A 72,089-nucleotide genomic window follows, 5' to 3' on the forward strand; every position below is an offset into this window, starting at 1 on the left:
ATGGAATATTTTTTAGAGGCATCTTTCTGTATCCGAGTGGACCGAACACCTATGCAAGGTCAAAAAGGCCGTTAGAACGATGTGGGCACAAATTTATCCTCATAAAAGTCGATCTCGTGACAGAGACGTTTACAGGGTTTCAGTTCTTGAATCCGAATCCCCTTTAATATGTCATCTGTGACCGCACATCTGGTGGGTCTCAGTTTTATCGTTAGGTGTGCGGACTGCGGACATAGATTATGTTGCCAACAATGAGTTTACGGCAGGACAGTATGAGGAGATCTCCGCTTGAGATCAGATCAGCTATCTCTATATTACGGTCCTGATATAATCGTTTTTTATCACGTATCAATGTTTTGTGATATAAAAATTTTTTGGTGGTGAGTTGCCTGGTGGTGGAAAACTGTCTGGGGGCGAGTTCCCTGGTGGCGAACTGCCTGGCGGTGAACTGTCTAGTGGCAAACTGCCTGGTGGAGAGTTACTTGGTGGCAGACTCCCTACTAGGCGGCCTATGACTTAGAGAATGGTGGAGTTCCCTGGTGCAGCGCAACCCAACCTCTACATGAGGTGGTCTTTCTTTCATTTGTAGGCAGTGAAAGCTGAGAGACATGTGAGAACTCCATCTTTTCCTCCTCTTTGTAGGTGGCGGGAGCTAAGGGACCTGCGAGAACTCCATCTTTTCCTCCTCTTTATAGGCAGTGGGAGATAAGGGACCTGCGAGAACTGAATCAAAGGACCCGGGGGTATTTTCCCGACGGGGGCTCTCCAACGCTTAAGTTAGCACTCTGATTGTAGAGAGCTTTGAAGATAATATTGGAGAAACGAGAGAACTAGAGAACAGGGATTACCTCCACATTTTTTCCCTCCCTCTCTCCTTTGGGGGGTGAGGTCTTTATATACTGGAGTCATCGCGGGTTAGGTGGGTGAAAAGCCTCCAAACGGTAAGACTTGTCACATCCTGTCAGAACCGGGGTACGGTGGTGAACTCCTTAAGGTCGTTAGGCTGGCGCTTGTGTCAGGCGGCCAAATCGACGCCTGTGTCAGTCGGCGGGTCAGTGTCTGGGCCAGGTCATCAGGTCAACGCCTGTGTCAATCATCGGGTCGGTGTCTAGGCCAGGTCGCTAGGCAGGAGATCTTCTTGCGATACGCCAAACTACTCTTGTACCGAGCTTCTTTTTAAGTGACGAGCTGCTTATGGCGAGTTGTGGCAAGCTACTTATGGCGAGCTGCCTGTGGCGTGCTACCTGTGGCAAGCTGCTTATGGCTAACTGCCAAGAGGCCATACTTAATTGGCACAAGGTACCACGTGTCACAATTCCATTGGAGGGCCAAATCTGCCCTCATCATGTCCCAATAACGTCCCAACAATATGTTGCAACCCTGTTGAGAGCGTTTTGTTGGTAGTAGATCCAAACCAACTCCCAATTCCCAACCTGCGCCAATCCAACATTGGAGACCCCGCTTTTCTCTGTACTGTACCATCGCAATTTGCAAGCGGACGACTTCTCTTCTGATTCTCCATCAACCTGTTACTCCTTCCATCTTCGCGCTCCTGTACCTTCAAGTCCACTGATCTCGTTGTTTTAGGGTTTGCAATTGTTCCTATTTTATTTTAAAACACTGTCTTTAAAGATGGATAGACACAGGGGAGAACGATCTGGAAGTAATCCAGATTCCCACCACAACCGGCATTCGAGAATGTTTTCGCGGTCGTCTGAGAACCCCATGAACCACCACCGTAATCCTAACTATAAAGGTGGGTTCTCTGGCGGAGGGCGCCACCATCATGAACACCGTCCTTTTAACAGTCCACCCAATTACCCGACTGGAGGTGGTGGATTCCGGTCAATGGGCAGTGGGGACTTCGGCTCTGGTCATCCGGTTCCTCTCTCAGGGCAAAAACGTGGTTTCCCATTCTCCGGTCGAGGTGGGTCTCCAGGTAGGATAAGATTCTAAGGGTCCTCTTTTGTTTGGTTGTTTTTCTAGCTGGGAGTTCCAGTAATGGAAGTTCACTTGTTTTGCCAATTGATGATCTTGGTATATTGTGCCCTTGCTAGCGAAAATTTGGAAGGCCTTATTTTTTAGCAACGAATTAGAATTTTTATCTGATTTAGTTTTTTTTTTTTTATTTAGTTAATTTGAACTCCAATTCTGTCGCTTTTTTTTTTGTTGTCTTAATGTTTTCATGCTTTTTATTCGTTTCTGGGATGTCTTGATGTTGGATGATCGTACCATGATAGTTTATTGTTGTATTTGTGCGCATGTGATGTTTACTTCTGCAGATAGATTAACTCCATCTGTTTGCTCCATTACTCAAATTTAAACATCAAACACGTATTTTAAGCGAGCTTCCAAAATAGGGTATTAGCTGGATGAGGATGACATAGCTATAAGCATAGTTGACATAGCTATAAACATATTCTAACAAAGAATTTGTCACCATCAACGGATGAGGATGAAAGCATACTTCATGAAGCCATGAGCTGAACTTCAAAAATTAAAAAAAAAAAGAAACCCTCACACATGAAGAAGAACCAAACTGGTTCTTTCCAGAACTGGAAGTAATCAATGATGGTTGAGATCTAAGCCACCATCTTGGTTCCTGTTCTCCCAATTGCATTATGTGGAAACCTATAAATGGGTGCCATGTCTGTTGTTGTGGAACAATTTGGCCCTTAAAGCCATTTGGAAAACTTTAGCTCCCCTGAAAGTCAAGTTCTTCTTGTGGGTGGTTGCAAAGGAGAAGTGCCTCACCAAAGAGATGCTGATGAGGAAAGGTTTCAGCCTGCCATACATGCTTTGTCCTCTATGTAATTTGTTTTATGAGTCTTAAAATTACCCCTTCATTCACTGTAATTTCACAACAGTGGTGTGGCAGCACTTTCTCAGGCTGTTAATCTGAGCTGGTGCTGGTTGGATTCAGTCTCCTACTCTCCTTGTTACATGGGTGGAGAGTCCAAGGCATGCCCAAAGAAGGGAAGCAAATTTGGTCTGTTATTCCCTCTACAGTCCTGTAGGTGATCTAGTTAGAAAGGAACAATAGGATCTTTGAGCAGAAAGCCAAGTATGAGGCTGGGGTAATTAGTTTTATAGTGGAGGAGCTGGTTATCTATGCCTGATGTTTTTGGGGATGCTTTTTGTTCTGGTTCTTTTTTGAGGGTGAACTTCTTTGGGGGGCTATAATTTTGTTCTTTTTTGTACAACCTCTTTGTACAAAACCTTATACTGTTGATATTTAATACAATACTTTACTTTACCTTTCAAAAAAAGATCCTTAATATAAATTCCATGTCTGACAACTTCTCCATGTATTGCCCTTGAGGTTTCTGTGCAACATAATCTTTAATTTAGTGGCAATGATAAATAAATGAAACTTTTTTGCTATTACCATTCTTCACCTCACTTTATATTCTCATGTCATGCTATTTTTTGGATAATGGCATGCTATTTTGTTTAATTTACTAAAAATATTCAACGGGGAATGAGAATGGCAAAAAGTGGGCAGTAATATGCCCATCCATAAAAGAAGCTAGACCTTCATTTTATCTTACCAAACCTATTTTTGCTATGACTTAGATGTTAGTCTAGTTTCCCATGATATCACTAAGTTGGTTGGCTTGTGTTAGTTTAATTATATTTGCATTTAGGTTCCATTACTGCTTCAGTTTTATAGATTTCTTTAAAAAACACATAGAAGACATTCCCTGTAACTTGCTTTTTTACAATCTTTTGTAACCGATGGTTTTGTCTATGGGTTTTCTCATCAGATGGACTATAAGACAACTTATGTGATTTGCTACTTACCCTTTTTTATAATCCTTGTTATGGGATTCACTGAATCTTGGTGTTGTTTTGGATTATAGGCCCATCTTTGATAGCCTAAGTTCTTATAAGTGAGTTTATATTGATTTGTTTCTATTCATATGCTATATGAGACAACTGTATAGCCCTGGGGCAAAAAGACATGAGCATGCATTAATGTGTTACAATTATCCTCATACATGTTTCATGTTTACCTACCATTAGTTTGTATTTCTACAGAATGTCTACATGAAACAAGATATCCATGCATCTATGTTCAATTTCAGTTTGTCAGTTCACTTTTTGCCCATGGATTATATTATTCGTTTATATTTTTCTTGAAGCTGTGTTCTTTATCATTGCTATTCTGTTCTTCCTATCCTATATCAAATTATTGATATCGTTATAATTCTCAGATAACATCAATCGTGGCACTTTTGCCAAACTTTTTGTTGGATCTGTTCCAAGGACAGCCACAGAGGAAGATGTAAGGCATTCTCTGATTCTTTCTTTAGCATGCCAGAAGTATGTTGATTTGGTTCTGCACAGAAAAGAAGGGATATAATGCCTTTCCACATCACTTTCACATAAGAACTCTCTCTCTTTCATATTGTTTTCATATCATTAACATTGATCAAAGAGAATTTATTAATATAAGAAGTCTGTTATCACAAGGGGACATTACAATGATATAGAACAAAAAGATGCTGAAGAAAAAAACTAAAGAAGAGTATATACGTGAAAAAAAAACAATACAATTATCAGCCCCATATCGTACCCCCAGCACTATTGCTTCTTGTAGCAAATTTTTATTCATAATACTTACCTTATTAACCATTGTTTGACATTTTTCCTCCTGTTTAATTGCTGGCTTCACCGTTTCCAAGGGGAATGGTTTAGTTCTCTAATATCTTTTTCCTTTTTATATGAAAATTGTTTTGATCCTTTGAATTAAAACCTAGAGGGTTTATTGTTCTGTAGCATTGGTTGGTTTATGGAAATTGTAATCTGTTCATGTTTATCCGGATATTATTCTATTGAGAAGATTGTAGATTAGTCCTTGTTATGTTTAGAGACCAAGGACTTTTATGTTATTTTATTTTTGAACATCTTCACTTCCTTTTTTTCCCTTCTCCATGTCACCACTATTTGTCTTGCGTCATTCTATTGTAGTCTTATAAAATATTCTCCACTGTTCCAATTATTCTTATTTTATGTCAGATTCGTCTCTTGTTCGAGGAACATGGAAATGTTATTGAGGTTGCTCTGATCAAGGACAGGAGAACTGGCCAGCAACAAGGTATGTGGAATGCCATTTTCTATGAATTGATTGTAATTTAAACCTGTTTCTTTTCAGGTCTCCTGAGGGGCTGGTGGGAACGCCAATAAGCTCATGTTCGTCTCAGTTAATTTTTGCAACAGTTTCTGGGGTTGTTGTTTTTGGTTGCCAACCTTCCGTTTATGCCCTTCCTGTGAACCCAGAAGAAGGCAAGACCATGGAAACCTACTAAAAACTGGTTATGCATAGCAGTTGGAAACTTGGAAGGCAAATAAGTCCTGTTCTTGTACCACTTGCTGCAGTGATGACATTTCACCTTCATTGCCCCAGCAAGTCTTTTGTAGTGGAACAGTGGAAGAGGTCCATTACCGTAGTTGTAGCATTTTATTTGTCAAGATGTTTACCCATGTACAGGTCTTGTACAGTGACAAAGTAATACATTGAAACAGAGTCATCTGTTTGTTATCTTGGAAAATAGGGTGAGATTATTCTTTTAAAGGCTTGAAATGTCTGTATGGCACAATGATAATATGTGATGGTTATGGATGGTGCCTGTTATGTCCATGAAACAGAGTCATAATTTTTGATGATATTGGAGTTTTGGATGGTGCATGCTATTTAGATTGTCTTATCAAATGTGGTTGGTCCCTAAATCTTGTCAAATATCTTCCCATTGGTTCGTTATCCTTCATGGGACAATTTTAGATTTTTCTATGGTTGATGGGATTATGGGAGTGAAGCTTTCTTATGGCATTGTTAAAGCTTCTTTTTCTTAAATTGCAACCATATCCATTGATATTGTTTCCCCTGCTAAATCCTTAAAACATAATTATTTATAAAATAAATGTAAACTGTGCACATAATTTGAAGCTTGTGTTTTTGTTGCTAGGATATTCAATCAAGGATGTTGTTGTCTTATAGTGCTGATCTAGATCTTCTTGAATTGAGCAAGGGGAGGAGCAGTGGCTTGTATATATAGCTTGAGTTTTGAGTATTGGCATTTGTTATTCACCATGGGATGAGATTTTAATAAGTTAGGGTGTAGTTTGCTATCCTAATCTGTGGTTGGAACTTAGGAAGTTCTAACTATGTGATAGATAAACACTTATGATTGTTGTGGCCAAATCCATTTCCCATCTAAAGCAGCAAAAGATTGTGATGCGTTGGCCTGTCTTTCTAATTTGTGGTTGAACGTCTAAACTTAATTGATAATCAGGTGAGACAGATTAATGATACTACAACTGAATTCTTGAATCCCTCGTGCATAAATTGGTCATACCTTACTTTTCTTTGAGTGCCAATCCTATTGAAAAAATGGCACTGCCGCTTCCTCAGAGGATTTTGGTGTTGGTTTATTTCTGATTTTATGTTGGGATATTCTGGTAACCATTTGTGGGCTCGGATGCTCAGGGAACAGTCATGCAAAGTATTTTGGTTTGGTTTCCCATGGATTTTGCTGTTGTTTATTATATTGAGGCCTTTTTCCTCCTTTTTATTTTTCTTCCCCTTCCCCCTTTGCTGGTATTGGATGTGGATGCAAGGGACTGCGATCTACTGGTACCATATGAATTGGATGCAGATCATTTAACTATATGTATTATGTTAACTGTCATGTCTATGTTTGGAATATGGGCATGCTACTTTATGGTAAGTGGAGAGTGGTATTTTTTTCCACTGTTTTAAAAAATGATGCGTTATGGGTCGTTTCATTGGTAGAGAAGTTGATCAGTGTTACAGTGCCCTCGCTATTCATGGTTTATACAATGTAAGCATTGGTTGAATATATTAAACGTCAGCACTTGTATCCTTCTTCTCTGGATGCATTGGAATATGAGTTCTTATTATTTGGGTTGTTTCATTTGAGATACTGATGCTTGCAAATTGGAATGCAGAAGATTTCTTTGAATTTTTTGGTAACTGGATTTGCTATCTTCTTTCATTGTCTTCTTGAAAATGATGCATTATGGGTTTGTTTCACTAGTTGAGCAGTGTAACGACACTTGCAATTCATCTTTTATGCATGTAAGCAGTGGTTGAATACATAACCATCAGCGCTTTTAACCTTCTTCTCCATGATGTGTTAGGAAACAGGAGTTTGTGTTATTTGGGTTGTTTCATTTGAGATCCCAATGCTTGTGAGCATGAGATGCAAGAGGTTTCTGCAAATGATGTGATTAACCTATAATGTCGTGGAATATATGTTGTGCATGAATTTTGATATTTTGTTAATGGTTCCTGATGAATTTTTTCTTTGTGGCTAGAAATTGGTAAATTAGTTGCTTGTTGTTGTGCTTTTGGCTGACTCTATGTCGTTTCTGTTTGATGGTTGAGAAGGACGTCTTTTTCTTTTTCTTTTTAATTATGATAAGCTGCAAATTTATGAAACAATCATCAAAATGAACAGGGTTTTCTGCTTTAAGTCAAAATTGAAGGATCTTTGGTCACTACTAAATAGGTATTCTTGCAACATTAATATGCAAAAGCGATGTGACAAATTTCAAGTTAATAAAGTTATATTGCTATTATGCAAAAGAAAGGTGCTTCATCAATTTATTGGTTTTTGGCTGTTGGTCTCTCAAGCATTCAACATGCTTTATAACTTTTAACTGGCAATTTGTCTTAGAGGAGCTCCATAACTCCACCAGTGAGCTGGAAAAAGGATGAGGATTGTGTCAGGTTAGCAGCAGATTTAAAACTACTGCGAAACCTTTTTTTTTTTGTTTTTTTTTTTGAAAAGGTAAGGTAAGCTACTGCAAAACCCTTGTTAACATGGATTCTGAAGGCACTGAACACAGATGAATGGGGGAACATGATTCTTGTAGCTGGCTCCATATATCTGGGATAAAGCTTTGTTGAGTTAGGAGCTCTAGAAACTTATGTGCATGATGCTCGGGCATTTACTTTAATTTGTTCTGAGATGATAATGCTATTTTACCATTTTTAATTGTACTTATTCATAGTTGTTATCGTTGCAAATTTATGGATATCCGTTGAGTATGATTGTTCGGCTTATAATGCTAAATAGTCCTTTGTCCGTTGGTCATTTTGTTGTGGAAAGGAAGCCACTAAATGTTGGTGCTATCTAGCAAGGTGAAAGTTGGAGGTTTTCTTTTATTGGAGATCAGGTCATTAGCAGTGTGATCTTTAGTCTTTGCAGTTCACACTAGTGCAAAATCGTACTGGTGAGTTTAGGAGTGATCTTCATCTATCTTTTCTGTTTCTTCCTAGTTCACACTAGTGTAGAACCAGTGCTATGGTTCATCTTTGCTGATTGATCTACACGGATCAGTAATATTTTTACTCCGTTGGTTCCTTTCTTTAGCAGCTTGAACATTAAATTTTTGTCTATCTACTCTAGCTCAATTTGATAGTTATACACAACAATTTGATGGATATCCATTTCTAATCTTATTACTTTTCCTAGGTGGATGAACTGTATCGGTTTAGTAGTCGAACAAGACTACAACCTGTCTTAGGTTTTAATCAGAAAATAAATAAAGATTGAGAAGAAGAGGAGAAGAGGAGAAGAGAATAGGAGAGGGAGAACACGAAGAAAGATTTCAGAGAAAAGAGAGAGAGAGAGAGTTCTAGCTAATAACCACCCCACTCTTGTAATTTATATTCATATTCTCATAACTGTAAAAGGGCTGAATTACCCTTATTGCTAACATGGCAAAATAATAAGATAAAAACTAATAACATAAAGCTGAAATAAACTACCAACTACTAACAATTGAAAACTAACATATCTAACTGCCTACTACTGTCATATGAACACAGTGGGGACCACACCAGTGGGGTCCACATCAGTGTTCTCTACAGGTTTCAAGCTTATAGGTCTAATTTGATATTGGCAATATTAGATACCGGATTTATTTATTTTTTGTTGTATATAGAATATGGAATTTTCTTGTGGATGTTGTCCTTTTTAATATTCTAAACTAACCAAAGGTATGGATTTCTTATTCCTTGAACTTAGGAAAAATTTTTGTGGATGTTGTCCATTACTTGGCCAGCCAAGAACTAAAGCTTCAACTCTATCTGTTATTATGAATATTATAGGGGCTGTAATTTTTTTTTTATGGAACTTGTGACTTTATTTTCAGCTCAACCTTAGCTGTTATGATGATGACATCCTTTGTATTTTGTTACAATTTTAATGCATTTAGTTGAGAAGCAACCCCTCTTCTCAGTTCTCACCTTTGATAAAATTCTCCTTACCTGTTATCAGAAAATAGATAACTCCGTGAAATCAACTGTTGGGAAAAAAAATCTGTTGCATCAGATATGATCTTATTTATGTATAATAATCTTGATATCTCATAACCTCATTAAGAAGTCTATTAGTATGTTGGTGGCTGTTTGGGGCAACACCCAAAGGTATTGCAATTGCCTAGGCATTTTGGAGGTTTATTTCCTACAAGACCAAATAGGCAGGTAGAATAGATATAAACATCACAGTGACAGCACTGAAGTTTTATTCCCCTTTTTATATATTGATACCACTTTGTCCCACCCACTTTGGGTTAATTTGCTTTTACATAGAGGTGATACTTAGGCCTTTTAATCCTTGTGTATGTGTTTACTTTGAACTAGGGAGATTATTTGGAATCTCATCATATTTCTGAAAATCAGGTGTAAGTGGTTATTAAATCATTTACTGATTTTAATTTGTAGATTATTTGTTTATAATTAACATGCAATTATGTAAGCATCTAAGCCTTGTCTCAACTATATGGGATTGGCTACATGAATCCTGTATCACCATTCTGTTCTATTCAGGCCTAACCTTTGGCACTTTTACCAATATAATTATACATACACATTGTAATAATTGTATGTATTTATTATTTTATTTTTGTCAACTAGATGATGCCTACTTGTCACCTAGGTGTTGATTTGCCTTGCCAGGCCGGGAGTAGATTGCCCCCTAGGAAATGCCTCTTTGTTTCCAAGTGGCTCTTGACTCACTATGATTTAAGCGATGCTCCTTTGTTTGTAGGATAACCGTAATTTGTGAATCTTCTTAATTCCTATTGGTCAAGGATGTCTTGGTGCATATTATATGCATATGTTACCCAGATATGACAAGGACAAGGTATTGGAAACTTAACACTAAAAACTTCAAAGTCTGACATGATTCGGCACCCATATACAGAGATATCCAGGAATTGGAGCCACACATGCCAAACCATATTATTGTGGTTACACAGTATAACCTTAGCTTAATCCTTTTGTTACTGGTACAAACAGAAAAAAGGAGAGATTGACATTCTTTATTATCTCTCTCACCTCATGAATGGTTCTCAGCTTTAATTTATGTTTCTTGGTGTGTGCTATAGGTTGGATTGTGCTCCATTTGCTTGTGCATCCTTAACCCATCCAATCAGCTTTTTATGATCTGCATTTAATGTTAAGCTTGGATTATAGTGGTTGGTTAGCATAATCAGAGAATTGTTCTAATAATTCACTTGATCTGTTTTGTGACTTAAAGTGTAAGCTGTGAATAATTCAAGTGGGTGTGTGGTAATGATCCAACCAAATATTTCTGGTCCTTGGGAACAGGAAAACAGCTATTTTATGTTTCTGGGAATATGTGAATAACAAAAACGGTTTCATTGAAACACCACCAAATGCCACCTAAATATCCTAGATTGTTCAATCTTTTTCCTTGGTAATTTAATCATACAATTTTTGTTTATATCAGTAAACGTCCATCAACTGCAATATTTATTCCGCAATGATACAGTTGGTACATATTTATAAAAAAAATGATATAGTTGGTACATGGAATATCCTAATGGAATCAAGTCATGAACATTCACTTCTACAGGATGTTGTTTCATAAAATACGCAACCTCTGAAGAAGCTGACAGGGCCATTAGAGCTTTGCATAATCAATATACTTTGCCTGGGGTGAGTTATATTGCTACCATGTGCCATAGTAGTTTCCAAACTGGAATTCTATTGTTTGATCTATTCATGCTTTACATTTCCAGGGAGTAGGTCCTATCCAAGTCAGATATGCTGATGGTGAACGGGAGCGACTTGGTAATTTTGTAGGACCTTCAAGATTTTATTCTTTTTGAACCTCTTATGTATTTTTTCTATTTGACGAGGTCCTTTTTTTTATCAATAAAAGGAGATTTTATTAAAATCAAGTTGAAGTATTACAATAAGATGGGAGTTTTCTCCATCCCAAAGACTGATATATAATTTATAATGTTGCTCAAAACATTTGGTGCCCAGCTGACCCTTGTTTAGCCAGACCATCTGCCATCCCATTTTCTGTTCTTTTTTCCCATTTAAAGACGACATTCAGCTCCCTTGTTATACTTTCTATTTTCTGAAAAGTATGTCTATAAATCCACGGGATTTGAGAGTTGCATTTTGTCCAAGAAATGACCACCTGAGAGTCCCCTTCTACCTCCAAGTTGTGGAAACCAAATTTCTTAGCAAAATTTAAACCATGGAGTAGTCCATGCAGCTCAGCTGTCAATGCATTACCATATGCCAAGGTTCCTGAAAACAAAGCTAACACCTTTCCTTCTGTGTCTTGGAATACTCCACCCAATCCGGCTGCATCTTGATTGCCATTATAACTTCTGTCAAAGTTGAGTTTAACAAAGTTGGTTGCTGGGAGTGTCCAGTCCACAGTTACTCTTGACTTGAGCCAATAGTGCCACTTCCTTCCAGGTTCTCAAAATGTTGTTTACTAAGAAAATTTGGAAATCCTCCAGGGTCTTCACCCAATGTGCAACTTTAATTTTAATTGTGTCAATGATTTCCACCTCTGTTCTACTCTTCTCACTGAAAATCCTCCCATTCCTTTCTTCCCAAACAGTCCATAACATGGTTTCTCTCACTGCTTTCCACATAATTCTTCCCCTTTTCTTTGGCTGTTTCAGGAAATTTGGATCAAAGAGACCCACCACATCCTGTGGAGGAGTCCACCTGCACCTAAAAAGAGAACAAAGATGCTCCTATACACAAAGTACAAAAGGACAGGTTAAAAAAATATGGGAAATGGTTTCACCATTGTTTTTGCAGAGGAAGCACATCATCAAGTGCCTTTCTTATGCAGTGTACTTTCTAGTTTCCACTGCATGGTTGTGCCTTGCATCTCAATTACTTAGGCACATATGGTCTTAAAAGTTGTTGGGTTTTGATACTGTATGGTGTTTATCTGATTTGATTGTCAATAGTTTTGGCCAATTTTGGTCTATTCATGTACATATAGCCATCTTGATTTGTTTGTGAGGTAGATAATCAACAGATTCTAGGTTGAAGATTTGTTGAATATTAGCAGCATATACATTGGCATCCCAAGCAGTTGGATCTGTCCTAGGTTGAAAATTTCTGTTGAGAAATTGAAAAAGGTCAAGAGAAATCAATAGAACAGCGTAAGTGGTGTCTTCAATGTATGGTCCCCCACCATACAGGAATCACATGCATTATTAATATGAGTTATTTACAATTACAAGGAGGTCTTCATGAGGGACCGAATAGAAACCACATGAAAGTAAAATAAAATACAAGTTCTCGTTATATGATCGAGAATTTTTTTTTTGTTTTGTTTTTTCCTTATTTTGATTTCCCAGCCTCATGGTGCCTTTGTGAAAGATTTTGATGAGATTCCAGTGATCTATGAAGTGGTAGATATTGTGAGAAAAGCAAAGATAAGGGGTTTAGTCTTCAAGTTGGATTTCAGGTAATGCCTATGATCGCAAGGATTGGGGTTCTGTGGGGTCTGTTCTTTAAAAGAGGGGGTTTAGTGAATGTTAGATAAGTTGGAGGATGTGTTTCCTGGGCTCATTTTTCAGCTTTGGTTAACGGGCCATCAAGGGGATTCTTCTAGGCTACAGAGAGTGATCTCTGACCTAGAATTTGAAGACGATGCCATCATCTTCTTTCAAAGCAGAGATGACCTGAATGTGGGTAAAATAGATCTTACTTTGTATGGAAAGAGTCTACACGTGAAGGTATATTTATTTTCAAAAAATTAGCATCACTACACTGTAAAAATTGTACAAAGTTTTGCATGTTAATGAAATAATAGAGTTGATAGTTTGACCAGGAAAATCATAATAAATTCTTTGACTGAACACTTTTTCTTATGCTATTTTTATAGATGCTTTTTGATATTTTAATTGTTGAATACCAAACCAACCTGTCAACTTTACATCTCTTTTGATGGTGGCTTATTGGTAAATGCAGTTGAGTTTAAGCTGTTTGTTGGTTGCTTGAACAGGCAAGCTACAGAAAAGGAAGTTGAGGAAGTACGTAACATGTCACATATATTTAGCATTCAAATTTACTCCATCTTTTCCATTTAGAAAAATGGCCTGTTTCTTCCTTTTTTTTCTTTTATTTTCATTGCTTTTTGCACTCTATCCCTTGAGAAATACAGTTCTTTCTTTCTTGGGCAAACTTTTCTAACCAAAAAAACCAACTTGCTGGCTTTATGTAACAATTTCCCTTTTCTTTGGGCCAAACCAAACATTGGCTATCTAGTTATTTATTTTGCTAAGTTTGGATAAAACTTGTATGATTAGTTATAATTTATAAACTGAGAGGATTGCACCCCATTTTCAATTCTCTGCTGTTGGGGATACAGCAAAATTTGCAACAAAAGCCTTTGGCTTCTAAGGTTCTCTACTGTTCATGTTGTGTAACTATTTTTGTTGAGTTCCTTTTCATATTTATGATTGATGTTTTCTATACCAGATCTTTTCTCCTTATGGTCGTGTTGAAGATGTCTACATCATGCGTGATGAATTAAAGCAAAGTCGTGGTGTGTCCTGTTACACTTATTCTGATGCCAGATTGCCATCTTTTCTATCTAGTCCTTGAAACATGTGTCAATGAGGATCCTACTAATTGGCTACATTTCTATGTTATTCATAGATCAAATGTTTACTCAGATGATTATAACCATTGAATTTTATTTTGATATGATGTTTATCTGGGAGAAGAATTCTTTAAGCTATATTGTTTCTGTTGTTATATTGTTTGAACTTAGCATTGGAACATTTTCTTGTAGGTGCATATCAAATTGCTTGTGAATTAATATTCAGACTTTATTCTTTATACCCATATGTTGTGATTTATATATTTTCTTATTTCTGATATGTTTGTACTTCTGAAGGATGTGGGTTTGTTAAATTCTCTCATAGAGATATGGCAGAAGCAGCTATAAATGCTCTTAATGGAATCTATGTGATGAGAGTAAGATTTCTTATTCTTTTTCCCTTCTCCTTCTATTTATGACTTCAGCTTTTGTCATTGTTCTATTCCATTTTTGATGGATATCCATTTACTTTTTTCTGTTTTCTTCTACATAGGGTTGTGATCAGCCATTAACTGTTCGGTTTGCTGATCCTAAGAGGCCTCGTTCTGGTGAATCAAGGTTTCTATTGATTTTCTTTCTTCCTTCTTCTGTATATATAGTTCTCTAGATTGGATCTGATAAGTCATGATTATGTGTAATGCACAAGAATCACATCTTCCATATGCATGAGTTGAGAAGGACTACTAAATATATTTATCAAAAAAAAAAAAGGACTACTAAATATCAGTCTCCTTCCAAATAATCAGTTCAATTTAGATTTTTACTGTAATCAGATGATGAGCAAATTGGTTGTGATTTTAGTTGTTCTATATATATATATGTATATATATATATAACCCCACATGATTTGTTAGTGTTACTAAAGTGGGAGATTGGTAATCAGTACCCACATGCTCTTACAGTCCTTGTGATTTTACTATGAAGTTTCTTCTTTTTTTTTTTTAAACTTTCTCAGGGGCAGTCCTGGATTTGGCTCCCGATCTCAAGCACCATTAGAATCTAGGTCTGTGCATAAATTGAAATGAAATATAAGGCGTCATTTGAGTTTCTTTGTATACTCTGCCTTTGTTCTGATATTTAACTCTTGCAGGCCCAATTTTGGTGAACCGATGGGTGGGCATGTTCTTCCTAATGCTTGGCATCCAATGAGTCCTCAAAACTTGGGACCAGCTTCACATTCCAGTCCTCATAGTTTTGGGAGTAATTTGGTTTCTAGGGGTGGTGCTCTAACAATGCCTCCTGTGACTGTAAGTAATCATTTGATCTTTCTGATGAACATTGTTCAGTTGCAGCCTTTCTTTAGGAAGACTTGTGATGCTAGCAGTAATTGTAATCCTGAACACAACATCAGGTCATATTGTATTATTTGTTCTGTCCAATCTAGAGTTGTCTTACTGTCCATGCCAAAATAATTGCTGAGCAGAAAATCAGGCCATTGCATTATTTTTTCTGTCCAATCTATAGACATCCTCCTTCTGTTTTATTATAAGAAAGCTGCAAAGTGATTGGGACAAAAAATGAGCCTTGGACAGGGTGATAAGGGTCATTTCATTGGGCTGAATTTTGACCTAGGAGATCATATACATACATGCATACAAACACGCATATATATGTATGTATGTATATCTGTATATATATATATATATATATACAGATATACATACATACATATATATGTGTGTTTTTGATCAGTCCTAGGAGATCATATATGTGGGAACATTAAATTTGCAATGTTTTTTTCTGATATTGTGTTTATAGATGGTGACTGTTATCAAATGCAATTGTCTGGTCTATCTATAAGAAATTCCCCAGCTGCAGGGCTAGGCAACACTGGAGAGCCCTTAGTTTGGCATTACATACAGAGTTTGATGTAATGAGTTGCTTTTATAAACTTAGGTAAGATTTTATGTATGTTTTATCCTTCAACTAATAAAGCTATAGGACATTGCATATATTCAAATCAGGATTTAGTGAAGTTGATAAAAATGTTATCACTGATAACAGTATCTTTCTTCAACCAACTTTGAAATATAAGTTCTTAAAAATCAAGATGGTGCAGGATAACCTGCTTCAGTATCAACTGATATAGGGCTAATTGCTTTGTTACCAATAGGTGTAGGACTGACAACTCTGGTACTAAGTAATGTAGGACTGGAATGATCCAATGGTGAGTCTGGGAAGGTAATGATAGGCTAGGAAGGAATTAAGGTTGATTTTAGGACTAGAAGTAGGGATTTATTGGAGTTGGGAAGGTTCTGTGCTATTTGCCAGATTCTCCTTGGTAAATATCTAGTGATAATAAACAAATTGTTCAAGGATAGGAATTACAACACTTTATTATTTGTACATGAGAATCTCTTTTTCTATAGCAGGGCTGGGGGGTATTGGTCTGTATGTGCAGTGTTTTTTGTAACCCTGTGTACAGCATCTTGTTGTACATGTTTTTTGTTTTCCTTCTTTTTTTAATGATATAAAACTTTATATGTTCTAAAAAAAATCTGGTGATATAAAATTCAACAAAAAATTGTAGAGATGTTTACGATGATGGATATAGGGTGGCTTAATTTTATGGCATTTTGAGCAAGTAAATAAAGTATCAAAATTCTGGAAATAGGGTTTTAGATGGAGTTTTGGGTTGGAATTTAGGATGAAAGGTAATAGAGATCATGTCTGTGTCCAACTATGAGAGCAATCAGATGGTTTTGACACAAAAGGATGATGCCAGTTGAAAAGGAAATTTTTGTTTTTTTTTTAATTCAAAATAAATAAAAAATGTACTCATATCAGCTTTAGAGGCTGCTTGTTAGCAGCTGGAGTGGCTGAATTGAATGGCTTATTACTTATGGTCATTAAAATAATTAAATAGTAAAATATTTGAGAGTATAGTAATCCACCCAATTTCAACTTAAGCCATTAAAGAGCCCAGTAGATCACAACATCCTTAACAACTTATTCACTAAAAAAACAAAGCAATAAGTTGTTCAGTTAAGCCATTTCATCTGTTATCAATTAGTCTTTATAAATTTGCACATGACTTAGTCTACTAATATACATCCGTATCAAAATATTTTTAAATTTAGAAAAATTATAGAAATAAAAGTATTAATAATAGAACAATTATTTTAGTACTTAAAGTTTATAAATTTGCACAGAATATGTATTTTGAAAATTTTATATAATTTTTAAATTATTAATTAATATTTTAATTTACATTAAATTACAACATATTTATTATTTACAAAAATAAAAATTGTTTACAAATTATTCAAGAATATAATATTAAATTGAATCTATCAAATCTACTGATCTACATTTATATAAAAAATATTTTTAATTTTAGAAATTTATAGAAATAAAAATATTAATAATAAAATAATGATTTTAGTAGTTAAAAATTGTGAATTTGCATATGATATGTATCTTAGAAATTTTAATATATTTGATATAATTTAGGTTGAGATTATATATTTCATAAATTATTAATTGATATTTTAATTTATATTTGATAATTTAATATTCAATTGACTTCTTTGTTAATGTAAAAATGTAAAAATAGTAAAATAGAAAATAACTGTATAATAATTAAAATATAATAGGAGCATATGTTTTGCATTTTGGATTCTTGATTGATACATTATCAATAAAATTGTTTGGTATCTATGCGTCCTATTACATTAATTGTAATATATTCTTTCATATACATCATTAAAATATACATTTTATATGTATTTATACATTAATTGTTGTTATTTCACCTTAAATTTAATATTATTAGTATATTTATGAAATTTTTATATGTTTTCCTATCGCATCCAAGAGTTTCTATATTTTTTGTCTGTACCCATGCGTTTCCAAAGCGTATCCGTATTTGTATCTGTATCTAGGTTGTCCGATATGATACCCGACACCGATACTTTAATCCTTGCTTTCAGGGCATAGACCGTATCTCCACCATCTTACGGTGCCAATATAACTTGTATATATGTGTGTGGGGGAAAAGTTATTAATTGGGTCAAGTAGGTAGGCTCTGTAGACAAGTCCACCTATTTCTTCCACATGGAGGAAGCTCTGAGTGATCAAACTATCCACGGGATAGGAGATCCTCTGGATCAGCCACATTTTCACTCCCCAATCTACATAAACCATGTCCAACCTTGTACTTGAGTTTTCTTTAAGTTACATGTGCAATGCATAATTCCAATACAAAGTGGTTAAAGCTGAAACTTGTCCCATCAGTAGAGGCAGTACACCATGTTGGTTTGTGTTGCCCTAGTACAGCCAGACTTCCGTTCTGGTTTATCTTTTCCAATGCTACTCCAACCTATTTGCATGGAAAACCAAATTGAGTCAAGCCTAAAATTGGGTTGGGCTAGTAGGTCCATCCTATTTAACCTATCTGTTTGCCCCCTAGATCCCATAGAGGGCCTTGCCCCAAGGTGTTTTGGCATGGTGCTGTTTATAGAAATCAACACAAGTAAGTTATGTCTTGTATGGCTAATATGGCTTTCTGTTTTTTTTTTTTTCCTTTGTTTTTTACATGTTATGGGTGATTGCTAGAAAACCAGGTATTGCTTGTGTCTTTTGAATTTTGGCAACACCAGAAAGAGCTAGCAGCTAGAATATCTGGTTTTGAAATATTTGTCCTCATATTTTGAGAACATTTTTACTGTTAGTGTGTCTTATTGCTCCTGTTTCTTTAGGGCGGTCCCCTAGGACTTCCGACAAATGGTTCTCTTCCAGGGCTTTCAGTTTTACCTTCTTCCACCTCACAACAGGTAATGAATTGAATTGTATTTGTTTTTATGATCCTACTCAATTCTTTGATTCTTTCATTAATTTAAATCTGTAGTGCTTCTGTGGTCCTTTGTAATAGATTTCCAACCCATCTATGCGACTAGATCAATCAGTTAGTCAGAAAATATCTCCACTACAGAAGCCGCTTCAGTCCCCCCAGCATTTGCCACCTTCCCTCCTGCTGCACCCTCAACAAGCTCTACTGTCTTACTCACAGCCACAAACTTCTCAGACATCAGTGCAGCAACCTTGTCAGCTGCAGATTACTCAGTCCTCTGGTCCATCCTTTAGTCAAGTTCTGCCATCGCAACAACCATTTGGATTGAGTGGTCAGCTGCCAATTTCTCAGCCTCAGGTCCAGCAGAGCTGCTCTACTGTAGTACAACAAACCCCTCAAAACTCACAAAAGCAAGCTGTCTCTATCATGGCAGGCCGACAGCAGTTGTCTGCTCCTTCCATCCAGCAACCCCTGCTTCAGCCTTTACAACAGTCATCTGCTCAATTTTCTCAGATGTTATCTCAACAGATGCAAGTTCCACAGGCAAGCTCTCAATCATCACGACAATCGTTTTCCCAGTTGCAACAACACTTGAATCTGACGCAGCCATCAAGTCAAAATCTGACCCAACAGCAGAGTTCCCAGGCTAGTAAACAACAGGTATTGCAGGTTTTGGATGATCCGTCTATCTTTACATGTCAATACTACTGGCAATACTGGATGCCTTTTCAGTAGCAAGGATGGTGTGGTGATGCTTTAATGATATATTTGGCAAACAATTGGAGTTGGACCTACCATTCAATGGTCTTCTCTGGTGATATCTTATATAAGGTTTAATCATAATGGGTTCGAGTTGCATTGTGTTGTACCCAAACTTGGCCATTGGTAGCTAGGCCTGGGTCTGCCTTGGAAAGTTTATGGTCCAAAACACTTTAAACAGGGGCTGGGTTTACCATTCCAGGCTTGAACTTGCCACAAACTTGGCCATTGATAGCTAACATAGCCCATATTTTTTTTTTTGATCAATAACTAACATAGCCCATATGTTAACAGGGTCAATTAGGTAGCTAATACATTGTCCTTTGGGCCTATGTAAATTAAGCCCATACACAAGCTTCCTGGGCCTTAGAGCCCATTGGGCTGCACCCAATAATAGAGGCCCCTTATTCTGATGCCAAGTGATAACCAATTGAGTTAACACAAGTTAAAAGGGGGCATGGTAATCAGGGTGGCCAATCTGGTTTCCGCTGTATCTGGGCTACTGTCTAGCAAGGATCTGTAAACTTTTTTCAAGCATTAATAAATGACTCATTTTGCTGATAAAAAAATTGAGTTAACACAAGTTCACAAATGCCAGTTATCTGGTTTTATTCATTGTCTTGATAGTGAAAGAAAATTGAGACTGGTGGAACCTAAAGGATCAACTATAGGTGCCTATGTTTGCCAGTATCTAATAATCTATGGTCTACTGTTTGATATGAATTGCAGGTTGTTGTTTTATACCTTTCGTCCTAAACTTTCTCTTGGCAATTGGCATGTTGCTTCTTCTCATAAGTCTGTTTCTTGTAAGTGGTTCTAAATGATTTTGTGAATGATAATACCTCTTTTTTGCAGCCTCAATGGACTGGAACTGTACCACAGACAGCAAGCAGCATTCCTGCAACTTCCCAAGCTGCAGTGGCACTTTCAACTGCATCTGCTGCTTCAGCTGTTCATGCAAGTACACAGACAGCAGGTCCTTTAACTTGTAATTGGACTGAGCACACATCGCCTGAGGGATTTAAGTATTATTATAACAGTGTAACTAGTGAAAGTCGGGTAAGTGTCTCCTCAGTTCCCTCTGTTATCCTTTTCAGTCTCTGCCTTGAAAGATGTCACAAATGCTTGCCAAAATGAACATGTAGTGGGAGAAACCTGAGGAGTTGACCTTATTTGAGCAACAGCAGCAACGGAAAAAGCCATTGGTTCAGCAACTTCAAGCCCAGACACAGACACAATCACAGATTTTGTCTGCCCAACAAATTTCTCAAATACCACAGGCACAGCTCCAAATACAGCTACATAATCAGCAGCAATTACAAGTTCAGCAATCTTCCTTTTCTTCTTCGGTCAGTCATGTGCTGCTTGGTTTATCATAATTTAAAAGCGTTAGTACTTTCTGTCGCCTAAACCCATAAATTTGATCCCCCATTTTCAGGCTTCCACTGTAGTCAGTCATCAAAGTGTTCAGGTAAGTTCTTGTTTTTTACATAATAAGCAATGGTTCTATATGGGATATGATTGCTATTAAAAACATGTTACTATTCATCTTCCTTTGGTTAATAAACTCTTGTTATTACTATGTTTTACTATTTTAAGGGTATCCTAGTTTATAGGTTTCGGTTCTTTATATATGCACATGCATGTATACATATGTGCATCAGTGCATGAACGAAAGGCTAAATGTTTAAAAACCTCAATTGGAACAAAAACAACACTTGAATAGTAGACACCTTAAAGTCTCAGGATTGAAGATTAATTACCATGGGACTTGGGATCTTTTGTAAAATGTTTCATGACCAAATTTTGTTATTGGAGGACCAAGTCATCACATATTGCAAGACGGTGTCCGGGATCAAACTCCAAAGATTTCTTTGTTGAAAATGGAGTGCTGGTGTGTCTCTTAGGCCTTCCCTTTTTGGGAATCTCACATTATCAAGATGGTCTCTGGGATCAAACTCCAAAGATTTCTTTTTTGAAGATGGAGTGCTGGTGCGTCTCTTAGGCCTTCCCTTTCACTTGTGGAAGCAAGAAACCGCTGAAGCCATTCTCTGATGTGTGGAGGATCACTAGGAGGTGTCTTTTGGGGAGACCTCTTTTCAGCTTCCATCTTATTGAATGGAGTAAAACCTGAGGAGATTCCTTGGAAGATAGAGGTGCTAGTTGAAGGACAATTTTGCTCAAGTGTGGCTGGCTTCATCCATTGAATCTGTGCTTTGGAAAGAGGCTCGTAGGGAGGGAGATGAGGAGGTTGAAGAAGAAGAACTGCGTGGCAATAAAGGATTGGATGGTTCAAACAAGAATAACAATTTCACTAAAATGGAAAAACAAATGCTGGAGAAACAAAAATGTAGCATTCAGGGGAGTGTCTTATGCGTGTAGAAGCAGCAAAGAGTCTGGAGGGCGGCAGGTCCTTTGCACAGGTTGTAACCGGCGCAAATATGTCTTTTTCAAGCATGGAGAAGGCGTTGGTTCAGGGAAGAACCGAACCTAGGTTTGATAAAACCAAACCGAGCCTTGGGTTGAACGTGCGTGACCCTCTTAAAAGTCACGTGAAGCCGCAGATAATTAAGAATGGGCCAAGTGATAAGCCAAAGCCCATGCTGAAGGAAATAAGCATTAGTAAAGGCCCAGTAGGCTTCGGGCGCTTTAAAGAAGGCCCTAAAAATTCAGGGGCGGAGGCTTTAGTTGGGCCGCAAAAATCAAGCCCACCTAAGGCGGGTAAGGTGGATACAGGAAGCCCAGTTCAGGGGCCCATCTTAACTTAAAAGGCACGTGACCAACCATGTGCCTTCTTCTTCTTCAAGTGCAATGAACCGTGCAACAGGGAGCCTGAACTCGGCGCGCTATGGAGCTTGGGAACAGTGGGTTCCAGCAGTAAGATTAGAGCAGTCATCGCCTGAAAAACGCAATCCAAGGTGTATTAAACGAAGGGAGTTAGAGGAAAGAAAGAGGGAGCTCTCTCCGTTTGAAGTTTTTAGCGGTTCTGAATCGGATGAGTCTGAAAGTCTGGGCAGAATCGATCTTAGCGGATCAAAGGATATTTCTGAAGAAGATAACCTTGGAACGGAAGTTTTGAGGGAGGCTCGAAGAGTTCGATGGAACGGCAGAAGATAGTTACGGTTAGGACTCAGATTTTGTCTACACTGGCAAGCGAAATTAACTCCTCAGCGCAGGAAGAACAGGTTATGGGTTTGGAAAGGAAGGACTCTACTGGACTGCTCTGTGATGTATGCCTATAGCTAGACAGCAGTGGAAGACTAACTTAGATGCGGAAGTTGACAAGTTGTTGATCTCCTATGAAAATTCTTCTAAGCAGATTAGACCTCGGGAGACAGATTTAGACTTGCCTCCCGGTGCCCGTTCTGATCCCCTGAAAGAGTTTCATTTGGCTCCTAACAATGAAGGTGCTGTTGTCAATTCGGTTTTTGTTACTGATGCTCTTCCTGTGGTTGAAACAGATACGCCAGCATCCCGAGAGGAATCTTTAGGTGTGGATGAAAACAGAGAGCTTAGCATTGGTGAAGGTGAGAGGAGAGAGGGAGAGTTGGAGGTTAAGAAGAAGCGGGAAGAAGAGTTAGAAAAATATGGGAGCAAATTAGTGCGTAATTGGAGGAGTATAAAGCAAAGGAGGAGGGATTAGATGGTAGGGATCCTGATGCAAATCCTCAGAATAAGGAGAGAAACAAAAGTTCTAGGCTGGGGGGGGGGAAGTGAGTAAAGGCAATGGGTCGGCTAAAACGTTAAGAGGGGAATGTGAGAAGGAAGAAGAAAAAGAGATCAGAAGTGGAGAGACTGTTATCAGATATAGAAGTTGATAACAAGTTTAGTGGAAGGGGAGAGAGAAGGAAGGGTTTTTTATGAGTTGGAACTGGGTACGTAAGGGGCGTTTGAAAGGAGTCTTGTTATGAAAATCATTAGTTGGAATGTGAGAGGGTTAGGGAGTGCAAGAAGGAGAAGGGTAATCAAAGAGCTACTGAGGAGAGAGAAGCCTGATATAGTCATGGTACAGGAAACTAAGTTGGCAGGTTTGGACAGAAGATGAGTCAGGAGTGTGTGGAAATCAAGAGTGTGCTGGACTTTAGCTCCCTCATGGGGAGCTTCGGGAGGTATAGTGACCTTGTGGAGAGAGGATGTTGTAGAATCTGTGGAAGAACTTATAGGGAGATTCTCTGTGTCTTTAAAATTCACAAATGTGGAAGATGGATTCATTTGGGTGTTAACTAATGTCTATGGGCCAAATAGTTACAGGGAAAGGAAGGAAATGTGGGAGGAGTTGTTGGAATTCAAGGCTTGTGGGGTGGCCCATGGTGTTTGGGGGGATTTTAATGTAATCAGGTTTTGTAATGCATCAAATAACCCCCAAAGATTGATTACTACAAGTATGAGAAATTTCAATGAATTAATTAACATGTGTGGGCTAAAGGAATTACCCTTTCTACAAGCTAACTTTACTTGGTCAAATTTCCAAGAAAACCCCCTTTGTTCCAAACTTGATAGATTCCTTTTTAATGTAGAGTGGGAGGATCATTGGAGGAATTTGGTGGCTAAAACCCTTCCTAGAGTTACATCTGATCACTGCCCTATACTATTAGGTCAATGTGTTCTAGGCTTTGGCCCTCGATCCTTTAGGTTTGAGAACATGTGGCTAACTCATTCGGATTTTGAATGAAAGGTTAGTGAGTGGTGGAATGAAGACTTGAGAGGGGTTAAGTGGAAAGGTGTAAGGTTCCACAAAAAGTTGAAGAGACTAAGAGCAAGGATTAAAGAGTGGAATCGGGAGCATTTTGGAAGGGTAGAGGATCAAAAGAATATTTTGATGTCCAAGATTGATGAACTAGACTCTGAAGAATTCCAGGGAGTTATGAATGAGCAAGAAAGGATTTTGAGAAGTAGGTTAAAAATGGAATTGGAAGAAGTTCTCCTTAGAGAAGAGATCTCATGGAGGCAAAAGTTAAGACACAAATGGATCAAAGAAGGGGATGGCAATACAAATTTTTTCCATTGGGAGGAGAAGAAAAAAATTGTGGCCAAATTAGAAGTGGATGGGGAGGAAGTCACAAATCAAGATGAGATAGCAAAAGTGTTGGTGGATCACTTTAAATCAATTGCAGGGAAGCCTTTGAATAATAGACTAAGGCTAGAAGGTCTAGATTGGCCCAGGTTGTCTGAAGACTGAGCAAGCTGGTTAGAGAGGAGTTTTGAAGAAGAGGAAATTAGACATGTAGTGTTTTCAATGGATAGATCCAAAGCCCCTAGAACAGATGGCTTCACCGTGGCTTTCTATCAAGACTGTTGGAATGTGGTAAGAGAAGACCTTTGTGTTGTGTTTAAGGAATTTGAAGTTAATAACAAAGTAAGCCTTGGAGTCAATGCCACTTTCATAGCTCTAATCTCTAAGAAGAAAGAAGCAAAAAATCCTAAAGATTTTAGGCCGATTAATTTGGTGACTAGCATTTACAAAATCTTGGCTAAAATGTTATCCTTGAGGGTTAAAGTAGTGCTACCCTCCATCATTAGTCAAGCCTAGGGAGCTTTCGTGCAAGGGAGACAAATAATAGATTAGATTCTAATAGCGAATGAATGTGTGGGGGATATGAGAAAGTTTGGAAAGCAAGGTTTTGTTTGTAAGCTGGATTTAGAAAAGGCCTATGATCTTGTGGATTGGAGCTTCTTATTAGAGGTCCTAGGGTGTTGTGGGTTTGGAGTTAGATGGTGTAATTGGATAAACGGATGCGTAAGTTTTTGCCATTTTTCGGTCTTGGTTAATGGGGTAATCAAGTATTTCTTCCCAACTTTTAGAGGGTTAAGGCAAGGCGACCCCCTTTCCCCTTTTCTTTTTACCCTAGTTGCAGATGTTTTCAGTAGTTTGATCTCTAAGGTAGACAGGGAAGGTGTAGTGAGAGGTTGGAGGATAGGAAGGAATGGGATTAGGGTGACCCATTTACAGTTTGTTGGTGACCTAATAATCTTTTGTGAAGGGGGTGATAGGGGAACAGTAAGTAATCTCAAATCTTTGATAAAGCACTTTGAGAGAGTATCAAATCTGAAATTAAACTTGGAAAAGAGCTGTGTGGTGGGAGTGAATTTGGATGAGAGGACTCTTGAGTCGGTGGCTGAGTTTTTAGGTTGTCCCATTTCCTATTGGCCTTTACAGTATTTAGGTCTTCCTCTAGGAGCCAGCCCTAAGGAGAGCACCTTTTGGCCCTGGTGTTAGAAAAGGTTAGCCTCGTGGAAAAGGAACTATATTTCTTCAGGGGGTAGAGTTACTTTACTGAGAGCTTCCTTAGAAAATCTGCTGATTTATTACTTCTCTGTGCTTAGGATTCCTGTAAGGGAAGCCAAGAAATTAGAGAAATTAATGAGAAATTTTCTTTGGGAGCCAGGGGAGGAAAAAAATGATCACTTAATAAATTGGGGAATAGTGTGTAGGAGGAAAGTGGAAGGTGGATTGGGACTGGGGGATTTAGTTTTGAAGAATAAAGCACTCCTAGTAAAATGGACTTTGGCATGACGTGATAGATTGTATACATGGCAGTTTGGGAAATGGATGGGATGTTAGTGTATTTCGTCGAGCCACTCTAGCAACTCCTCGGAAAGCAATTCAGAGGATTCTTCCTCTTTTCCTCAACTGTATGAGGTATGATGTCAATTCTGGTACTTCTGTTTTGTTCTGGGAGGACATCTGGGTGGGCAATTCTTCCCTTAAGGACAGTTTCCCTTCTCTCTATTACATTTCTTGCTACAAGGGTAAAACAATCTCTCACTTTCTTCCAACATCTGATTCTCCGTATTCTTTGAGTTGGGACTTAGGGTTTCGTAGGGGTTTGAGGGATCATGAACTCTCATGTGTTTCAGACCTGTTGTCACTACTTGAAAGTGTTTTTCTGGACCCTTCCAGCTCTGATTTGAGACTTTGGTCTCCAAACCCAAAATGTTACTTTACATGTGCTTCCTTTTTTAAGCCCCTTTGCTCTCCCTCGGGACAAGTGGGTTTCCCAGCTAAGGAGATTTGTTCTAAACCTGTACCTCCTAAAATTATTATGTTCTGCTGGGAGGTGTTCCATAGGAAAATCAACACTTCAGACTTGTTGCAGGAGAGAAGGCCTTCTATGTGTTTGTCTCCTAATTGGTGTGTACTTTGCAGGGCTAATGGTGAGGATTGCTCTTACTTTTAACCTGTCCTTTTTCTGTTGCTATTTGGGGTTGGATCTATGCTTTGTTTCGTTGTAGATGGAATTTGGCCACAACCATAGATCAGATCTTTGATCCTTCCTTCTTTGTGTGGCTCACAAAAATTGGTAAAACAATGTGGAGGAGCATTAGAGCTGCTGCTTTGTGGACAATTTGGGAAGAAAGAAATGCGAGGATATTCCAAGAGAAAGAGAGGAATGTTCAGAATGTAAAGGATTGCATTATGACCAGAGCAATCCATTGGCTGAGATCATTAGATTCCTTCAAATTATATTCCTTTAATGACATGTTGAGGAACTGGATGGCTGTGGCTAGTAGCAGTAGCAGAAAGAACAGGGTACCAGATGTGTGGGTACCTCATTCAGAAGACTGGACAAAGCTGAATTTTGATGGTAGCAGCCAAGGAAATCCGGGTCAATCAGGGATTGGTGGGATGCTGAGAGATAAATATAGTGATATTTTAGCTTTATTCTCAGACTCCGTGGGTATAGGAGACTCTATTAGAGCTGAGCTTCTAGTGGCAGTACAAGGCATTCAGATTGTGGACCAGTTAGGAGTTCAAAATTTGATTGAAGGATATTCCAAAGTTGTTGTGGGTTGGCTAAAAAATCCAGATTCAGTGATTTGGTGCTACAGGGATATTATGAGGAAAGCTAAAAGGTTCTCAAGGAACATGAATGTTAATTTTCAGTGGGTGGGTAGAACAGCTAACACCATAGCAGATGGGTTAGCTAAACAAGGGGTATCAAGGGAACGCTTATTCTGGACAGCTTTGTAAATTTTTTGTTACTAGTCTGAGGTAGTACATTGTTGTTGTGGAGAGGCACCAGCTTGTGCCCCTCCTTTGGGCAGGCTGTATTGTAATATCTTATTGAATTTTTGAATAAAATTTCAATCATTTATCAAAAAAAAAGTCATCACATATTGCATCTGTATGTGACGTTGTTAAATATAGCTTCTCTTGTGGGAACATACATATTTAATATTTTCAAGGGCTCAAGTCTGCACCTCCTTGGATGTTTAGCAATAAAGTTTGATCCCCCAGCTTTTATACCCATCAACAAATAAATAAAAAAAATAAGATAATAAGAAAGGTAAGTGACTATTGCTAGGATTTGTTTTCTAGTACACCTTAGGAACCTTTAGTGCACTGAGTTGAGTCAGTTGACACAATTTGTCTGTCTGGTAGGTGGTAGCATTAATCATAGTTTAAAATGTCCATAAATTTCCTAATATTCCCAAGACACACTTCCATTTCCATGGGTAGCGACATGAAATTTTACTGGAATTGAACGTATTCCCCAGCAAACACTACTAGCACCATGTGATGTATAAGAGATAGTATTATAACATATGTTGGTGACAATATTGTAGATATGTAGAGTAGCAATGTTATCACCTGCCTAATGCACATGCTTACTACTTTGTGCCAGCTTGATATTCATTTCAAACATGAAATGAAATATTAGTTGTCTAATAGATAGGTTGATCTATTAGAATCATTTGCATTTTCTATGGGTTTAAATTTTAGTTGAACTCATTCCATCATGTAGTTTTGAATCTTAAGGTTAGAAGACAACTGCACAACATATTATTTTGTCTATAACCTTACTTTCTTAACTTTGTTTAATGATTTGAAGCAAGATAATAATTTATAAAGGTGTGTCTATGGTTTTATCATTTGATAAAATATCATTATATTATCATACATAAGCTTGAACCTAGTTTGAACATTGAGCTTGAACCTTAGTTTCATACTAATTTTAGGTCATATTATCATATATAAGCTCTGCTTAATGGCATCAAACAGAATGGAATGGCGAAACAGGATTCATGTAGCCGACTCCATATAATTGGGATGAGGTAGTTTGATGTGTTCAAATTACCTATCTTGTGTTTCTTGCATGTTATAAAAATCATAAAGCATAGAGAATGTTGAATCAAATAGTATCATGAATCTTATCATAAACAATAAGATTAATTTTCTCATATAAATTTGTAAAAAACAAAGAAGACCAGATTAAACTTAAATATGTATGGGATATGACTTTACTCCATTTTTAATCCATATCTATTGCATAATGCAGTTTACCACTTGTAGAGTAGAAGCATAAGATAATGTGATCACGTTTGATTAATCTACATACAATGGCACTTGTATGATGGAAGATAAACTCAGCTAGGTATTGGATAACCTAAATATATCATATTCCAGCAAGGTTTTTAAAATAAGAGACCTTTGAGAAAAACTAGAAGAAACAAATATATGACAGTACAGAACTAGGTCTCAATTGAATATATTCAAATTGTATGAAGTGTATAAATTGTAAAATGTGCAAGTCAAATAGTAGGATTCAAACGGTAATTAGATGTTTGCAGTTCACAGAAAAGAATTAAGCCAATAAGTTATGAACTGAAACCCTTGGGCTTCACATTGTAAACCATAAGACTTTTACAAATATGGTTTCTTAATAACAAGTGTTTTAGTTGTCAGTGGAGCATAAGGCTCATCCTTCTAGGTTTTGGGACGAATTGTTTTCAAAATCCCGTTGGGAGTCTGAAAGGGGTAGCAAGTGGGGAAAACATGATTCACAGGACTTTGTTGTTTTCCATTTGGAGCCTATTGCATTTAGAAAAAGGGAAATAGAAGGTTTTATTCTGCCAGTGGTAGTGGAATGCGTTACATGATCCCCAATCTAGAAGACGGAAAAAAGTTGTTCTCCAAGTTTGATTGTTACCATTACTTTCCACAATGAGGTTCTGGATAGTTTGGGCCACTGGCATTAATGCCAGTATCATCTCTAGCTGTATGATTTCCGGATGATATGGCTTGATCAATAGACCATCTCATTCTGGATCTATCCAAATTATGGTTTGAGTGCAAAAGTTGGCTAGTGGTTTGAAGGTACAATCCCTTGGTGAGAAGGCCTTAAGTTTGAATGTGTATAATTTGGAGTCTGGTCCTCTTTGCATAGTAGTGGCCAAATTGTACCACATATTGAAATAACCCTTGTGTGGTCTTTGTTTTGCAATTGGAGTTCGTATGTGCTGCTGATGCTTCGTTAGTGAAAAATGCTGGTGATATTATCCTGATTCGTTCAGGGCCTTTGGGCTTGGTGTTTGTGATAACCAAAATTCCCTTGCACTGACTGATGCCTGTGCCTGTAACAATCAGGAAAATTGCTGGGTTCTCAGCAGCTCCTATCATAATGGAATATAATTTCCTGCCTTGTTCTCAGTATCTTAAAGTACTTTGAGAGTGTAAATAATTGGAGGCAACCGGAACTGGTAGTTTTGGTTGTTGTGTATGGAGCAGTTAGTGATAAACAATCCTATGACCACTAATAATGCAGTTCTTTTGGGAACCAAGCTGAATATCATGTATCAAGACAATTGCCGTTAATTGGATGCTTTGGTTTTGCAGGAACTTGGTTATGCACAATTGCCAAAAGAAGCTGGGTCAGTTATTGATCCTGCTCGCTTCCAACAGGTATTTGGTATTAACCCATTTCAAACTCTCCACCCTTAATCTGATGTTATCATTTGAGTTCATTGTGTCTGCAACTACTGCAGGGAGTTCACGCTGTACAGAATTGGATGTGGAAGGGCAATTCTGCAGGTTATTTACCTTCTTCACATAGGATTAGGAATGTTAGAGTTGGTCGAGTAAGGGTAGATTAGTCTTTTCATCATGTTTAAGTTATATGCTGATGTGGCAACCTGATATTACTTCTGTAGTTCTCTTGTTCCATAATTAAGTGGGGGCAGTTTAGTCATTGTACACTAATTACAACATAATGCATATTATGGTCGACTAGTAGGGTTTAGTCTCAGTTCGACTGTTTTTTCTTCTTCTTCCCCTTCTCTCTCTCCTCTACTGGTTCGAACTACTGAAACAAGGAAGATATGGGCCAATAATTTTTAGTTTTTTTTTTCAGTCACAGAAAAATGAGTATATATTCATGGGGTATTTTGTTGTCCTTGATGTTCAGCTCATTGGTTTGATTTTCAGAATGCATTATTTTTAAATAAAGTAGGAATTCTTATCCATCAATGATGGTCCTTGCATGGAATAGCCAATTTATTGAGCTTTAACCTAGGTGCTTTGCAAACAGAGCTTGGGAGGCCTTAGCCAAAGATTTTGGGAATATCAGCCACACTTTCTTACTGTCCAAAAAAATGATGTTTTTTATACCTTCTGAAGGGCTACATCACTTGGAGGGAGGGGGGGGGGCGCCTATCCCCCAACCCTGGTGCATGTGGGATTCGACCCCAAGTCTCCGCTACGACCAGCAGGAGACCTTACCAACCAGCTGGTTGGCACCCTGCAAAGAAAAAAAATGCTGTTTTTGATTGTTAAGATAGTCATCTGGTTGGAGAAACTTTGCTAGGATGTTCGTTAATTTGGACCTTGTATTATTTGTTGCCCGCTGCATATATGATAAAACCACAATTTAAAGACACTTTCCCTTGTGCTTATTCTGATGGAAACTTTGTCCTTCAGCAGGAACCTGAAGTGGAAAGGAGGCATCTGAGGCAGTGTTCCAGCAGAGAAGTGTCGTCGTAGATTTAAATGGCGCTCCACCTGCCTGTGGTAGCAGGAAAGCAGGAAGGCAAGCCTCGTGGTGGCTGCATGGGTAAAGCAATGTGATGGCAATGCTTTAATTTATTTTCTTGAGGTATATCCCTCATGAAATTCTATTACTCGGACATTTATTGCCTGAAATGGAAAACTGGAAAAAGAGAGAGAAAAGCAATGTTATATGATTGTCTCTTCATAGTTCTTACTGAGAAAAAGAAAAGAAAAAATAAATAGGTTGTAGTGAGAATGCTCAAATTCATAGTGTTGAAGATTGGAGGGGAAATCCTCAAATCCAGGGGAGGACAAAAGGATTTTTAGCTCTATTTGTCTTTTCAAGTTGTGGTGAGGTCGGGTTTTTTTTTTTTTTTTTGAGCAAATTGTTATTATAGACATTGATTTAGCTTGTTCTGTGAATGGGTGCCAATATGACTGTGACCGTCCCAGGTGACACCGTGAAAGCAGCCTTGTTGGTCACTCTTTAAGTGACATGAATACTAAAATCTGGTGCTTAATTGCTAAAAAAAAAGGCATAAAACTATAAACATACAAGCAAAAAGCTATTTGGTTTGTGTTAATAATATATTGCAATCAGTATCTAAACTGAGGTGGGCATTTGGTAAATTTGGGTTCTGATTCTTGGCAAGTCAAAAAGTTCTTATACGAGCTCTGAATGGAGTGAGTATGCAAGGTGGGGCTCCAAGTTGAGTGGGTTTGGGTTAAGCATTTGTTAAAATATATAAATTATTTTAGTGGGGTATTCCACTTGCATTCGTAGGTAGGAATGCTTGGAACCTTTTTGGACGAATTTATTTGTTTATTATGAATATTTCAATAATCAGTATTATATATTTTTATTTTTTACATAATTTAAAATTTTTACATTAATCATTAATTGTTAATATACTTAATTTAAAAAAAAATAAATTATCAAGTGTAATAAAAAGAATAAAAATTACTAAAACAATTAAGGAATGATGGGTCTTAGTCTATATTGCTATCAGGGGTGGTAGATCTACAACTGTTGTTTTTTCCTTGTATTTTTGAATAAAAAAACATTTATCCAGTTTGAAAATTCATTGATAAGCATTTATGCATACTTGATACTCACCGTTCCGTGTTGATGGGAATGACACTGAAAACACTGGCCATTTCTCCGGTGAAACATACAAAGTAGGCTTTTTGAGTTATACATCTTCAGATGATTTTGTGCATGGAGGACTGCTCATCTGCATAGACTGACATGGGTCGTAGTTTCATGGTACCAAATGTTCATCAACAGTATGAATTTTGGCGCGAGAAGGATAAGGATCAAGGAGCCCACTGCTCAGTCTTATTAACAGCAAATGCAAAGCATCACTTAAATTATTCAATCAAGCTAAACTGCTATAATTCTGAGGTGGAGTGCAGTCTATTTATCCCTATTTTTTTTAGTCTATTTATTCCTAATTTTTTTTATTCTTTTATATCTTTTTTTTTTGTTTTATAATAAAATAAAAGGGTTTTAAAAAAGATTTGAAACCCAAAATACGTGTACTAGTATATCTAAGCATATCTGGATACATCTAATATGTCCAATACTTTAGTCCTTGCTAACAATGAAGAAATAGAAGAAGGGAGGACGTTAATCTTCTTTTTCTACTAATGGAACTCCTGTTTCTGTTTCGTCCCAGCTGGGCATTTTGTAGTGCATTGGATATGCAGTTGGACTCTTTTCACTCTGCCACTGCCACTGCCACTGCCACTGCATTGACGTGTTTTGAGTGCACTGCATGGAACCAATGTTCAAAACATTGATATATTGGCCTGTATTGGTATTTTTTTATGTTTTATTTATTTTTTTTCAAAACCGGTTTAGAGGGTCAGTTTAAGTTTTGGCTATCCTCTAAAATATGGTCTGACCCGATACAACCCCTGTAAGGACGTATTAGAAAGCCACTGGCACAATACGGGCCGATATGTATCGATATTTTAAACATTGGAAGGAACAAATGCATGGAGCTGAAATTCAATCTTTAATCCACAAATATTGAGCTTAATTTGGATATTCAGGAATGTAGTTTTTTTTTCGTTTTTTCTTTCCAAAAACTGCCAATAAAAATCATTGATTACGACTCTGAAAGCACTTGTCTGGTTGGTGATATTCAGTTTTGTACCACTGAAGTTGTATTTCTGTTATGAACTATGAACAGAAAAAAAGAGGGAGAAGGGGAGTATGTGCACTTAAAAAAAAAAAAAAAAGAAAGGAAGTGATGTAATCTATATTTGCTCACATCACATCCCGCTGTTAAATGGAAATATCTTCCATGAAATAGTAACATACAAGGACGGGAAATGTTTTTAATCTGTGGTTGGGATGTGCTGTGAGGTTAGTGTGAGGGGTGCTCTGTGAGAAGCAGTTCTGACCTTCAAACAAATCCGGAATTGCTCCTAAGGCTGTGTTTGGAAAGAGTAGAAATACAAATATGTACAGTGCAAAGTCTTGTACTTTATATTTCTAAACCTGTGTTGCACCGTATATATTTGTATTTGTGCTCCTTTCAAACCAAGCCTAAGACTGTTTGGTTGCAAAGCAATTTTATTTATACTAGTACAAATGCATGGAGGGTGCAAATGAAAAAAATGCAAATTATCGTTTAATTTTGTTTTGGGTTTTATTTGATTTTGCTTCATGTCTTAATTTACACTCAAATCATTTGCACTCCCATAGTTTTGCATCAGTGTACATTTATTTGCATTGCAACCAAACGCAACCTAAGGCTCAGTTTGGATGGATTACAAATACAAATATATAGAGTGCAAAACCTGGTATTTTATATCTACTTGTACTGTATATATTTGTATTTATACTCTTTCTAAACCGAGCCTAAAACTCAGTTTAAAAGGAGCTCAAATACAAATATATAGAGTGCAAAATATGTATTTTTTATTATTTTATATGTATTTATACTGTATAAACTGAGCAAGCTTCACACCAATCTCACGGTGCTTTTGGTCGTGTCCATTATGGTTACCTGTGTAGCCCCAATTTACAAAATGAATTATAATGCTATGGAATGCTGACACGTGGAAAATTTCATATATATAGGCCCACAAGATCTGGAGAAATCTGGATTGTCGAGTGTCGAAGATCATTTATGAACTCATAAAGTTTTCTAGGCACATAGTAATGTAGATTAAAAATGTCGAATCCTGATATCTGATACTCATCTGATTGGCTCTTCATTTCATTACGAAGGCTTTCATTACGAAGGCATTCATTCAGTACCGGTGAAATACTATTTGCTGTTATATATTAGGCACCTAGCCAGAGCCAAATGTAGACCTGACAAAAAGTTAATCCAAAACATGAATCCGACCCGACATGAAAAATCAGGTCCCGTACTGAGAGGGAACATGACCTCACCCGAAAAGATTTTTTTTTTTTATTTTTTATTTTTAATTTTTGGTAGAAAACAGTTGACATTGATCCGAACGATTGAACTGTTCAAACCATTGATTCGAACGGCTAAACTGTTCGAAGCATTTGAACGAGATCGTTAAATCCATATTTTGTTAGAAAATCATTGACTTAATCAAAGACCAAATGACTCGATTGATTGAATTATTGATCCATCTGATCTATTGGTCAATTTAGGGTTAAGTCCAATTCAAAACTTCAGCCCTGTTTGATGTGTCTTTCTGCACGATTTATCGGCTACTTAGAAGCTTGACAGATTGCGTTGTAGTCTTTTTCTGTTTGGTTTGTAGGGGATTTAACTATTAAAAGATATTGCATCAAAAAGACGTGCAAAGCCCATTTTGGGCTATTTTCGGGAAGTTTCAAGTAGAGTTTTTTGATTTTTTTCAATTTGTCTTTGTACAAAAAGACACACTTTAACCAAATGGTCTTCAAACTGTCAAGATCTTGATACAAAAGCTCACTACGTCTTTTGATTGTCAGAGCTTCTAGAAGATCTTTGAAAAAAGATTTGTCAAACGATGTTAAACCTCACCTGATTACTAGGTTATACATTATGCACATAATATCATTATTATTATTTATTAAATACATCATACACAATGTCATTATAAGGAGAACAGTTAATAATAAGTTAAAATTATGTAATGAAATTACAATACGAACCTTTTATCATATGACGATGATGATGATGATAATGGGATCTCCAAAACTCATATGGTAAATTGCTGAAACATTCCCTGAGGTTTGGTAATTGCAATCACCTCTCCCGATCTTTCTGACATAGTTGCAAATCGATCCCTTTGGGTAGAATCTTCTAAAAAGAGGCATGAAAATGTTCAAAATACCCATATAATTACTTTTAATAAAAATGTTTATTTTTTTTAATTTCTCTTCATATGAAATCTCTACTTTAAATCCTTCCAATCTCTTTTCTAAAATTGACTTATCTTTCAAATTTACCCTTCATATCAATCACTCAAAGATAAATCTACAACTTTAAATTCTCTTTGTTTTAATTCATTAAATTTATATTATCTTTTTCCCATAAAAATCAACCTCAATAATAACTGAATAGGTATTTTTGACATTTTATGCTTGAAGATTCTACCAAAGGGGATGCAATTGCAATTGTATCAGAAATCTCAGGGGAGATGATTGCAATTGGGAGCTTTCATCAATCTACCCACCCTGTATTAACTAAGGACTTATTTATATATGTTTGTATCTATGCATATAAACCAAATATTGAAATTAAAGCAAGAGAGAGAGAAATAGAGAAACCATTCATTTCGTCAACAGAAAGAAAAAGCAATCGACCATATATATATAGCCACTCCACATTCCCCAACGCCAAGGTGTACAAACACCAGAGTACTATTCATTTAGTGAATCAAAATCCCAAAAGAGGAAAGAAGACCATAAACTGTAGCTAATGGGTTGCTGTCAGTTTCTTATTATTCCACATTTCTATCCGAAAAAAAAAAAAAACTCATTAATGAACTCCCCAAACCAAAAATTTTCTCTTCACAAATCTCAATCATCCGATCTTTAATTAGTTTTACTGATCGCCATCCTTGACTCAGGTACATGATCAAATTCCTAAATTATTATAAATGGTTCCTGTCTGAGAAATGAGAATTCCCGGTCAAAGATAAAAGCTGGAAAGTTTCTACTTATACCAACTTACCCCAACCAGTAGACCTAATCCTATGAAACCCACCAACCCTTACTACAATACTCGCATTGAAATCAATGCATATTCCTTCAACCAAAAATACAAATATATCCGACAAACCTAATTAATGAAAGCAGAATGCAAAGCCCTGAGGTTCCAATTAATGTTGAACAATATATCTAAATAAATACAAAAATAATGTTAAAAACCTAATTAGCAGGAAACTAGTAGCTCAATATATCTATGTAATAAAGTGAGTTGTTCTAGCTCTCAGGGTGATGTTCATAAGTCAGTAATTAATTGAGAGGAATACATGCCCAGCAATTAACAGAAATGTTTTTTTCCTAAGCACTTCTCATATCCGAAGGGACTATGTCTTGAAGAAGGCCGTGGTCTCTGATAAAAGAAGTTGCAGAAGTGAAAAAACGTCTCTCTGGTACGAAAGTAGGAGCCAAAGAAACACTAGAATTATGGTTGAGAGAAGGTGGTAATAAGTTATGGAAATAGGGTTGCTGCTGTTCTTGAAAGTCATGATGAGGTTGCGTCAATTGCATCGGCGCCATGGCGAAGGCCGCAGCGTAGCTGCTGGAATCCGGAGAGATTCCGGTGGAGATTCCACGAGGCATTACAGGGCTCGGATGTGTGTGCTGACCTTCGTACGTTGTCACGACAATGGTCGGATCATCCGACGATCTCTCCACTCTCTTCTTCACATCACATGTGGCAGTGGTGCAACGGTAGTAACTCCTGTAATATACAAAACCAGAACCAGTAAAAAAGAAAAACAAAAAGCACAGTTAAAGATAATAATAGCCAACGAAAAGCAATAGCGATCGTCTCCGCCATGTACCGATCCAGTTCCCCACCGAGGAAATAAAGATTTGACACGATAAGAAAATCAGGAGAGTACCTCGGAAAGGGGCTGTTCTTTACTGCTTTTTGTCCGTACTTTCTCCATCTATACCCGTCTTCCAGATGATCAACCTCGCTCTTCGTCATGAAAGCAAATCTCGGCTCTTTCTGCCGTTTTTTATTCTTCTTGTTGGATTTCAGTCTGAACCCACAGCGAATAAAACACAATATTGATCGTTTCAAGTATATAAATTAAGATGAAATTACGAGCTAATAAAACTAAGCTAAGAAATTAAAATTCGATCAGTGTATCAGCTGAAACACTTACTGGTTCTTAGTCTTCTCCTGCTCCTCCTCTTCCACTGCTTTAGACTGTTCATCATTTGCTGCTTCAGTCGATGATGACGAAATGGAAGAAGAGTTGGGCGTTGCAGGCAAATTCAATATATCGGAGTACTCCCCGACTGACACTATGGGTGGCGGTGATGGCATCGAAGGTTGCTGTAGTAAATCGAACATGGATGGGGTAAAATCTTGGATTCCCAACAAATCCATGAATCCTAGAGGCCATTTTTCACCTCCGAAAGGCGTGTCGAAGATGCTGGATAAAGCGAAGTTGGTGGGAATCTGATCCGAAAACGCCGTAACTGCTGCTCCAATGGAATTCTCTGTCTCCATCTTCTCTGCTTTGTGCGCCAATAATCGATCAAAAAGAGATGAAATTAATTCATCACCATCTCTATATAGCTCCTTGTGGGTTAATTGTTGTTGCTTTGCATGGTTGCTCTTGCTTGCTGCTAGTGTGGCTGTTGATCTCTCTCTCTCTCTCTCTGGTTCTCACTTGTCAAAAATCTTGTTGGGAGTCTTGGGACATGGGAACGAGAGATTAATTGAGAAATGGGAAAGAATGTTATTGGGTTTTTATTAAGGTGTGAACATGGAGGGAGAAAGGTTGTGAAGACAGGTTGGCTAGGTTGTCCAGTTATATTTGACCGGCGATCAACGGTCAACCATATCTATGGACATCGAAATGGGGAGGTGGCAATGAATGCAGGAGGAGGGTGGCGCCCACATGGTCTCGAATCTCGCTCTCGCTGGTCGACGCTTTCATACACACAACACACGCGTTCAACTGCTGAAGTTCGGCTGGATTACTGAGTGTGTGAAGTGTGAACGCCTGAACGCGTTCCGGTGACTCTTCGGGTTGATTTTCTGCCTAAAAGCTGGAACTGGATATATTACCTCGACAATCCTCACTCCTCTCAAATGTGAAATCTGAACTGAATGATTGCTTTCTCCAATCCAAAGATTCTCTCATTTTCCCTCGTCTTTTCCTTTCTTTTCTTTTTCTTTTTTCTTTTTTGTTTTTTTATCCTTTGGGGTTTTTACTTTTGTTAGTTTGGATGATAAGGTAGCTTGTGAGACAGGATATAAAAATGTATTTGCATGTACTAACGTGCATAGATTGGACAATCTTATGAATTTTGCATTGCATCTGCATGCATGTGCTACATTATATCTTATTAGGGTAAATTACAGATTACTACCCTCTATTTGGGATAGTGCCTATTACTCTCTTAAATTTTCATTTGTAACGAAGACCCCTTCAATAGCAACTGAGCTCACATCTGTGCCCCACAAGGGGCACCCTACAATGCCTCACAGCACATCCCCACCTTGTATTAGGAATATCTCTCGGTGATGTTTCATCATGTCCGGTACTGATATCGGGAGATGTTCCCAATACAAGGTGGACATGTGCTGTGGGGCATTGTAGGGTGCAGATGTGAACTTGTTAGCAACTAATTTGAACAAGATTTGTGTGATTGTGTAAACATTTATAAATTCCCAAATTATCATTTTTCTAACATTTTTTAGACGTTTTTTTTTACTAATTTTCATTTGTTATTGATTTAGTTGATATTAATTGCATGTTGTATTTGTTGAAATTGGAGGTTCTTATAAAAGTTTTATTTGTTTCTTGGTTTTTTGTTGCAATTTCTCAAATGGATATTTTGATAAATTTATTTCTTCCACCACTCAACTTAATGGAAAGGGATTTTTGTTGTAATTCGAAAATTTAATATGGCCTTTGTCACAAATAAAAGTTTAGGGGATAATTGCCACTAGCCTGGAATATAGGGTATAGGGTAGTATTATGTAACTTACCCTTTCATTAATAAAATTGATATCTATGAGGCATCTGAGACGCCCAAATAGGTCAAAGTATACCAATCAAACGAATCAGGTTGATTGATTGAGAGAGAACAATTATATTGTATTTGGGAAGAGTACAAATACAAAAATATTTGGTTTAATAAAGATGCAAAGTTGATTTAATTTTGCATTCTTACCAAATGATATGATAGATATAAACACAAATATAACCAAATGCCTCGGAGGAAATTTCCAGGTAGAGTGAGAAGGGCATTTCAGTAATCTCCTCTTAATCCTGGATGGTGCTTTATGTTGTTAATTTACCGAAAAGCCTGCGAGAAATGAGCCAACGAGCGTATGGGTCTGGGTCTGGGTCTGGGGGAGATGGATTTATCAGTCCCGTCCCGTCTGTCTGCTAAAAACCGAAAGAGGGAAAGTAGGGGGAAAAAGAGAAAAAAAAAAAAAAAAAAAAACGTGTGAAATTGGGGTCGGGTATCCGAAACCCCGTGCCCGTACAGAAGTCGGTGAAAAGAATGAAGAAAATAAAAAAAGCAAAAAAGCATAATTAGCATTGAATAAAATTAATAAATATTTCTACTGAAACTAATAAAAAAGGAATAGTACGTTACGTGTGAAAGAAGCTCTGGTGTTCTGCTTATCTGACACAATTTTACTACACGTCACTGAACTCGGGTTTCCATTCGCCAAAATTTTAAACAGTTGGACGGGAGAGCGGGGTTGTGGGACCAATAATAACGTCCCACGCCAGCAATAAAGTGGACGTGGCCCACCATCACTGAATTTCTGGATTCACCGCCATTTATTACCGGCGTAGCAGCCCGCGCCGTGACACAGTCATCAAATTCAGTTAAATCCCGTTCTCATTTGGCAGCACCACTCCTGTTCGCTGTGCCATCAGAAACTCCCCTCCCAATTTCCACAAAGATTGAAACATAAAAGAGAGAGAGGTAATGATGATTGATAAGTGAGGCTACCACTACCAGCGCTATATGCAACATACATCCGCGGGGGTAGCATCATATGTGATGTACATAAATTGTTAGTACTAAGTAGATACCATGATCAGAGTTTTTATTTACAAAGAATCTCCTCGCTGTTATTTGATTATTTGTATTCACCTGAATCTAATTAAATAAAAGAAAGCATACAAATACATTGATAGCATGAAATCTGGCCACACATTGGGAATATCTTTCATATTTCATATTTGTATGTTTGAATAATGGAGAGATATTCTTAGGTGTGCAATTAGATGCCGTGCTGCTAGCAATATATTACGGTTTTTGCTTTGAGGAGCCTGGTCACTTACTTAATGCAATAGGAATCTTTACAATCAAAAACTTCATAACTCTTTGAAAATATGGGAAATCGGTATCTAACTATAAATTTAACATACATGTGTAGAATATATTCTATAGGAGATCCGGCTCTCACTTAACAACTATTTATGCAAGTTCTGAAAACTTTATAGGCATGATATGATGAATGGCAAAAGGGCTGCACCATCAATACTGGATGAATTCTGATCTCCTCCTATTCACAAGAATCCTACCCCACCTTCCCACATGATATTATAACTGTACATTGGGAACATCTCTCCATAAATGATAACATGAAGGTACTGGAGATGTTCTCAATATACAGCTGTAGTGAGGCATGGTTAGGTGTGTGTGTGTGTAGGAGATAGGGATGGCAATTTTTTCCATCCCTGATGGGGAATCAACCTCCCTGACCTAATGGTGTCGGGGATGGGGATTTTTTTGTTGGGGTGGGGACAGGGACGGGGGTTAATAGGAATCCCTGGTCGGGGTTGGGGTCGGGGATGGGGATTGAGGTCCCCAACCCACCCGACCCCGATTATATATATATATATATATATATATATCAAAACATATTTAAAACATTATTTATAATTTAAAATTTTTATTTATTTTAAGTAAATATATTTTTCAAAAAAATACTATTATCTAAAAAATTTTGAGGATTCGACTCCCACAGAAAATCCATACTCATTGGAGATCAGGGATGTAAGACAAAATTTATCCCCAACAGGAATCGAAGACGAGAATGGGGGTTATTTCAGAGTTGGGGGACGGGGAATATGATCCCCGCCCCATTGAAATTCCATCAGAGCTCACTGGGGACACCTCTATTGATATCGTCGAATCAAACTCTCTCACCACGATCCAAGTCATCTAACAGCCTAAATGCCCAAGTTGGAAAATAAATAGTCATTGGAGCAAATCATGGAGTTGTGGACCTAAGTCATGGGCAATTAAGATCCAACATTTCTTCAGGGAAGCCAATCAACTGTCTCGATTAGCTATTAATGATGCTTATGGCACTGATTACCTCAGACTATATTATACTTCTCCTTAGTTTTAGTTAATAATATTTCAGTTTTTAATCAAAGAAGAGAAAAAAAAACCGTTTCCCTCCATGCAATTCTGTCTTGTTATCCTGTATTATAACGTAAAAAATTGGTTATCTTGTATTATTATTATTATTATTATTATTATTATATAATATTGATGCTTATCTAACATAAAAATTAAATTACTTTATTTTATGTCTTTCCCGCATTATAGATTTTTCCATTTTATTAATATATACATGCTTATAAAGATAATATTTTGATACAACAGTAACCTTGACCCAATATTTTAAAAACTGACTTGGAATGGTAACTGTTTTGACCACTCATTTTTGGGTCAATGGTTCGACTGTCGGATCTGAATGGATTAATCTGTGATATTTTAAAAAATAAAAAATAATTAAAATAAAATAGCAATTTAAGGTGAAATGAAACCAATACCTTTGACTGATTTCTGGCCAGGCCAAACGGTCCAAAGATATGGGCCAATAAAAGTTTGGAAACCTCTCTTTGACCAATAAAATTCTTTATGAATTTTGATGAATAACAGCTGATTGATTATCATTTTTTTTAATACCGGTTGAATAATTATAATTTTTTTACAATACTATATCAGTACGTATCCATCCGTACACTAGTTAAAAAATTCCAATTTAACAGTATTTATTAAAAATTGACTAATGAATTTGGGAGGTTGAGAAGGGACAAAAATAAATAAATAAAATATTATTACTCTTTTTTCAGCTTTGGTGTGAGAAATAATGAGATCACATCAGCCCTCATAGCGCTTGCCCTACATGCACATCTCTTCATGCATTGAGAATATCTCCCATGCGTATTTGTCATCGGGAGATATTTTCGATACACGTTGGGATGTGCTGTGGGGTGCCATGTGAAGTCGAACAAAAAAGCAAGTTGGCATTGTCTAGACTCAAAGGTGGTTCATGGTTGGAAGAAGAATGCAGTGATCCGATCTCCAGCAGGAGTTGGAGTCAAAACCAAAGGCCAAAGCCCTAAGTTTTAGTGAACGTAGAGTTTTCTCAACTCTCAAGTACGTACGTACCGGCGGAGGATGCCCCACTGGCCCAGTGGCTACTGGCTAGCAGTTGGCTACGGATGGATGGTGGTGTCCCGACCAAACACCATGCTGGTCTGTCCTGGTCAAATCTCCCAACGTTTTCAAGTTTGAACTTTGAACTGAAGAGTGTGTGTCTGTGTTTGTTTGTAGGAAAAGCTAACGTGGGTCCTTGGTCGACGGTCCACTACTCCCGTGTTCGTAACTTAATATATGGTCCCCCTTTAACATTTAAAGCTAAGTATGAAAGAGGGTGAAGATCATCATATTCATACTATGCATGATTCTCTATATGAGAGTTACACTTCTTCTACTCGTGCTAGTACGATAATAAGAGATTTAAAAGCTTTTCTGCCTTTATATTTATCGTGAAAAATAACATCTTCCCTTGATTAATTTTCTTTTACCCCAATTAAATTGCAGAGTAGACAGCAGTAGATGCTGTAAAAATTGACAAGGAGAAATTAATGAGATCGACTCCTATCAGGATATATTTGTGCCTACACTTTTCTAACATCCTTTTGCAACTTTGTATTTGAAATATCTTTTTAAGTACGACGATATTTTTAATGCAATGCAATAAAAACTGCTCGAATAGACTTTGCCCTGACTGAAATCGAACTTGAAATTAACATTTATTCACATTTGAAAGTGGTTTGCTATAAATGGAGCATCTAGGGCAAACATCGATCATGCTCAGTCAAAAGGGTTATTTGATGCCATTAGACTTACCCAACCACAATTGTATTTAATATTTATGTCAAAGGCATTGATCACACTGTCATAGGCTCCTATATAAGTTAGCCTGACAACATGAGAGAGAGAGAGACAGCCCACTATAGTGGCAGTTGGTTTAAGCGTGAATGACTTGACTTGAATAGGAAAGATGGAGATTGTTGACTTTGAGCATCAGCAAGAAATAATTTCCCAAGTCGCTTGTTTATTATACATTTTCTTTATAAAAAAGGGTTAGGCAATGATATCAGATGAATCAATCAATCATAATCCATCAATTAATCGACATCATAAAAATAATAACCAATCAGATGAATTTTCATCAAAATTCACAGAGATTATAATTAATCAAAACCTTTCTAGTATCATGTCTTTCCAACATCATAAATTATCCCTCTAAAAAATTCACATTGAAAGATATTCTAAGTTTTGATAGATATAATAAACGATGACGCCATATTTGAAATTAAAAGCAGGGATGAATGAGGAGGATGGCACATGACATAACTGGAAGTCAGCAACTCTATATAATAATAATGCAAGGTTTTCCCGCAGTCAAATACAAAAAAAAAAGGACAACATGATTTAATATTTTGCAGGCAACGACAAGAATCAGCCTTGGATAACGTTGAATCCGCCTTCCACTACTGTGTTGTGTTTATTCCATTTATGCATTTATTTATTTTTTTCATTTTATATTCTCTTGATAAAGGTTAAGCGGTGGTTAATTTATTAGATGAGAAGAAAGGCAGCAGAAGGTCCAAAATTTTATGTTATTGAAGAGACACGGATCCAGGGAAACGACTGTTCCAAGCGTTTAATTACCTTCAACTTCTTTTTCTTTGTTTCCTAGTAAATCAGAATGTCAGCACTCAGCATAGTGAGAGTGAGAGAGAGAGAGATATGGGTTTTGTGTTTTGGGTGGTGGGACAAGACATGACAAAGGAAGCAGTGGGGGCCATGATGGAATGAGGCTAGGTCTCACATATTAAACACGATCACGGGACGGAGGCAATCTAAGGGATTAAAAATACAACGATGGTGATGATCCCAACGACGTTTGACTTTGGGAAAAGTCTCTGTTAGACTTGACTGGATAGTGGGTCTTGATGCCCTTGTCTCTTTGCCATTTGTCCATATGCTCTGCCTCTTTTATTCTGTGTACAACCAGTTCCAGATAATATATATATATATTATATGAATATGTCTTCTTTTCCTTGTTCAACATCTAATGGCTAGTAATCATGCATGATGCATCTTTCTATTCTCTCTAGTCTATGTGCCAAGTCTTGACTCTCTTGAAACATTACTCAAACACCTTTCACTCCATTCTTCTTCATACATGAGCTATGTATAAGAGAGGTGGTTGCTAGACTTTCTTTTCATGTGGATAATTGGATATGGGGCTCTCACACTCTCTCTCTACTTAATTATGATGTATTAAACTTTGGGCCTTGGACCATCCCAGAGTTGGACTCTCTACTGGGAAGGCTGATACAAGAGCACATGAAAAATACCAGGAATCAATAAGCTGCAGCTTTGAGACTAGAAGATACTTTCAGCACAAAGATCATGTGATTAGTCGAACTTGTCGTGGAGCAGGGCTAGATGCCGTATGATATGAATTCACTTACCAAACGCCCCCCCATGCTGACCATGTGTCGCTTTGTTGGGTGAGACCCACCCAGAATTGTCAGTAAAGAAGCTTCCTGTGGTCCTACCATTTTCTCCACTGGAACAAGAATTCAAACGTTGAAAAGAAGCTCCCCGACAGTTGGTCTGATTTATGGTGGTGGTTTCAGTCAAATTCAACCATGGAATCTAATCCGCTCTTCTATAAATCTATTTCAGTGAAACATCAACAGGTTACACAGCATTAAGTGCATCCGTAAGCCTCAAGTTACACTAAACTTTAAAAATACAAGTACATTGAAGTTCGCTTAAAGCCCAACCTGATAAATCCAAACTGGTTCTTGATTTCTTGTTTGTTATATAAATCTCTTGGCCAAACAGAACATGGGACCAGATCAAACGGGCAAGAAATCTCATTTTATAGATATTGCAATGAATTAGGTGCAAGGGATGATAACCCATTAGCCCTAGACAAAGAAAACATGACTTTTGATTGAACAACACATTAATGACCAGAAAAGCCAGATCAGCCTCTCATGGTAGGACCTTCACTTCAGGAGTCTTTTGCAGCAGCTGCAGCAGCTTGCTTGCTTCTGCGCTGATGAACATCCCAATTATAAACCCGAGCAATTGTAACCTGACCAATAGAGAATTATTTAGCCAACAAATAAACTCCTTAGCGTCCATCATGACAAATTGACAATGTAGATAGAAGTTAAAGACCATGTGGGTTAAGATGAAGTACCTGAGTTACCGTCACTTGGTCCCTTAGGAAATGGAGATCATCAACAAGGACTTCCGAGCTCGCTTTTGCGTTTTCTAGATTCTTTTGTAGAAGATTAGTAGCCTGCAGATAATTTAATTTAGGCTTGCTGCCATGTGACCAGAAAAATAAATGTTAGTAGTGTTTCCAGTTACAATTGACAGACCTCGTCGCATGAGTACTCCAGCATGACATTTGCTCCAAGCCATAGACAGACAGAATCTGTGTCCTCGATGCGTGCCCGTGAATATATGCCTTCAGATACTTCAAAATCAGCAATCAGCGCCTGCATCCAATTATCGAAGAGAAATGAAACTTGCTGAACTTGATACACGACATACTACGGGAAATCATACTTTGATGCATGATGATGGACCAAGATAGAATCAAAATTGGGGCACTTAGCCACAGCCCACCTGATATGGGCCCTGATCGTTTAACAATGCAAAAAATAGCCGCCAAAAAAGAGGTCATTATAGAAGCTTTGTGCAACTTTAATGATGCAGAATTAGACCAGTTCTAACTTTTATGAAGTAGAAAGTGGGTCCACCAGGCAGCTTTACAGGAATACTTTAAGAACCAGATGACACCTAAGCCGGGAAAATGGATGCAAACCATGTGGTGCTAAGAAAAGAGGTAGCTTGTTACATCCAGCAAAATAAAAAGAACGGGACCTCATGTTACCTGGAAAAGTCTAATGATGGAACAAATAACTGATTCTTACAAAACAAATGCCACAAGAGAAGTAGATAACACAAAACAAAAACTTAAACCAATGCTAAAAATTTGACATCTTGTGGAAGCACAGAAAGCAGCTGATGTACTACGTGAGGAGTTATGCAAATCAAATAAACCAAAACAGGTAATAGTAGCACACACAACTTGAGTTATTAGGAAGTTTTCAGCCCACATAAGGTCGAATTTACAGGCTGACAGGAGTGAAAATGACTAGAGTTCCAGGATATCTTACTTGGGTTATAGCGTCTGATGTCTTGGATAAATTACACTTACATTAAGCTATGCTAAAAGGGGCCCAAATAGAGAGGAATGGTGAAACAGAATTCATGTAGCCAACCATCTTAGACAGTCTTCAAGCCCCTTCGACATGCAATAGATCTGTTCTTATGGGTGCTATAGATGGTCTCCTATGCATATGACCAAATCACCTTAGTCTACTTTCTCTGGTTTCATCACTTATTGGAGCTACTCCTAGGTTCCTTTGAATGACTTCATTCGTGATTCTATCCTTCTACCTTTAACACTCATCCATATACATTTCTGCCACACTTGTTTTTTGGACATTATTGTTTCTTGACTGCCCAACACCTTGCTCCATATAGCATTACCAGCCTTACAACTGTTTTGTAGAATTTTTCTTTTAACCCAACTGGCATTTGCCTACATAAGCCTCTGGATGCACCCCTCCATTTTGCTCATCCTACTTTAATTCTATGGCAACATCCTCCTCAATCTCTTCCTCCTTGTTATGAATTATTGAATCAAGGCTTACCAAATGAAAAAAATAAGAATTATTGAACCAATGTAATAGAAAAGGTCACATTGAGCTATCTCTTGGTCTCCAATCCTAAGTGTAATATGTAAAAACATATTCTGCATCAGGCCTGGACCCTTTGGCTGGGCCCATTCAAGATATAACAAAACCTCAACCCATGCCACCCAAGTTGCACCTCTACCAGAAAATACATTTCAAATTCAAATTTCTAGACAATTTTGCCATTTTCAGTGTTCAAGCATTTTGGCTGATTTAAACTATTTTAACAGAACCCAGAATGTTTTTATGAAGTTTAAAAAAAATTCTGGAGTTTTGGGGATCTATAAACTTGATTTGATTTTATCCAATACTGCAACTGATGATGAAACTGTGATCCATTATCCATAACCCATGGTTCAAAGTATTGATACACCTGATGCACACAAACAGGTGTATTGGGTGTTACAATACTTAATAACTTTTTGTAGTTTTTTTTTTCTTTTTTTTTTCAAACTTGCTTCAGAGGGTCGATCTTAGGCCTGCCTACCCCCTGAAACCACTCAAAATCCAAAACACCACCTTTATTTCAGGTTTCGGAGATCTGCTGATGCATGTTGAATTTTTTATCCTAGCCATTACATTGATAAAACAAAAGTAGATTACAACGACTCTAGATGTACTGGACTGGGAGAATTTATAAGCCAATGCCAAACAGTTTCATTGACTGGAAAGATTATACATCTGGAAAAGTAGAGATGAACTAATAAATCTGACAATTTCATGCCATAAACTTCCCTTGGCACCAAATTAACTCTAGTAGTAAAGTTCTACACTTCTATAAAACATTAAAGTTAGTAGCGGAAAAAAAAATAAAAAACATTAAAGTATTGTGTAACTTATTTGTGATTAAGAATAGCTCCAATTAATTATATGATGAGGAAAATTTGACTGGGATGGTTTGGTCAAGTGCATATGACCAGTGTTTAGGATTGACTTGGTGCAAGTAAAAGGCTCTAAAAGAGCAAATCAAGACCAAAGAATATGTAGTCTGAAGTGGTCAACTAAGTGACAAAAAGAAACAGCAAGCCTATCTTGTTACTTGCAGCATAGTCCTAATAGTGGACATCAGAAAACAACATAATTAGAAATATAAAACAATTTCATTAAAGAATAGTCCTAATAATGGACACCAGTAAATATTCTTTTCTTTAAAGTTTATAGTTCAGAGCCTTAATCCATAATTTTGATGGGTTATGGATTATGGCCATTTTAGGATCAAGCCAAAGGGATTGGCAGCTCAAATGTGTAATATGCATTAGCATTTTCAGTTAAATTGTCCACATTCATATTTGCACCTGAAGGTATTTGTCTCCTAACCTTTAAAAGTTTCCCCTCCAACAGTGTTACATGGATGTGGGTGACATGGGTACGAGACGGACTTGACGAGTTGGAGAATCATTGCTAAGCATTTGGAGGGCATACTTTTTCTAAGTTTAATTTTTATATTTTTCCTCATACAATAATGCACTAATTGACAAAATGAACAAATTAAATGTAGAATTGTAGAAATACAAACAAAATTAAATAATTAAATTAGTTTTCCAAGAAAGGAGAAAAGGACGGCTAAAATAACTTGTAGCTGAGTATATCAAATTTATCAAGTATGAAAAAATTTACCATTCGTTCTAAATCTTACCCTCAAAATATGAGATTTTAGTAGTCACACGTATACTGGACTTGGCAGGGGGGAATAGTTATGAAAAAGAAAACTGAGATAGACATAGGTTTATAGGATAAGATATTAGATAGAAGCATCAGATTGTTAGATAATCGAGCAGAGGGACATAGAAAAAACAGTTATGAAAAACGAACCTCACCAGTGCCCTTCTTAGCTTGCAATGTGGCAACTATATCTAAGCACTTCTCGATGTCAGGTATCTTTGCCTGGTACTCACATGAAACAGGTCTGGATCAAATGCATGGAACTCACAAGAAACAGTAAAGAATATATAAAAACAAAATACAAAGTTTGGCTTGATTTGAAAATGTAATGAGATCATCTAACTTGAGGTATTTGCCTATTACGCTTATTAGGATGAAAACTTAAAAGAAGCTTTTCTTAGTTACTCCAACATTCAATTCAAAGTCAATTTCATCATTTAACTTAAAGCCCAACAACAAAGTAATATATGTAATTATATAAACATGTGCATAAGCTGATTTAAAATTTATGAATTTAAACAACAAAATGCTGAAACAGAGTTAAAAATTAAGATTATCATCTTGCTGTTTCTCATTCAACCTAAAGCTGTAACAAGATGTGGATATCAACCCAATAAGCAAAAAATCAAGTCAGCTTAGATGAGTTTTGTTCCATGGATGTAAATATGGCAAGTTTGAATATCAATAAGCCAAACCAAGAAGAGACGATAATGCACCTGAAGATCCCTCTGCTGAGCAAGAAGCTTCATCTCAACCAGTTTGTATTGCTGAAGTCTGCATAATACAAAAATAGGCAACAAATAAGTCCATGGATAGAGAATTAATTTTCTTTTTTTTTTCTGATCAATAATGCTTAAATGGATTAATGAATAGGTAAGGCTTTTTTCAGAGATGTAAAAGTGTTGCACACTTGCACATCTTAGATTGGTGTTTAAGTGAACTAGTTTTTCGATAGGCCCCCAATTAACTTTACGTATGCCAGAAGGGGAAAGGTCAGCCTTCGGCTAAGGGGGGAAATTATGGCTGGGGGGAATAAGGAGAATCTTGAGGCATTTATAGCTATGTCAGCTAGGAATTAGAAGAGTGGGGGCATTTATAACTTGTCCAGCTGGGCATTTATTGAGGGAGTCAGTTATGCTTTAAGAAGAGTATAAAAAGGGGCCTTGGGAATGGAGGAGGGAGGCTTTTGTTGAGTGAAGAATACTGTGAGTGACTGGGAGAGCCAGCGGTCTCTCGAAGAACCGACCAACTGTTAATGTTCTTTTCTTCTGAATGAATACCGGTTCCTTTGTTGATGTTCTAGTTGTGTGCATTCTGCTGTGAGTCTGAGAATTGTGTCAAGTTTCTGGGACATAACAGTGGTATCAGAGCCTGTCTTTCCTCGGCCATGGTGACAGCTAAGGAAGTGGCATCGCAGGTGGAGGGTTTCGAAGAACGCTTGACTTCTCTGCATTCTGAACTTCGTGTGGAGATGGATGGCTTACGTAATGAGATTCAGCGACTCAATCCAGAAAAGGTAGCAGCTGGACTTTCGAAGATCTCGTCTCTGGAAGAAGGCGTTCAAGATCTGGTAAGACGTTTTGATCCGTTGCTTCAGCAACAGACCTTTTCAGCTCCTTTGTCTACAACTGACATTGCTCCTCCTTTAATCGCATCAAGTCGTGCGGCTGACAAAGGGAAGAGTGCAGCTTTCCCGACGTCTTCTTCAATGTCGGTGTCGGAACATACTTCTGATTCACTTCCTCTAAAGTTGGAGTTACCTGTTTTTGATGGGGAAAATCCAGACGGCTAGCTTTTTTGCGCGAAGTGCTATTTTGAGATTAATGGCTTGCTTCCGGTGGAGCGTCTGCGTGCGGCCGTGGTCTGTTTAGAGGGTAATGCATTGGCGTGGTATTATTGGGAAGATGGTCGGCGACCTTTTTGTAGTTGGGCAGAATTCAAGGAGCTCCTCCTTGAACGTTTTCGATCGACTCAAGAGGGAAATTTGTAGGAGCAGCTTCTATCGTTACATCAATCCACTACTGTTAAGGAATATCGTCGCCAATTCGAGGTGCTCTCCGCTCCCTTATGTGACCTGTCGGAATCAGTCCTTGAAGCAGCCTTTGTTAATGGGTTGCGCCCAGATATCCAGGCCGAACTCTGACAGATGGAACCCCTTGGGTTGATCAAGAAAATGGTTGCGGCCCAGAAAATTGAGGAGAAGAATCAGGCCTTATGGGCTTATCAATCAGGTTTATTTCCTCGTGGGCCCACAACGTCCCCCTCTGGAACTCACTTTAACTCATGGGTTTCGCAAGTGACTACTTCTGCTGTCACCCGACCTGCATGTGCCGCGATTCCTCCTTCTTCATCAGTCCCTATTATTAAGGCCCCACCTCCTGCTTTCAAAAAGATGACTGATAAAGAGATGCAACAGAAACGTGTGAAGGGTCTCTGCTTCCATTGCGACGAGAAATACAGTCTGGACATCGTTGTGCTCAAAAATCACTTCAGGTTTTATGGGTTCAAGATGATGTGGAGGAAATTACTTCTGATGCGTCTAATTTGGACAGCACTTCCGGGGACACTGAAATTGCTCTGGCTCCAGAATCAGCCATGCTTTGTGTTTCGTCTCTTGTTGGATTGTGTGCGTCCAATTCCCTTAAGGTGCATGGACGCATTTTGTCACGTGAGGTGATCATATTGGTAGACTTGGGTGCATCCCACAACTTTATCTCCAAAGCTTTAGTGGAAGAATTGAAATTACCCTGCACTCCTACACACGAGTTTGGAGTTCAGATGGGGAATGGCGATGAGGTGAGAACTTCTGGAGTCTGCCGTCAGGTTTGCCTCAACTTACCTGAATTGGATGTCATTGCTGATTTCTTTCCTTTAAAGTTGGGCTCTACGGATGTCATTCTTGGTTTTCCTTGGTTAGCATCCCTCGGGGACTTAGTGATGAATTGGGGCAACATGTCTATGAAGCTCAATTTGGGAGGTGTCCGTGTGAAATTGCAAGGTGACCCTTCTCTTTGATATGCCTACAAGCTTACCCCCTACATGGGCTACGGAGTATGCCATTGTCTTGCAGGAGGGCACTTCCCCTATCTCTGTTTGTCCTTACAGATACCCTCAGTTCCAGAAAGATGAAATTGAACACCTTGTCTCTGAGATGTTGGTTGCGGGTATTATTCAGCCAAGTACAAGCCCCTACTCGAGCCCGGTCCTTTTAGTCAAGAAAAAAGACGGAAGTTGGCATTTTTGTGTGGATTACAGAGCCCTTAACTGTGCTACGGTTCCAGATTAATTCCCCATTCCGGTTATCGAAGAACTTCTCGATGAGCTTCATGGTGCTTCTATTTTCAGCAAAATTGATCTTAAATCGGGCTACCATCGGGTTCGGGTCCGCAGTGAGGATATTCCCAAGACTGCATTTCACACCCACGAGGGCCATTACGAATTCCTTGTCATGCCCTTCGGTCTCACCAATGCGCCCTCGACTTTCCAGTCATTGATGAATACTGTCTTCCATGATTTCCTCTGTCGCTTTATGCTGGTATTTTTTGATGATATTCTGGTTTATAGTGCTTCCGAAGCTGCCCATTTGAATCATCTTCGACAGGTCTTCTCTGTGTTGCACGCCCACCGTCTCTTTGCCAACTCAAAGAAATGTATCTTTGCTTAGTCTAGCATGGAATACCTGGGTCATATTATTAGTGCGGCTGGTTTTTTGTCGATCCTTCTAAAATCTAGGCCATGGTTGATTGGCCTCAACCATCTTCACTTAAAGCTCTTCACGGTTTTTTGGGACTTGCAGGCTATTATCATCGTTTTGTGCGTAACTATAGTAAAATAGCATGGTCATTGACGCAGCAGCTTAAAAAGGATGCCTTCTCATGGAATGCGAAAGCTGAGAATGCATTTCAGGAGTTGAAACGGGCTATGATGACCGTACCTATGTTGGCCCTTCCGGATTTTTCCTAGCCCTTCTTGATCGAGGCAGATGCATCTGGTGTAGGTCTCGGTGCGGTATTAATGCAAAACAATCAAAATCTGTCTACGAGCGGGAACTAATGGCTATTGTCTTTGCCATTAAAAAATGGCGCCCCTATCTTCTTAGAAGACGCTTTATTGTTCATATCGACTAGCGTAGTCTTGAGTATCTGTTGGAGCAGCGGGTTGTCGAAGGTGAGCATCATAAGTGGCTCCTTAAGCTTGTGAATTATGATTTTGAGATTCAATACAAACCAAGTACCGATAATACCGTGGTTGATGCTCTCTCCAGAGTTCCTGCTGAAATGCACTTAAATTCTCTTACAGTCCCTATTTTTCTTGATTTTGATGACCTTAAGGAGCAAGTTGATGCTGATCCTTTTCTGGTCAACATTAAGCATGCCATACAGCATGATCCGGCTGCCCATCCCGCCTACTCTTTAGTTGGAGATCACCTTCGTTATCATGGTAAATTGGTTCTGCTGGCTTCTTCCCCATTTATTCCCCTCTTACTTAAAGAGTTTCATTATGGAGTTGTGGGAGGTCACGCTGGTATCCGCCGGACATATCGGCGAATAGCAACTGAATTTTACTGGCAGGGGATAAAGCGTTCTGTCCAGGAGTTTGTGCAGGCCTGTGATGTGTGTTAACGCAATAAATATGAAGCCATGTCCCCTGCTAGCCTTTTACAACCTTTACCCGTTCCTGAACAGATCTGGGAGGATATTGCCATGGACTTTATTGAGGCTCTTCCTAAGTCGAAGGGATTTGATACAATTATGGTGGTGGTCGATCGTCTCTCCAAGTATGCCCATTTTATCCCTCTCAGTCATCCTTTCTCAACTCTCATGGTTGCTCAAACCTTCTTTCACAACATAGACCGTTTACATGGCATTCCCCGATCAATTGTGTCTGATCGTGATAAAGTCTTTATGAGTTTCTTTTGGCGAGATCTTTTTACCCTACAAGGTTCAGAATTGCGTCGTAGTTCAGCTTACCATCCTCAGACAGATGGAAAGTCGGAGGTGGTTAATCGTTGTTTAGAGACTTATTTGCGATGCTTTGCGGCTGATTCCCTGTTATGGGCCTGAGCATAGGATCTCGTCACGGGTCGATCCACAGGGAGAACCTCTAGCTTCCCCTTGCCCTTGCCTTTGCGTGCAGACCCTATCGTGGCGACCTAAGAGGTGATTTGTCCAAGAGATCACCCCAACTCTCCTCAACTCGTCTCTTGACTGAAATTCTTGGATGCCTTTATTCAATAACAGTGGCTCCTTAAATAGGAGATTACAAGAGTCCTGCTCTTAGGGAGACCTCCAACTCTATCTTGATAAGATAAGACTGATAAGATAAGATAAGTCTCTCTTAATCCTAATCTAATAAGATAAGATAATCTAATCTACTAACTTAATAAGATAAGAATAACAAGATAGTCTAATCTAATCTGCTGAATGGATAAGACTGTTGTTGCCGAATTGGATAGGATGAGAACACCGGATCATTGTTGTTGTTGCTCCCAATACGCATCCACATCATTACTCCCCTATTGGACTACGAGCTTGTCCTCAAGCTCGAATTCAGAATGGGTGTCGGGAAACACCGTCAAAGGAATCCCCTATTGGACTACTCCATTCGGTAGAACCAGAGTTGTGCTTCTTCCGTTAGATGGAACACGGCCAGACTAACCTTATCTCTTTCCTTTGTTCGCTGATTGCGAAAGAATTGTTCGCAGCGGTATAGCCATCCCAGTGGATCTCCGTTGCCGTTGTACGAAGGGAACTCCAAGGAATGACTATTGCTGCGGGGGCGACGATCTGTCGTTCGCCGGCTGATTCCGACAAATCTGGTCGGTGGCTGTTGGTGGTTGCCGTCCCTTCGGGGCTCCTCTTCCTGTTGGAGAAATATGACTAGCAAGCGATGAAGCTCCCAGACATCATCCTTGACTTCTCGTATTTCTGCGTGGTTCTCCACGAGCCGGTGCTCCAATTCGTGGACCTTGGATGACAGCTGCTCCATATCGCCCATGACGTCCGGCTTTGATACCAAAATGTTATGGGCCCGGGCGTAGGATCTCGTCACGGGTCGATCCACAGGGAGAACCTCTAGCTTCCCCTTGCCCCTGCCTTTGTGTGCAGACCCTATCATGGCGACCTAAGGGGTGGTTTGTCCAAGAGATCACCCTAACTCTCCTCAACTCGTCTCTTGACTGAAATTCTTGGATGCCTTTATTTAATAATAGTGGCTCCTTAAATAGGAGATTACAAGAGTCCTGCTCTTAGGGAGACTCCTTGCTGAATAAGGAGACCTCCAACTCTATCTTGATAAGATAAGACTAATAAGATAAGATAAGTCTCTCTTAATCCTAATCTAATAAGATAAGATAATCTCTCTTAATCCTAATCTAATAAGATAAGATAATCTCTCTTAATCCTAATCTAATAAGATAAGTCTCTCTTAATCCTAATCTAATAAGATAAGATAATCTAATCTACTAACTTAATAAGATAAGAATAACAAGATAGTCTAATCTAATCTGTTGAATGGATAAGACTGTTGTTGTCGAATTGGATAGGATGAGAACACCGGATCATTGCTGTTGCCACTCCCAATACGCTTCCACATCATTCCCCCTCCCGTTGGTCTTCTTGGATATCGTGGGCAGAATACAGCTATAATATCTCTTTTCACACTACTGCTGGCATGACACCTTTCAAGGTGGTTTATGGGCGCGATCCTCCTCCATTAATCCGCTATGAGCTTGGCTCTACAGCTAATGCTGATGTTGAAGCTGTTCTCCTTCAGCAAGATGCTATACTTAGGGAGCTGCATGCTCATCTACGCCGTGCACAACAAAAGATGAAAGACTCGACTGATGTGAACCAACGTGATGTGAATTTTGATGTTGGGGATTTGGTGTATGTGCGAGTGCGACCCTATTGCCAACAGTCTCTAGCTCGCCGAGTCAATGAAAAGCTTGCCCCTCATTTTTATGGACCATTTGCTATTGTGGAAAGAATTGGCGTTGTCGCTTATAAACTTCAACTTCCTCCAGATGCAAGGATTCACCCAGTTTTTCATGTCTCGCAACTCAAGAAGGCGATTGGCAATCATATCTCTTCTCTTGTGATTCCTTCCACTCTGACGGTTGATATGGAAATGCTTGTGGAACCTGCGGCCGTTCGATGGGTGCGTCCATCCACTATGCCTAGAGTTACTGGTTCGGAAGTGCTTATCTATTGGCAGGACCTGCCTGATTTTGAAGATTCGTGGGAGCCTTTTGACTTACTTCGAGACCAATTTCCTCATTTTAACCTTGAAGACAAGGTTGGACTTTGGGCGGCGGGTAATGATAGGCCCCCAATTAACTTTACGTATCGACTGATGTGAACCAACGTGATGTGAATTTTGATGTTGGGGATTTGGTGTATGTGCGAGTGCGACCCTATTGCCAACAGTCTCTAGCTCGCCGAGTCAATGAAAAGCTTGCCCCTCATTTTTATGGACCATTTGCTATTGTGGAAAGAATTGGCGTTGTCGCTTATAAACTTCAACTTCCTCCAGATGCAAGGATTCACCCAGTTTTTCATGTCTCGCAACTCAAGAAGGCGATTGGCAATCATATCTCTTCTCTCGTGATTCCTTCCACTCTGACGGTTGATATGGAAATGCTTGTGGAACCTGCGGCCGTTCGATGGGTGCGTCCATCCACTATGCCTAGAGTTACTGGTTCGGAAGTGCTTATCTATTGGCAGGACCTGCCTGATTTTGAAGATTCGTGGGAGCCTTTTGACTTACTTCGAGACCAATTTCCTCATTTTAACCTTGAAGACAAGGTTGGACTTTGGGCGGCGGGTAATGATAGGCCCCCAATTAACTTTACGTATGCCAGGATGGGGAAAGGTCAGCCTTCGGCTAAGGGGGAAAATAATTGAACATGGGGGCAATTATGGCTAGAGGGAATAAGGAGAGTCTTGAGGCATTTATAGCTTATGTTAGTTAGGAATAAGAAGAGTGTGGGCATTTATAACTTGGCCATCTGGGCATTTATTGAGGGAATCAATTATGCTGTAAGAAGAGTATAAGAAGGGGCCTCGGGGGATGGGGGAGGGAGGCTTTTGTTCAGTGAAGAATACTGTGAGTGATTGGGAGAGCCGGCGGTCTCTCGAAGAACCGACCAACTGTTAATGTTCTTCTTTTCTTCTAAATGAATACCAGATCTTTTGTTGATGTTCTAGCTGTGTGCATTCTGCTGTGAGTCTGAGAATTGTGTGTCAAGTTTCTGGGACATAACATTTTTCCATAAGATGTTAACAAGAGAAAAAAAAAAGGTAAAACTCTATAGTGCATCAGATGAAACTTTGCATCTTAAAAACAACTTTTAGTAAATTTTTTCATAAAATGCAAAAAGAAGAAAACAGCATGTAAAGCTCAACAATGCATTAAATGAAGCTTTGAATTTACTAAGACAGGTTTCTCTTCCAGATGAGGCAGATGGTGAGACAGGTCAATATGGATGTTGTGCCTTTTCTTTTGATTGGTAATGTGGGTGTTATTCTTGTCACCTTACTTTGTTCCCATAAGGTTTCAGCTCCTTAGCCCCTTATGACATGACAAAAAAGTGCATATTCTAACCATATTAAGGCCTTGTTCATTTACCAGTAAATAAGAGGGGGAACGTTGGTCAATGGGTATCTCTTTCCCATTGACCAACTTTACAGTGTTCTTTTGCCAAAAGTATTGGGCCCCACAGTAAAATCAACTTCACTTGCCCGGGTAAAACTTATCCATCTCCCAGGTGGGTAAGTGAATTTACCTAGGAATCAAAAGAACATAGGTAAGTGAATTTACCCGGGTAAGTGTTACCCAGGAAACATTTACTTGGGTAAGTGCACTTACCCTGGTAAGGTACAAAATTGTAAACGAACAAGGCCTAAATTGAATATTTTCATAGGAATCCAAATCAAGACAAAATGAATTAGGATGATAATAAAAAGATAACAATTCCAAGATCTGAGAGACTGATCAACATGTTGCAAAGAAAGTTTGAAGAAAAACACCCCCCACAAAGAGTTGAAGGTTTAGAACAGTGGAAATAGGGGAAGAAGGGGATACTCTTTGTAATATGAGTCTTAGGTTTAGAACTTGGTTAGGATTTTCTTCAATAAAAAATAGTGTCGTTTGCATATTGTAAAAGAGTGATTATGGAACCTGCCCTCATTTACTTGAAAACCTGTCAACCTTCTACCCTCCACTGCCTTCTTTGTCATCAAAATCAAAGCCTCCATCACACAGATGAATAAAAGAGGGGAAAGCAGGTCCTCTTGTCACAGACCCCTTGAACTTCTAAAAAACCCTGCAGATTCTCCATTTATCAGGATAGAGAACCTCGGTGAAGTTACAGAGTAGCCCCCTTTGCCCCCTGTTCCAACCTTGAGTCCACCACCTCATTTGCTATTAAAACCCCCATTAAGCAGTTGTCAGCCATAATTGTTTGCAAAATTGAATGGTAAATCCATCATGCCCCAGAGCCTTCTCTTGGCTTCTAGTTCTGAGACCACAGTCCTTACCCCTTCTCCCCTTTTAGCTAGAAGAAGATAATATTTTAACTATTATTTTCTATTTTTCTTATGGCAACCACAAACAATAAGAAAGTTAGTTCAAACTCAATTTGGCCTTCTTTTCTCAAAACTGAATTAAAAAGGATCACGAGTTGATGTTTAAATTTGCACCAAAGGATTTAAATGGTAGTATCAAAGACAATGAATTAAACCGCAACCGAAGGTTTAAAATATCAACACGCATGATACGCATTTGTTTGCATATTGTACAATTCAAAAGGCCACAATTTTATAATTTTTCTTTCAACCTGAGTTTTCCATGTAGACATGTTAGCAGGGGGCTGCAAAAATCATAATTTTATTCTATAATTTTTCTTTGGTCATTTTATGTAAAATCGTGAATTTATATATTGAAAGGAGGTTCTGTGCCTCATAATTTTCTTCTCCCCATACATTTTTGCCTTCGCTTCTCTTTTCTTTTCTCATTAAATCTAAGTCTATTTTTATAAACAAGTTCAAGTTTATAACAGAACCAGGTTTCAATTTTGGGACCTGTTTCCTCATTAAATTTAATCCGCTTTTACAAAAAATTGGTCATAACAACCAAAAGGAGCAATCAGACTCAACTTTGATAGTTTCTGTAGAGAACATTGATGTGGGCCCCACAGCTGTATCCCACTCTGTCCGTAGGGTAGAATGTATCTAGTCACAGCTGTGGTAAATTTGTTATTCTGTTATTCCTAGTTGTTATTTAATTTTCAGTTTTATGTTGTTGTGTTAGCAGTTATGATGTAAACACCAAGGGCAGATATGTCCTTTCATGTAACCTGTGTTCTATTGCTCTCTCACCACTCTTTCTTCTACTTCTTCTTCACTTTCTCTTCTCATCGAACCTAAAGTTTCTTAGTGATCAAGACTGATAGCAGTTTTGAACACCTACATGGTATCAGAACCAAGTTAGGGTTTCTCATGTGAGCATAATACCAGCCGACCACATGAGAATCTCCTAGGACTGGAAGCTGAAAAGGAGTTCGCAGACTGATTCTTGGAGATCGCTAGAAGTTCTAGCAGCTATTGGAGACTTGCTAGGGTTGCAGAGTGTTGGTGGTCACGAAGGACCAGAGAAGACTAGGGTTCGGGTAACCCTAAAAGGCAGCGAACCATTTTTCCTTGTAAGTTGTTTACTTTCTAAGAGAAATTCTATCAGAGAAGATAGGTTGGACCTATCTAGAGGGGAAGGCCGAACCATTCTAGGGTTCTCTCTTCGATTCACTAGGGCTTTATAGCAAACCCTAGGCCAAACTGTCTCAACTGTGTTTCTCTCTACTCTAGGGTTTGAAATTAGTCTTGCGGCAAGCCCTAGGGTTTGACTAAATCTTGTGCTCTACCTAGAGCTGCCCTTAAGTTTACGGGTAGGTTTGATCAGATTCTAGGGTTTCCTATTAACCCTACTATGCAGTACTGTTTGGATTGTGCAACTGAATTGTTCACTTTAAAGGCTGATTAAAACCGTAACTTTCCCAAGCATATCAGTTTTTTTAAGCTGTTTTCAGAGTCCTAAGGGGTTAGAGCTCTACGGATAGCTACTGTTGTGTTGGCTAGTTGGTTTCAGATCAGAATTATCCCAGTTTTGTGCACATACACTGTGAATACAGATCAGGCCCATACTGTTTTTTATTGTGATTGGTAGTTCAAGTGCTGTTTTGAGACTTGACAGAAATGGAGTTTAAAAATCAGGCAGAAGGCAGCCTTGGGAACATCAGTTATGGTAGTGTTTCTGAGATGGGTGGTCAGATTACGACTGTAAAGTTTGATGGACCAAACTATTTGGAATGGGCCCAATCAGCCATGATGGCTATTGGTGGAAGAGGTAAATTAGGGTACCTCTTGGGAGATATGAAAGAACCTCCCAAGGGAGACCCGACATATACCAAGTGGATTCAAGAAAACTACTTGGTTATGACATGGCTGTGTAATTCTATGCAGCCTCATATTAGCCGGAATTATTTGTGGGCAAAGACAGCTAAGGAGATATGGGATGTTATGAAAGAAACTTATTCCCAACCCCTTAATGTTTCCAGAGCATATGAATTGAAATGTGAAGTGAAAAATCTTAAACAGGGAGAGACCGGTTTCAGTATATTTCTCTACCTTGCAGTCCCTGTGGCGTGAGATTGATCACTTAGAGACCCTTGAGTGGGAGAGTCCCAAAGATGCACAGATATATAGAAAGCAGGTTGAGACAAACCAGGTACTTGAGTTTCTAGCAGGCCTAAATTCAGAGTATGATATTGTCCGGTAACAGATTTTGACTAGAGACAGTGTGATTCTCTCTCAGGCATACTCATTTGTACACAGTGAAGAGACAATAAGGAAGGTTATGATGCAACCTCAACCCCCCACACCAGCCTTTGTAGCGGTCACACCCAAATCAGGGGGTGATTCAGAGAAGGACGGGAGGAAGGAAGACAAGAAGGATGTGGTATGTGAACATTGTAAGAAGCCCAAACATACAAAAGAAACATGTTGGAAACTGCACCCTCACTTGGTTCCTGCGAAGTTGAGAAACAAGAAGGGCATTGCTCATGTAGCCGTGAACACTGATTCAGCATCCTCATCTGGCACAAAAGGAACACCTTTAGAGACCTTAGCTATAGTTCGGGCTGCCCTAATACAGCTAGAAAAGGAAGTTGGAAATTCAGCTAAGCCACCACAGTCTTCATCAGCCCCTGCTACATCTACCTTTGCACATTTAGGTACTCGAGCTTCAGCCTATCATGCCTCAGCTCCAGGTACTACTGAACCTTGTTGGGTAATCGACTCAGGTGCATCTGATCACATGACTAGCTTGTCTTCATTGTTTACTACTTACCATTTGTCTTCTGGTAGGGATAAGGTATCTATTGTTGATGGCTCCCTGGTTCCTATTTCTGGGAAGGGTGACATCAAGTTATCAGATACTATCTCCCTGTCATCTGTCTTGCATGTTCCTAAGCTTGATACTAACCTTCTTTCAGTCAGTAGTATTACCAAGCATATGAACTGCTCAGTAACCTTCTTCCCTGACCGATGTGTTTTTCAGGACTTGGAGACGAAAAGGTGATTGGGACTGGCCGTGAGACGAATGGAATCTATCTGCTCGGGGAGCGGTTCCGTCAAGGAGAATCAGTTGAGAAGATGTCTTTTGTTTCTCAGAGTGTGAGTCCGGTTATGCTTTGGCATAACCGATTAGGTCATTTGTCTTTTCGGTCTTTACAAAGTCTGTTTCCTGCTTTATTTGAGTCTATTGAGTTGTCTCAGTTACAGTGTGAAAGTTGTGACTTTGCTAAGTGATGAGGGCAGATTTGGCCCTCCAGTGGAATTGTGACACATGGCACCTCATGCCAACTAAGTGTGGCCTCTTGACAGCTCACCACAGGCAGCTCGCCGTAGGCATCTCGCCACAGGCAACTCGCCATAGGCAGCTTGCCACAGGCAGCTCGCCACAGGCAGCTTGCCACAGGCAGCTCGCCACAGGCAGCTCGCCATAAGCAGCTTGCCACTAGGCACCTCGCCACTTGTAGGGTAGCTCGGTACAGGAATAGTTTGACGTATCACAGGAAGATCTCCTGCCTGACGACCTGGCCTAGACACCGACCCGCCGATTGACACGAGCATTGACCTGACGACCAGGCCCAGGCACTGACCCGCCGACTGACACAGGCGCCGACTTGACAACCTGGCCCAGACACCGACCCGCCGACTGACGCAGGCGCCGCCCTGACAACCTGGCCCAGACACCGACCTGGTTGCCTGATACAAACGCCAGCCTGACGACCTGGCCGCCTAATACAAACGCCAGCTTGACGACCTCAAGGAGTTCATCACTGTACCCCGGTTCTGACGGGATGTGACCAGTCTTACCGGTTGGAGGCTTTTCACCCACTTAACTCGCGAGGATTCCGATATATAAAGACCTCACCCCCCATAGGGGAGGGGGAGGGGAAAAATGGAGGTAATCCCTGCTCTCTAGCTCTCTCGTTTCTCCAATATCATCTTCAAAGCTCTCTACAATCAAAGGGCTAACTTAAGCGTCGGAGAGCCCCTACCGGGAAAATACCCTCGAGTCCTCTGATTCAGTTCACGCAGGTCACTCAGCTCCCGTCGCCTACAAAGAGGAGGAAAAGATGGAGTTCTCGCAGGTCCCTCAGCTCCCGCCACCTACAAAGAGGAGGAAAAGATGGAGTTCTCGCAGGTCCCTCAGCTCCCACTGCCTACAAAGGAAAGAAGATCACCTCATGCAGAGGGCAGTCGGGTTGCGCTGCACCAGGGAGCTCCACCATTCTCTAAGTCATAGGCCGCCTAGTAGGGAGTTCGCCACCAGGTAGCTCTTCGCCAGGCAGTTCGCCACCACGCGGTTCGCCACCAGGCAGTTCGCCACCAAGCAATTCGCCACAAGGGAGCTCGCCACCAGGCAGTTCTCCACCAGGCAGTTCGCCCCCAGGTAGTTCTCCACCAGGCAGTTCGCCACCAAGTAGCTCATCACCAAGGCACGTCACCACCGGGTCAAATAACGAAGTACTTAGCCAAAAAAATTTTACATCACAAAACATTAGTACGTGGCCAAAAAACGGTTACATCAATTGGCGTCGTCTGTGGGAACACGCTACAAGAAGCTAAGTTCTCATCTTACAAAAGCTAAGTCCTCTTCTCCCAGAAAGCTAAATCCTCACTTTTTTAGAAATCGAAGCTATCGCTTTATAGTTTACATCTTTTATGAACTCAAAGACTATGCAAGGAGCTAACAGACTAAGTAGCTCTACCAACCTTACTTTCAATTCAGATAATGCCTCATCAGTCCTCTCTGCAAGGTCCCCCTACAAAGATAAGCTCTTCGTGGCTTCCGCTGGAGTTGGCGGCCAACCGACTACATAAGCGTCCTTACCGGTCGAGCCTTCCAAGGCTCCCGTGTGAGCCGGCGACCTAAAGTTGGTAGTGTTGCCCCCGAAGGTCGAGCTCCTAGTAGCTTCTTGTAGGAGTGGGTGACCGACATTACAAAGCTGATGCAGCACAATCATAGCTCGACACCTCACAGGCAAAGCCTACGAGCTACATTACTACTTAAGACCCGGTCGCCTCTCCGGCACGGGCAAAGTCAAAAAAGAGTAGACTACGAGTCACTCCTAAAGCCTACGGGCCACATTACTGCTTAAGACCCAGTTGCCTCTCCGGCACGAGCAAAGTCAAAAAAAGAGTAGACTACGAGTCACTCCCAAAGCCTACGGGCTACATTACTACTTAAGACCCTGTCGCCTCTCCGGCACGGGCAAAGTCAAAAAAGAGTAGACTACGAGTCACTCCCAAAGCCTATGGGCCACATTACTACTTAAGACCCAGTTGCCTCTCCGGCACGGGCAAAGTCAAAAAAAGAGTAGACTATGAGTCACACCCAAAGCCTACGGGCTACATTACTACTTAAGACCCGGTCGCCTCTCCGGCACGGGCAAAAGTCAAAGAATAGTAGACTACGAGTCACTCCCAAAGCCTACGGGCCACATGAATCAGCACTTACTAGCTCGTCGACTTATGGGCCAAAAGAAATCTACTCCCTTTGCTGAGTTACTCTCAGCTCGAGAGTGGGGGGCAATTGATGAGGGCAGATTTGGCCCTCCAGTGGAATTGTGACACATGGCACCTCATGCCAACTAAGTGTGGCCTCTTGACAGCTCACCACAGGCAGCTCGCCATAAGCAGCTTGCCACAAGCAGCTCGCCACAGGCAGCTCACCACAGGCAACTCACCCTCATAGCTTGGCAACTTAGACAACTCGGCATTGCATAGGCAGCTCGCCACTAGGCAGCTCGCCACTAAGCAACTCGCACTTGTAGAGTAGCTCGGTACAGGAGTAGTTTGACGTATCGCAGGAAGATCTCCTGCCTGACGACCTGGCCAAGACACCGACCCGCCGACTAACACGGGCGTTGACCTGACGACCTGGCCCAGACACTGACCCGCTGACTGACGCAGGCGCCACCCTGACAACCTGGCCCAGGCACCGACCTAGCCGCCTGATACAAACGCCAATCTGACGACCTCAAGGAGTTCACCACTGTACCCGGTTCTGACAGGATGTGACGAGTCTTACCGTTTGGAGGCTTTTCACCCACCTAACCCACGAGGACTCCGTTATATAAAGACCTCACCCCCCAAAGGGGAGGGGGAGGGGAAAAAATGGAGGTAATCCCTGTTCTCTAGCTCTCTCGTTTCTCCAATATCATCTTCAAAGCTCTCTACAATCAGAGTGCTAACTTAAGCGTCGAAGAGCCCCCGCCGGGAAAATACCCCCAGGTCCTCTGATTCAGTTCTCACAGGTCACTCAGCTCCCGCCACCTACAAAGAGGAGGAAAAGATGGAGTTCTCGCAGGTCCCTCAGCTCCCGCCGCCTACAAAGAGGAGGAAAAGATGGAGTTCTCGCAGGTCCCTCAGCTCCCACTGCCTACAAAGGAAAGAAGATCACCTCATGCAGAGGGCAGTCGGGTTGCGCTGCACCAGGGAGCTCCACCATTCTCTAAGTCATAGGCCGCCTAGTAGGGAGTTCGCCACCAGGTAGCTCTTCGCCAGGCAGTTCGCCACCACGCGGTTCGCCACCAGGCAGTTTGCCACCAAGCAGTTCGGCACAAGGGAGTTCGCCACCAGGGAGCTCGCCACCAGGCAATTCGCCACCAAGCAGCTCATCACCAAGGCACGTCACCACCGGGTCAAATAACGAGGTACTTAGCCAAAAAACTTTTACATCACAAAACATTGGTACGTGACCAAAAAACGGTTACATCAATTGGCGCCATTTGTGGAAACACGCTACAAAAAGCTAAGTTCTCATCTTACAAAAGCTAAGTCCTCTTCTTCCAAAAAGCTAAATCCTCACTTTTTTAGAAATCGAAGCTATCGCTTTATAGTTTACATCTTTTATGAACTCAAAGACTATGCAGGGAGCTAACAGACTAAGTAGCTCTACCAACCATACTTTCAATTCAGATAATGCCTCATCAGTCCTCTCTGCAAGGTCCCCCCTACAAAGATAAGCTCTTCATGGCTTCTGCTGGAGTTGGCGGCCAACCGACTACATAGGCGTCCTTACCAGTCGAGCCTTCCAAGGCTCCCGTGTGAGCTAGCGACCTAAAGTTGGTAGTGCTGCTCCCGAAGGTCAATCTCCTAGTAGCTTCTTGTAGGAGTGGGTGACCGGCATTACGAAGTTGATGCAGCACAAACATAGCTTGACACCTCACAAGCAAAGCCTACGGGCTACATTACTACTTAAGACCCGGTCGCCTCTCCGGCACGGGCAAAGTAAAAAAAGAGTAGACTACGAGTCACTCCCAAAGCCTACGGGCCACATTACTGCTTAAGACCCAGTTGCCTCTTCGGCACGGGCAAAGTCAAAAAAAGAGTAAACTACGAGTCACTCCCAAAGCCTACGAGCTACATTACTACTTAAGACCCTGTCGCCTCTCCGGCACAGGCAAAGTCAAAAAAGAGTAGACTACGAGTCACTCCCAAAGCCTACGGGCTACATTACTACTTAAGACCCAGTTGCCTCTCCGGCACGGGCAAAGTCAAAAAAAGAGTAGACTACGAGTCACACCCAAAGCCTACGGGCTACATTACTACTTAAGACCCGGTCGCCTCTCCGGCACGGGCAAAGTAAAAAAAAGAGTAGACTACGAGTCACACCCAAAGCCTACGGGCTACATTACTACTTAAGGCCCGGTCGCCTCTCCAGCACGGGCAAAAGTCAAAGAAGAGTAGACTACGAGTCACTCCCAAAGCCTACAGGCCACACGAGGAATTGGATCAGCACTTACTAGCTCGTCGACTTACGGACCAAAAGAAATCTACTCCCTTCGCTGAGTTACTCTCAGCTCGGGAGTGGGGGGCAATTGATGAGGGCAGATTTGGCCCTCCAATGGAATTGTGACACATGGCACCTCATGCCAACTAAGTGTGGCCTCTTGACAGCTCGCCACAGGCAGCTCGCCACAGGTAGCTCGCCACAAGCAACTCGCCGTAGGCAGCTCGCCACGGGCAGCTCCCCATAGGCAGCTCGCCATAAGCAGCTTGCCACAGGCAGCTCGCCATAAGCAGCTTGCCACTAGCAACTCGCCATAAAAAGCTCGCCACAGGCAGCTCACCCTCATAGCCTGGCAACTTAGACAACTCGGCATTGCATAGGCAGCTCGCCACTAAGCAGCTCACCACTTGTAAGGTAGCTTGGTATAGGAGTAGTTTGACATATCGCAAGAAGATCTCCTGCCTGACGACCTGGCCTAGACACCGACCCGCCAACTGACACGGGCGCTGACCTGACGACCTGGCCCAGACATTAATCCGCCGACTGACACAGGCGTCGACCTGACAACCTGGCCCAGACACCGACCCGCCGACTAACGCAGGCGCCGCCTGACAACCTGGCCCAGGCACCGACCTGGCCGCCTGATACAAACTCCAGCCTGACGACCTCGAGGAGTTCACCATTGTACCCTGGTTCTGACGGGATGTGACAAGTCTTACCGTTTGGAGGCTTTTCACCCACCTAACCTGCGAGGACTCCAGTATATAAAGACCTCACCCCCCAAAGGGGAGGGGTAGGGGAAAAAATGGAGGTAATCCCTGCTCTCTAGCTCTCTCGTTTCTCCAATATCATCTTCAAAGCTCTCTACAATCAGAGTGCTAACTTAAACGTCGAAGAGCCCCCGCCGGGAAAATACCCCCGAGTCCTCTGATTCAGTTCTCGCAGGTCACTCAGCTCCCGCCGCCTACAAAGAGGAGGAAAAGATGGAGTTCTCGCAGGTCCCTCAGCTCCCGTCGCCTACAAAGAGGAGGAAAAGATGGAGTTCTCACAGGTCCCTCAGCTCCCACTGCCTACAAAGGAAAGAAGATCACCTCATGCAGAGGGCAGTCGGGTTGCACTACACCAGGGAGCTCCACCATTCTCTAAGTCACAGGCCGCCTAATAGGGAGTTCGCCACCGGGTAGCTCTCCACCAGGCAGTTCGCCACCAGGGAGCCCACCACCAAGCAGTTCGCCACCAGGGAGTTCGCCACCAGGGAGCCCACACTCAAAAGGGTTATTGTTGCTATGATCCTATCTTAGGGAGGAAGCTTGTCTCCATGGATGTCACTTTCTTTGAGGGGATCCCCTATTATCCTCGGGTTTCCCCTCAGGGGGAGAGCAGTGAGAGTGGGGGTTTGAGTCCTTGTCTTCAGGGGGAGAGCAGTGAGAGTGGGGGTTTGAGCCCTTGTCTTCAGGGGGAGAGCAGTGAGAGTGGGGCAGTTCCTTTACCTATTCCATTGGGTGATGAGAGTTGCAATCAAGAGTTGAGAGAGAGCTGCAATCAGGAGTTGAGGGAGAGCTGCAATGGTGAGGGTGGTCAGAGGGATCAGGAGTTGAGGGTCTATCACAGGCGATGCAAGCAGGTTGATCCTGATCATCAGCAGTCCAGGCCAGCTCCAATCTCATCTGCAGCTCCATGTCCAGGTACTACAGTCCCAGGGCCCACAGAGACTTCCCCTATCGTTGCCATTTCACCTCCTACAGACGATCTTGACCTTCCGATTGCAGTCCGTAAAGGGAAACGATATTGTACCACATCTACGATCCACTGTATTTCCCAATTTTTATCCTATGATCGCCTATCTCCTACCTACAGGTCCTACCTTAGTTCCATTTCCAATGTCCCTATTCCAAGAACAGTACAAGAAGCCCTATCCGTCCCGGAATGGAAAGATGCAATGCAAGTTAAGATGAATGCCCTGTTGAAAAACAACACCTAAGAGGTAGTTGATCTGCCCAAAGGAAAGAAACCAGTTGGATGCAGATGGGTATTTACGGTGAAGCATAACGCAGATGGATCTATTAAGAGGTATAAAGCTCGGTTAGTTGCAAGAGGGTTTACACAGACTTATGGCATAGATTACTTGGAGACCTTTGCACCGGTAGCCAAGATGACCACTATTCGAGTCCTATTGTCCCTTGCAATGAGTCACACTTGGCCTTTATACCAAATGGACGTGAAAAATGCCTTTCTGAATGGAGATCTGCAGGAAGAAGCTTACATGCGTTTGCCTCCTGGATTCTATGATGCAGAAATAGGTAAGAAGGTCTGCCGGCTCAACAAGGCTTTGTATGGTTTGAAATAGTCACCTAGGGCTTGGTTCAATAGATTCAGACTAGCCCTTGTGAAGTTTGGTTATGTACAAGCCCAGTCAGATCATACCCTATTCATCAAGAGGGTGGAGTCCTCATTGACACTACTGGCAGTAAATGTTGATGACATTGTGGTCACAGGGAATGATAGCCATGAGATTGAGTCCCTTAAACAGCTTCTTCATCAAGAATTTGAGGTGAAAGACCTTGGTGTACTTCGGTATTTTTTGGGTATTGAGGTTGTTAGATCCAAACAGGGGATCTTTATCTCTCAGAAGAAATATGTCCTAGACCTGTTGGCAGAAACTGGAAAGTTAGGTGTCAAGCCTGCAGATACACCAATTGAACAGAACCACATGATTAGTGTCGAGAGTGGGGAGCTTCTTGAAGACAAAGTTATGTTCCAACAATTGGTAGGAAAGATCCTATATCTCTACCTCACTCGGCCGGATATTACCTATGTTGTTAATGTTGTCAGCCAATACATGCATTCCCCTATAACCACACATCTTCTTGCGGCAGAAAGAATCTTAGCCTACTTGAAGAGATGCCCAGGTAGGGGTATACTATTCAAGAACAACAATCACATGAAGGTGGAGGTCTATACGGATGTTGATTGGGCTGGGAGTATTGATGACAAAAGGTCTACCTCAAGATATTGTGCCCTTGTGGGAGGAAACCTTGCCTCCTGGAGAAGTAAGAAACAAAGTGTTGTCTCCCGGTCAAGTGCTGAAGCAGAATACAGGTCCATGGCCAATGGAGTGGCTGAAATCCTATGGCTAAGATCTCTACTTGAGGAATTGGGTATTGAATATGAGAGGCCCCTGATGTTGTATTGTGATAATCAAGCCGCCATTAATATAGCACATAATCCAGTACAGCATGACAGAACCAAACACATTGAAGTTGACCGCCACTTTGTACGAGAAAGGGTCTCATCTCAAGAAGTATGCCTCCCTTACATCACATTCAGTATGCAACTAGCAGACATCCTCACTAAAGTTGTATCAAGAAAGAAGCTAGAAGCAGATTATCCAAGTTGGGAATGATGAACATATACTCCCAACTTGAGGGAAAGTGTAGAGAACATTGATGTGGGCCCCACAGCTGTGGTCTCACTCTGTCCGTAGGGTAGAATGTATCTAGTCACAGCTGTGGTAAATTTGTTATTCTGTTATTCCTAGTTGTTATTTAATTTTCAGTTTTATGTTGTTATGTGTTAGCAGTTATGATGTAAACACCAATGGTAGATATGTCCTTTCATGTAACTAGCATAACATATAAATATTAAATTAAAGTGGCGGCGGCAGAATGTTGAGATTCTGTTCTTCTCCTCAAAACCTGTGTTCTACTGCTCTCTCACCACTCTTTCTTCTACTTCTTCTTCACTTTCTCTTCTCATCGAACCTAAAGTTTCTTAGTGATCAAGACTGATAGCAGTCTTGAACACCTACAGTTTCTTATGGGGCAATTCAGGGCCTTCAGGAGGTACAAGGGTGAGAATCATTCAGGCGTATTTAGGGCTAGTTGGTCTGATGATTTCATCTGTGCTGATATGTTGTCTCTCTCAAGAGGCTCAAGACTGAGGCACCCTCTGGGGCATCATTTCCGGAGGGTGAAGTGACTGTTAGGTAGTGGTGTAATGGATGAGGAATGAGGGGAAAGGACATGGTGCTTTAATATGTTCTTACTATTTTACTGAATCTCTTTATAACTGGTTACTGATTTAATAAATTATCCAAAATTTTAAGGTGTCTATGTTCTTAAGCATATACAAATAAGCAATATAATATTTTTTTTTTCTTTTTTGCTTGAGTTAGATCAAATTGCACAAGGATTCGAAATTAACCCAACCAAACCTCATATTATGATAGGATTTTCCAGCCTATAAACCCTTTCTGAGGTCCACACTGTCCTAGAGATCAAGTTGGGTGCCTCCAGTTTTTCACTGAACCTGGTCCAAGTTGCCAGTCTCCTATCAATGCAACCTATAGAGGTCCCAAAAAACAAAAATAGAGCTTACAAAGTTCACATAAGATAGTGGAATTGGGAAAATATAAATATTATGTATTGAAGGCCAACATAAGATAGTGAAACCCTGTTTGGATGATATGGCTACAAAGCTTGAAGCAATCAAGTATTATGTCTTGTAGATCAACACGAGATAATGAAATTCACTGCTTAAAAGGTATGCTCCACTGAAGAGCCAATATTCTCCTATTTTACATCACCTTACAGTTCAACCATGGAATTCTCTTTGAGTGGCTAGGGTGGGAGTTGCAATTGCATCTGGTTAGACAGGATGGGGTATGTTTAAGAACAAGGACAGGGAATTAGAAGCCGTTAGGAGGTTTTTTTTTTTTTTGAAGAGTAAGGATAAAAAGACTTTATTAAAAAGAAAACAAGTACAATCAGATCAGGTGTCAAGGCGACACACTAGTACATCAGTCCAAAACTCCGAATTAAAAAGATTTGCATTACAAGCTTGGATCTCAAGAAGATCCCAGAAATTTTCTGTGAAGTCTGAATTTCTTGCTTGCTCAAGGACCCAGCCTGTGACGAGTTTTCCAACTAAGGCTACCACAGCTTCAAGACTCTTCTCTTTATCCTCAAAGAGCCTCTTGTTCCTCTCACACCACAAAGTCCAGCACAAAGCAAATGGAATGCAGCTCCATACAATTTTGGCTTTCTTTCTACCTCTGAACCTTGTCCAAGAAGAGAAAATTTCTGCTGTAAATCACTTGTATGGTTGCTCAGTCTGGAAGGGAATTGAAAAAAGCTATAATGCTTTCAGCATGGAAATCAATTTTGAAGTGGGAAGGGGTACTTGTGTGGAATCCTCTCTTCAGAAGGGCTTTGAATGACTGGGAATTGAGCCATTTAGTAGGCTTCTTCAAAAGCTGTACAACACTCAAATCAACCCCAATACAGAAGGCAAAAGGCTTTGGATTGCAGATAACAAAGGCCAATTCTCGGTGAAATTTTTCTATGGTAAACTGGCACAAGGGGAAGATGACCTGGAATTTCCTGAGAAAGTAACATGGTGCAAACACATTCCATCAAAGGTCTCTTTTTTTATTTGGGTCGCTTACCTCAATAAGATTCCTACTAGAGACAACCTGGTTAGGAGGGGTGTGGTGAGTGATTCTAAAAGATGTGTT

General features: G+C 39.8%; 3 protein-coding genes across 11 annotated transcripts in view; 1 reads left to right on the plus strand and 2 right to left on the minus strand.

Moving 5' to 3' along the window:
• Positions 1-1,385: 1,385 nt before the first annotated feature.
• LOC148867751 (flowering time control protein FCA-like) lies at positions 1,386-31,579 on the plus strand. 9 transcript variants are annotated; one of them, XM_088975115.1, is made up of 19 exons: positions 1,386-1,939; positions 4,218-4,288; positions 5,023-5,101; positions 10,914-10,996; positions 11,080-11,131; positions 13,298-13,359; positions 13,808-13,874; positions 14,229-14,308; positions 14,425-14,489; positions 14,887-14,934; positions 15,022-15,178; positions 18,632-18,706; positions 18,805-19,383; positions 20,338-20,541; positions 20,628-20,831; positions 20,921-20,953; positions 30,101-30,166; positions 30,250-30,295; positions 31,181-31,579. In XM_088975115.1, exons 1-19 carry the CDS (start codon positions 1,633-1,635, stop codon positions 31,189-31,191), a joined length of 2,289 nt encoding a protein of 762 aa, XP_088831241.1. In that variant the 5' UTR covers positions 1,386-1,632; the 3' UTR covers positions 31,192-31,579. The 9 variants fall into 9 exon arrangements, with proteins under 9 accessions (XP_088831241.1, XP_088831242.1, XP_088831244.1 ...); XM_088975116.1 differs by having other exon boundaries at positions 31,184-31,579; XM_088975117.1 differs by having other exon boundaries at positions 1,494-1,927.
• Positions 31,580-36,517: 4,938 nt separating this feature from the next.
• Positions 36,518-38,144, minus strand: LOC148867752 (putative WRKY transcription factor 48). The gene is made up of 3 exons (XM_088975413.1): positions 37,574-38,144; positions 37,304-37,447; positions 36,518-37,140 (listed from the first exon to the last, which is right to left on the minus strand). Exons 1-3 carry the CDS (start codon positions 37,921-37,923, stop codon positions 36,738-36,740), a joined length of 897 nt encoding a protein of 298 aa, XP_088831539.1. The 5' UTR covers positions 37,924-38,144; the 3' UTR covers positions 36,518-36,737.
• A 7,339-nt stretch (positions 38,145-45,483) lies between these two features.
• PFD3 (prefoldin 3) overlaps positions 45,484-72,089 on the minus strand; it is a 28,581-nt gene continuing 1,975 nt past the window's right edge. Inside the window, exons 2-6 of the mRNA XM_088975124.1 lie at positions 49,933-49,990; positions 49,367-49,438; positions 46,169-46,288; positions 45,985-46,086; positions 45,484-45,876 (exon numbers count right to left, since the gene is read on the minus strand). Coding sequence (XP_088831250.1) covers positions 45,793-45,876; positions 45,985-46,086; positions 46,169-46,288; positions 49,367-49,438; positions 49,933-49,990 — 436 coding nt within the window. The 3' untranslated portion in view covers positions 45,484-45,792. The remainder of the gene's footprint in view (positions 45,877-45,984; positions 46,087-46,168; positions 46,289-49,366; positions 49,439-49,932; positions 49,991-72,089) is intronic.

This window comes from Nelumbo lutea, chromosome 3 (genome assembly GCF_056320005.1).
Source record: "Nelumbo lutea isolate HS-2025 chromosome 3, American lotus-T2T, whole genome shotgun sequence".
NCBI lineage: Eukaryota > Viridiplantae > Streptophyta > Magnoliopsida > Proteales > Nelumbonaceae > Nelumbo > Nelumbo lutea.

Bases quoted from the DNA above. Each gene is read 5' to 3' on its own strand.
- LOC148867751 (XM_088975115.1), top strand. From the start codon at position 1,633: ATGGATAGACACAGGGGAGAACGATCTGGAAGTAATCCAGATTCCCAC. The intron at 20,542-20,627 runs GTAAGTGTCTCC...ATGAACATGTAG, and splicing joins GTGTAACTAGTGAAAGTCGG to TGGGAGAAACCTGAGGAGTT. The intron at 20,832-20,920 runs GTCAGTCATGTG...CCCCATTTTCAG, and splicing joins AATCTTCCTTTTCTTCTTCG to GCTTCCACTGTAGTCAGTCA.
- LOC148867752 (XM_088975413.1), bottom strand. From the start codon at position 37,923: ATGGAGACAGAGAATTCCATTGGAGCAGCAGTTACGGCGTTTTCGGAT. The intron at 37,448-37,573 runs GTAAGTGTTTCA...CTGTGGGTTCAG, and splicing joins CAGGAGAAGACTAAGAACCA to ACTGAAATCCAACAAGAAGA. The intron at 37,141-37,303 runs GTACTCTCCTGA...TGTATATTACAG, and splicing joins AAGAACAGCCCCTTTCCGAG to GAGTTACTACCGTTGCACCA.